This window comes from Rhinopithecus bieti, unplaced genomic scaffold, assembly GCF_001698545.2.
Source record: "Rhinopithecus bieti isolate Rb0 unplaced genomic scaffold, ASM169854v2 scaffold_6946, whole genome shotgun sequence".
NCBI classification, from domain to species: Eukaryota; Metazoa; Chordata; class Mammalia; order Primates; family Cercopithecidae; genus Rhinopithecus; species Rhinopithecus bieti.
Genome location: NW_016805697.1, coordinates 3678369 through 3733233, shown reverse-complemented (window position 1 = coordinate 3733233; position 54865 = coordinate 3678369). Strand labels below are relative to the sequence as shown.

Sequence of the window (54865 nt, the reverse complement as noted above, 5' to 3'; positions counted from 1 at the left end):
CGTCAGCACCCATCAATTCGTCATTTATATCAGGTATAACTCCCAATGCAATCCCTCCCCCCTCCCCCCCCCCCTGATAGGCCCCAGTGTGTGATGTTCCCCTTCCCGAGTCCAAGTGATGTCATTGTTCAGTTCCCACCTATGAGTGAGAACATGCGGTGTTTGCTTTTCTGTTCTTGTGATAGTTTGCTTAAAGTATAACTTTAAAAGCACTCTTTCTTCTCTCACAAACAAACTATCAATGTGTTAGTGTAAGCCAGCATGTCCAAACCTTTGAATGCAAGGAATGTTTTGCTTATCTGTGATGGCAGATTTAACAAATATTATGCATGGACCTTTTCTTAGCTCATTAGCTATCATTAATCTTAGTGTATTTTGTGCGTGACCCAAGATAATTCTTATTCCAATGTGTTCCAGGGAAGCCAAAAGGTTGTATACCTACAGTGTAAGCCATTCTACAAGTACAGTATACAATGCATGAGGTCAAAAGGAAGGGCAATGAGTACATTAAAATTATTTACTTAAGAGTATTCAACATTTATTACAAACTATAATTTCACCTATATGCTAATAATTCATACCATACTGGCTCAGACTTAGGAAAAATCATGTACTGAATTCATTACATTTATTGCTTTTGAAAACACTGATAGTTTTGTTATATTACTGAAGGTTGAATTTATTAAGTGATTCATAAAACTGGGTTCCACATTGTTCATTAACTGTAGGACTAACTAGTGTAACTCTTTATAAATAATTTGCATTTTCATCAATTAACAAACATTTATATTTGCTGGTGAGACAGAAATCTATTAATACTTCTGAAAATAAGTTAAGCAATTTAAAATCAGGCTTTTCACACATTTAAATTTGCTTTCATGATGATGAAGTCAATCTTCACATTAGAGTATCCTTAGGTGCATAACAAACCACAACAAAACTTTGAGGTTTATAGCAACATTTTTGTTATTTCTTCCTGTTTCCTGGGTTGAATGATGGTTTATCTGGGCTCACCCCTGACATATGACTCTAAAGCACATCATGGTGTAGACTATATTTAAAGTCAACTAATCAGATGAGATAACCAAAGGAAATAATTGTAGATAGTGAAAATGTACAAGAACTGGGCCCTGAAACATTTCAGTTTATAGAAGATAAAGAAACGAGGCAGAATCAACAAATGTAAAGAAGTAGCCAATGAGGGAGAAGGAAAACAAGGGAGTTTGGTAGGTATTTCTAAAGCCAAGGAAAGAAGTATATCAAAGAGAAGGGAATGAGAACAGTTAACTGGGTCAAACCCTGCTGACAGAACTATAAGAACAGAGGATAAGAACTCAGATTTAGCAAACTGGAGATTATTAATGAACTTGAGAAGAGCAGTTCTGGAGAAAGGGTGTGGTTCATGAAAAGCCTGACTGAATGGGTTTTAGGGAAAAAGAAATTACAGCCAGACAACTCTATCAATATTTTCTTTTCTGTAAAGGGGAGCAGAGAAAGGAAGTAGTAACTTATAGGGTTGTGGGGAAAAGAGAAAGATTTTTAAAGATAGAGGAGATAACAGCATATGTGTATGCTAATGGAAATAACAGAGATAAAAAATAACAATAAAGAAGATACAGAGAAGAACTGCTGAGGTGATGTCCTTGAGTAGGTGAAATTAAATGGTGTTTGAGATTGTCTGAATGCTTGTTTCTCCCAAAATACCATACATTAAAACCTAATCAGCAATGTGATGCTATTTTTAGACAGGGTCTTTGGCAACTGATAAGGTTATAAGGGCGGATCCTTCATAGATAAGATAAATGCCCTTATAAAAGAGGCCTCAGAGAGCTGCCTTACTCCTTTCACTAAGTGAGGACACAGTGACAAGGCACATCTATGAAACATAAACTGGCCCTTTACCGGACACTAAATTTGCCAAATCCTTGATCTAGGTCTCCCCAGCCTCTGGAACTGTGAGAAATAATTTTTTGCTGTTTAAAAGCTACCCAGCTTATGGCATTTTTAAATAGCAGCCCAAACAGACTAATACAAACATTTGTACTGATAATGAGATACTGCTATAACAAATACCTAAAATGCAGAAGTGGCTTTAAAACTGTAATGGGTAAAGGATGGAAGTGTTTGGAGGTGCATGCTAGAAAAAGCCTACATTGCTATAAACAGACTGTTAAGGGTGGCTCTGGTGAAGGCTTAGAAGGACAGCAGGGGAGTTATAGAGAAAACCTCAGTCTTCTCAGAGAATATGTAAGTGGTCATGATCAGAACATTGGTAAAATATGGACAGCAAAGGTCATTCTGATGAGTTCTCAGAAAGAAATAAAGCACATATTATTGCAAAATGGAGAAAGGCAATCTTTGTTATAAAATGGCAACGTTATAAACTTGGCTTAATTGTGTCTGTGTCCTAGTATTTTGTTGAAGTGTGTCTGTGTCCCAGTATTTTGTTGAAGGTAAAACTTGTGAATAGTGAAATACAACATTTGGCTAAAGAAATTTTTAAGCAAAGTGTTGAAGGTGCAATTTGGCTTCTAATGCAAAAAATAGAGAAATAATTTAAAGATGGAATTTTAAATAGAAAATGAAGCAGAACTTAATGATTTGAAAAACTCTCAGCCTCTCCAAATTGTAACAAATGAGAAAGCATGTTTGGGAGAGAATACTAATGGTGTAGCCAAGTGAACATTTGATAAGATTGATATGAATCAGCCAATTTCATTTCATCAAAACTATGGAAGAATGACCCCAAAGGCATTTTGGACATTACCAGGGATACTTCTCTTATTACAGGCCCAGAGTGCCAGGACCTGGGGGACAGAATAATTTCAAAAGAGGAGCCATAGGTCCACACAGGACCCACATACTCACCGGCCAGTACCACCTCAAAGCTCTGCTCCTAGCATTCTGATGCAGTAGTCTTTGGCCACCCCAGGTTCAGTGCCAGTGGGCCCAGGTGTGGTACAGGCAGTAGTTGCCACCCCTCTGGAGGACACAGACAGTAAACCTTGCCAATATCTGCACGATGCCACCTCTGCCAGTTCTCAGACTACACAAGCTGTGGAAATGTGGCTACCTCCACCTAGATTTTGAAGGATGGAACCACCCAGAGTTTTAGGCATGCAACCGAGGCAGAGTGCTGGGTTCAGTTGGCTGAGAGTGGGGCCATTGCAGAGAGTCTCCACTAGGTCAATGCCTAGTGGAGCCATGGGGGTACAGCCACCCTCATTATCCCAGAGCAGCAGAGCCACTGGCATGTGAATCCAGCCTGGGAAAGCCACAGACAGGTGACTCCAAACTTTGAAAGCAGTAAAGCCATTAGGGCAGGGTTACCCAGAGCTTTGGGGACTCAATCCCTGCCTAGTAAAGTTGCAGAAATAGGACCTCTCCCCTGGAAGGTCTAGAGGGCAGAGCCTCAAGTCAAATAAGATTACTCTGTATCCTTAAGGTTTTGTACTTAACTTGCAATCTGCTATCCCTTTCTTCTTTCCTATTTCTCCCTTTTAGAATAAGAGTATCTATCCTATGACTGTCTCACCACTGTAATTTGAAAGCACATAACACGTTTGATTTCATAGGTTCATAACTGGAGAGTAATTTGCCTCAGAATGAATCATACCTTGAGTCTCATCCATATCTAATTGAGATGATAGATGAGATTATGGACTTTTGAGTTGATGTTGGAAATAGTAAACACTTTTGGGGCTATTGGGATGGAATGAATGCATTCTGCTTCTGAAAAAGACAAGTTTTAGTGGGCCAGCAGCACAATTATATGATCTAAATATCTGTGTTCCTGCAAGATTCAAATGTTGAGACCTAATCACTAATTTAATGCTGTTCAGAGGTGAGGAGTTTGGGGAGATAATTATGTCATGAGGGCAGAGCCCCCATGAATAGGATAAGTGACCTTACAAAAGAAGCCCCAGAGAGCTGCTTTGCCCCTTCCACCCATGTGAGGGCACAGTGAGAGGGCATCATCTATTAACCAAAAAGTGGGCCTTCACCAGATGTCAAATCTGCCCATGCCTTGATCTAGGATTTTTCAACCTCCAGAACTGTGTTTTAAAAGGTACCCAGTTTATGGTACTTTGTTATAGCAACCTAAACGGACTACAGCAACATGTAATGTGCAAATGGAGAGATTACCCTCAGATAAGAACACAAACAGTTCCTCCAGTAAGAGATGGAAAGAAACAGTAAAAGGCACAGATGCAAAGAAGCTGGTGAATATGGTGACAGAAATTTTTGGAAACTCTCTTCCTATTGCTTCTATTTTCTCTATTTGTTGACTGTATATTACTCATCAGCCACACAGCCTTGAAGAAATTATAATTTGGATTTCTTGTTTGAGTGACAGGGTGGATGAGGGTGTCTATAGATTCACAAAGGGAAGACAGGAGGAGGCTCAATGTTGAAAAGACTACAAAGTTTGATGCACAGTGACTCTGGGGTGCCTCTGAGACAACTTACTTCATAAATGCACAGAGCTGAATTTAGCTACAATTACATGAAGTCAGTTAATAAATATAATAGATTATATCCCCTCAAGTTTTTCTCAATTACTATTAAAATTATAAAAATTAATATATACATATATGTGTGACACTCTTTTATATTTCTGTTCTGAACATGAGGACTTATAATTTAATCAATGAATTATCAGTTTAAAATATCACTTGCCTAGCACAAGATAACTTATTATTCCTAAATACTTACAAATATTAGGAGAAAAAGCATGTTGAATATATCAGAAAAATGCCCTGTTCCTAACATAGCAGGAACTAATTTATGCTTCTGACATCATAGTATATAGATAATTTGAACATGGGTATGATTCAAGTTAGTCTATAGAAGATTGCTATGATATGAAATCCCCTTGTATATTACGGTAATTTACCTTCACATTATTTCATTGTTATAGATTCTGAGGTTCTCACTAGCTTCTGAAAAAAACATGCAGTGATAATATATGGTTTGTTCCCTGTTTGCTTTCAGAAATAAAAATACTAAATCAAAATTAACATGGAAAAATCTGAACCTACTAGGCGGTTAGGCAATTGAAAAAAATCAGTGTAAATATGGAGTTATGTGCTACCAATTGAATAGTACTATTGAATATAACATTTTTATTGCAATTGGTTTTCAACTACACAGGAGAATTCTTCCCTTGTAGCATCCATTTACATTCTTTTTTTTTCTTTTTTTTTTTTTTTAGTATTATACTTTAAGTTCTAGGGTACATGTGCACAATGTGCAGGTTTGTTACAAACGTATATGTGTGCCATGTTGGTGTGCTGCACCCATTAACTCATCGTTTACATTAGGTATTTCTCCTAATGCTATCCCACCCCTCTCCCTGCTCCCCCCATGCCATGACAGGCCCTGGTGTGTGATGATCCCCACACTGTGTCCAAAGGTTCTCATTGTTCAATTCCCACCATTCTTAAGAGACCAAAAATGATGTTCTGGATAATACCAGTGCTATTGGAATGCAGTCTCTAATAAAGAGTTGGTAAAACTACTATAGGAGAACTATGAACTTACAGGTCTATAAACCAAATGATAAAAGGAGTAGTGCAACATATTTTCTAACACCTAACTGCTGTAATCAAATAGTTTATTGTCAAAACCAAATGATATCCTGCTGTACAACATTATATCTATAGCTAATAATACTGTATTGCACATTTAAAAATATGTTACAAGGGTAAGTCTCATGTTAAGTGTTCTTACCACAATAAAAAATGACTTCATATAAATAATGCAAAATTAGTACCAGCTTCAAACTCCCCATGTGTGATACAGAGAAATTTATATAAAGAAAGGATAATAATCAGACAAAATTCTGTAAACAATCAAAGCTTCAACCTTATCTATCTCAAGTACTGCTGCTGGGAAGTTATAATGAAATTTCTGCCTAAATTTAAAAATACTAGAAAATTTGCTATATAAACCCTGTAATTTTTCAAACATCTATTTAGTGGATTAGCTATCTCCATTAATACCTTCCCACTCCACATTAATTATTTAGTTTCCCAATGGCTACTTTCAGTTCCATTAAAAAATATTTATCTGCCTCTAAAACAATCATAATTATCATTCAATGTAAACCTATTTTGTTCCAGATGCTTTACATATCATACAACAATTGATCTTTACCACTTTCCTCCCTATAAGGTTAGGTGAAGGTTTTCCTTCCAGTTGAGGAAACTGAGGCTCAGCTAAGTACCAGACACAAAGTCACACAACCAGTAAACAGCAGAGATAGAATTTGAACTGAAATCTCTGGGACTCCAAAGTGCCTTCCCTTATATCTATAACTTACTACTAGATACAGGACTCTATTCCAAATCCATCAGGGAAGTAAAAAGAGGTGTAAGAAATAATGTATGTCATTAAAGGGCCTATTACATTCTAGGAAAAAGTAACTATACTAGAAAGTAGAATATTATATGCTATAAGAACAGTTTAAACAATTGTTTTAGTACAGGGAGATACCACACATCTAATTATAAATTTCAGGAAAGTTTTTATGGAAAAAATGACATTTGAAATAGATCTTAAATGATTAATTTTTTTATCATAAGGTGAAGACTTGATGTTAATGGGGGGGTACTGGAGAAGGCCATATAAAGAAGGCATATCTAAAACAAAAGAATAATGAAGAAAAAGAACAGTAAAAACCATGTTTCATGTATAGTGAATACTTCAGATTGACTGGAATACTGGGTAAATATAGCAGAGTGAAACAAAGGAAGAATACAAAAATAGGTTAAGTCCAACCTAAAGCCTCTTAAGTGACATGTTGAGGAAGTTTCAATTCATTCAAAAGGCATTGGGAAGTTACTGAAAGTTTTTTAGCAGAAAGTGATATGATTAAAGCTATGCTTCAGGAAAATGACTTGAGCAAAAACATATACAACATATTGAAAAGGTAGATGCCTGACGTAGCAAGCTAAATTAGGAAATTACCGAAATAGTCACAGCAGCCTGAACTAAGACAATCATAGTAGTCACAGAAAGGGTGGCAGAGTATGAAATATATAGGCAATTAAGCCAGCGGGACTTAATTACTTATTTACTTAAGGTAGTGAAAATAAGAGTAAAGAGTTAAGTGGGAGAAGGACTTCAAGGTCTGAAACCTAGATATCTATACTAAAAACTGACTTTCACAAAATTCAAACTTCCATCACATCAAAGAGAGGTAAATAATCATGAGGTAAAATGATGTGTTTTATCACCACTTTTTTCTAAGAACTACTACATTGGACTGGATCCTTTGGAAAAGGGTGTTCCAAAGGGTGCTCTGCAGACTTCCTGAATCAGAATCATCTGGGGTTGCAGGTCATGAGGATTCCAGTTTGCATTTCATCCATTCCTGCATATCTACAACACTTGTTATTTATAGCACTTAATAGATAATTTATACAGCTTTATTTGTAAAATTTCTATGAAAGAGAATGGCTTTCTTGGATACTTACAAAGTTCATTCTTAATTTTTGTTACTTAGACTTTATAAGTATCTTATCTACCCAACTATTAATAGAAGACAAATTCCCTAAGGAAAAGGACTAATAATAGTAATGCCTCTAGGTACTTTTACACTAAAACGAAGAACTTTACAGCTTATCTGTTTGGTAGGTAATTATTATAATGATATTCACCATATTATTAAAAATTTTTTTAGAGATGGGGTCGCGCTATGTTGTCTAGAATGGTCTCAAACTCCTGGGCTCAAGCAATCCTCCCACATCAGCCTCCCAAAGTGCTGGAATTACAGGCATGAGCCACCATGTCCAGCCAATATTCACCATATATTACTAGACAAATTATATAGCACTTTATCTCATCCTCAATTTTGTCAATTTTACAAATTAGAGAACCAGGGTCTACAAAATCTAAATACTTTATCAAAAAACTGAGTCAGCAAAAGACAAAGGTAAATCAGAATCCAGAACCATCTAATTTCAAGGAATATTTTCTTCCCCCTACATCATGTTGCCTCCACAGTGTTACATGCCACAGTGCTAGGTATAAAAGTAATCATTCAAAAAAATTTTTGTTTTCTGTTTTGCTTGTTATTAAGTATTTAAGCCTTGTACATAAGCAATCATTGTACATAATGAATGATCAATATTTGTCAAGTGAATTAATGAAGGCTCAATGAGAAAACTAAAATTCTTAAGAAAAAATAGAAAATTATAGACATAGACAAAGCACAAATATATTCATTGTGCTGCTTACAAATATAATCATTCCCCCTCTGGCTTAGTGCTAAAATTAAAACAGTCATAACATTTGTTAAACTCCAATTGTTTGGGTAAAGCAATGCTTCCACGGTTGAACAAAAGGGAGAAATATCCATAGGAATCCCTCTGAGCATGATTTCTTCTAACACCTACACTCTGAGGCTGTTAAGAATGGGAGTGACAAGGCTGTATACATGGACTTGTACATATGGAGACAGATAGATGTTATACTTTGATTACACACTCATATTTACCTATATACATCAAAAAAGAGCCAGTTCCATTTATCTACATTCTTCCCACCTAACAAACACTGACTGACATAAAGGTGCTTGCCTAGGAGAAAGGGATATAAGTTCATTCATGGGTTTCTCCACATAATCTATGAACAATTATGTTAGAGGAAGGAACACTGGACTAGTTGGTCATTCTAGAAATGTTGACCACTAACGCCCACCACAGTGTTGTGCAAAACCCTGTCACAAGTCACCCTTTCTCCTTCTCCTGGGTTTCCTTCATAAATGTTAATTTTCTACCTTTAGTATCATCAATTTTCTAGTCATGTATTCTGCAAACATTTACTGCAGAACTACTATGTGCCAGGGACTGTACTAAGTCACACTATGGGAAAGAGAATCCAAGAGAAGTCTTGTCCCAACAGTTCAAAGTCTCACTGAAGAGACCTACATGTAACTAAATCACTGTAGTGCAATGATTGAAGTAGATATATAAATATCCCATATGAAAGATATGGGAAAGAAGCCAGAGCTATAAGATTTAATGGACTAAAAAGCACATCACCTGCAAGAAACTTGAACAATACCTGTAGAAGTGCCAGGCTAAGGGAGAATCACAGAATTCTAGAATGTTCCAGCTTGAAGGAAAGTCCAATTAATTGCTACTAAAAAAGAATATCTTACTGACAAAGCAACCCATAACCACTGTGCCAGGTTCTGATAACACACAAAGCAACTCTGAGCCCAGTACACCTCAAGAAACCCACAACTCAGTGAAAGACTCTTCACTCTACCACTAGTAGGCAGAAGCATTAAAAACAATATGACAATATTAAGAAAAACATTAAAAATTGTATTAAGATAGAATGCAACATCACTAAGATGGAATTTAAAAGCAGCCCTTGCTTAAGACATTCTCCTACTACAAACTCTGAAATATTGTCATCAACCTATGCCTCTGCAAAGACATGTTAATCGCATGTGACAAAATAGTCTCTACTCCAATATCCTCTATTCTTAGCCTTCGTCTCCTGACACCACTCTGTCCCCAGGCAAACATGGCCACTCCCTCCTTGGTGACTCTATAATACCGTATACACACTCTGCTTATTCATTCTTCATGCATTCATTTATTCACTTATGTAATCAGTAAGTATTTTTAAAGCACCCATTATGTACAAAACACTGTACTAGGTGCTGGGGATATAAAGTACTCAATAAACACAATCCTATTCTCATAGAGCTTATATTCCAGAGGATGTAGATTTATAATAAGAAAATAAATATATAACAGGTCTGGTGATGATAAGTGCTAAGAACAAAACGAAGTAACAGAGATAGGGGATACAGAAAGAGAATACTTGATATGGTTTGGCTGTGTCCCCACCCAAATCTCATCTTGAATTGTAGCTCCCATAATCCTTACATGTTATGTGAGGCACCAAGTGGGAGGTAATTGAATCATGGGGGCAGGTCTTTCCCATCCTGTTCTCATGAGAGTGAGTACGTTTCATGAGATCTGATGGTTTTATAAATGGCAGTTCCCCTGCACATGCTTTCTTGCCTGCTGCCATGTAAGAGATGCCTTTGCTCCTCTTTCACCTTCCACCATGATCCTGAGGCCTCCCCAGCCATGTGGAACCATGAGTCCATTATAAATTACCCAGTTTTGGGTATGTCCTTATTAGCAGCATGAGAACTGACTAATACAGTACTGTATTAATTGTGTAGCCAGCAAAGACCTCCCTAATAAAATGACATTTCAGCAGAGATGGGAATGACATGAGAAATGTACCATAAAAGTATCTATATATCATGTAAGAGTATTCCAGGCAGAAGAAGTTCAAAAGCTCTGAGGTGAGAACATGAGTACTGTATTTAAGGTACAGGCAGTGGACAGATGACACTGTCTTGAACACTATCAGCCCCTACAGCTCTTTAGTGTACTTACTTGTATCCACTATCACATTATGAGCTCCCTGAGAGAAAGGATCCTGTCTTAGTTACCTCTGAGTTCCCACTGCCTAGGACAGAATCTGACTCAGGAGATGCTCTATAAATATTTGAGCAATAAACTAATGAGTGAGGATTCAACCCTTCTTCTCTCCCTTGCTTGATTCACTCCCAGGTATTATTGATGAATATGTGCTGCATCTTTAACTAGGTTTCCAGCTTTTCTGAAGGCAAACACTGTGTCAAGTATATATTTTCCCATTCCTCCCATCTCACACATACCCTAGGGTTCAATGCAGTGTTGTACAAATACTATATAAGACCAACAGATATAAAATCATTGAAGGAGTATCTAGGTCTAGTGCTACCAAGAAACCTGGAATAGGAAATAAATGGCAGAAATCACAGATCAAAATTCTGCATAGAAACAAATGGTGTCAAAATTTGAAAAGTAGCCATAAATTTTAATTTTTATTTTTTGTGGGAACATAGTAGGTATATATATTTATGGGGCGCATGAGATGTTTTGATAGAGGCATGCAATGCAATGTGTAAAAATCACATCACAGAAAATGGAGTATTCATCCCCTCAAGCATTTATCCCTTGTGTTACAATCAAATTTTAAAATGTACAACAAAGGTATTATTGACTATACTCACCCTGTTGGGCTACCAAGTACTAGGTCTTACTCATTCTTTTTAACTATTTTTTGTACCCTTAACCAGCCTCACTGACCCTAACCCTCCACTACCCTTCCTAGCCTCAGCTAAACATTCTTCTACTCTCTAACTTCATGACTTCAATTATTTTGATTTTTAGATCCTACAATAACTGAGAACATGGGACGTTTGTCTTTCTGTGCCTGGGTTATTTCACTTAACACATTGATCTTCAGTTCCATGTTGTTGCAAATGACAGGATCTCATTCTTTTTATGGCTGAATAGTACTCCATCATGTGTACATGCCACATTTTCTTTATCTATTCATCTGTTGATGGACACTTACATTGCTCCCAAATCTTGGCTATTATGAACAGTGCTGCAACAAATATGGCAGTGCAGATATCTTTTTGATATACTGATTCCCTCTCTTTGGGGTATATACCTAGCAGGGTTTCTGGATCATATGGTAGCTCTATTTTCATTAACTTAACTCCAAACTGTTCTCCATAGTTGTTGTAGTAATTTACATTTGCATTAACAGTGCATGAGGGGGTCCCTTTCTTCTACATTCTCACTAGCATTTACTATTGCCTGTCTTTTGGATATGAGCCATTTTAACTAGGGTAAGATGATATTTCATTATAGTTTTGCTTTGCATTTCTCTGATGATCAATGATATTGAATACCTTTTCATATGCCTGTTTGCCATTTGTATGTCTTCTTTTGAGAAATGTCTATTCAAATCTTTTGATAAGTAGCTGTTTCTTAGGTAGGGAAACACTCACCTAACTTCAATTATTACCATCTTTTTTTTTTTTAGTGGGAGGTCTTACTCTGTTGCCCAGGATGTACTGCAATGGCAGGATCATGACTCGCTGCAGCCTCAAGCTCCTAGGCTGAAGCAATCCTCCCGCCTCAGCCTCCCAAGTCACTGGGGTTTACAGGCATATGCCACCATGCCTGGCTATGTATTTGTTAAGAGATGGGGTCTTGCTATGTTGCCCAGGCTGGTCTCAAACTCCTGGATTCAAGTGGTCCTTCTGCCTGAGTCTCCTGGGTCATTGAGACTACCTGAAGCACCATGCTCAGCTCTTATCATTACCACCCTTAACTCTCACCAGTACCAGTTTACATATACAACCAGAATAATACCATCATAATTAGAGTATGCTTTCAGGATTCAGAACTGGATCCAATGAGAGTGACCCCAGCAAGATGGCCAGAAAGTCTGAAGCACAGTGTCCAAAAAGCACAGGATGCTCAGGCATGATTTAAGCTGGAAAAGGTTCCAAAAGATCTAGGTAATGGGCATACACAATAATGTAGACCAAGCATATTTGCCATGTAGTGGTCCAAGGAAATATGTCTATTCATATCTTGATTTTATCCAGTGATTGGTAAAAATGAAAAGTAGATATGAGTATAGACATGGTGAAAATTAGACCTCCCAGACCAGATTCATATCTAGAGGGCAAGGGTTCAGGCAATAACCTACAGTTGAAAAGATACTAATTCTAATATTCTAAGCTGAGTGATGAGTAAGACTTTGGCACAGAAAACAGGGTATCAAGAAAGAACTCATTTTTACAGACAATACCAATAAAAATAATGCAGGAAGTGTAACAACTTATAGACTAGTGACAAGGGTTTGTCTCTTGTACATTACATAACAAGACTAATTGGCAGCATCTCTGATACTGCTCATAGACATTATACTCTGGTCAAGAATGGCTCAGAGATGAGGCAGACTGGGATGGAAGTCAAAACCCATCAGTAGCAGATGTAACTGCTGGAAGCCAGGATGAGAAAGGTAAAGGTCTAAGATGGGAGCTGCTCACAAAATCATAGATTGGTCGAACTAGAGGAACCTTTGCAAACACGAAACCCAACTATATTAGAGATGTCCATCACTTCTTCTCCACTCACAGCCTCGTAGAGAATTTAACCTACCCACCTCCCTGAAGAGGCAGCCCTATACACACAATGACCACTCTCTTTGGTTACAGTTGACCAGACCCAAACTGAGAAAATCGTATTTTCCTTCCGATAATTTGGAATTGAAATACAAGACTGAGTTTGTTAGAGTATGTTGAACAGGCCAGTCAACCCTATGGCAAGCAAGTGAACACTCAGCAAGCTTGAAACAGAAACTAAAAACCTTAGAAAGAAAGTTGACCTGAAGGGCAGAGAATGGAATATAAAGTACTCAGGAACAAGGAGTCTATAGATCATGCAGGCCCAGGCATACACATGGAAGAAGAGATTGCCTAATAAGTTTCCAGTTTCCTTTATGCACTATAAGTTAAAAATATTGTCGTTTATTAATGGTTAAGAATTATGGGGTAAAATTTTCCTTGAAAAATAATCATCTTCTTTAAGATTTCAGGGGTTTTTAATAACACATAATTCTCATTCGCAATACTGTTATTTATAATCCTGTGTTAAATATTGAGACTAAATTATAGTTATTTTATTCCTAAGTAATATTAAGCTATACTTTAAATATGATCCTATACCTTTGGATACACAAACCTGAGAAAGAAGAAAATATACAAACAAAGAAAAGGTGTATATTCTTCCCATCAGCAATGGCATCCAAATTTTACTTATAAGATTGCTTTCCATATTTTACCCTGTTTAGATATGTAAAAGGCTAACATCTAATCCCATTTGTAATGCTGATCCAGCAAGAAAGAAATTAATTTGGCATTAGAGTAGTAACATCAATTTCCCATGTAACTAAAGTAATGCATTTACTGGAAAGAGATTAATATCAATTCCATAAATCATTCATATGCTTTTTCCGGATTTGAGACATCCAAGTAATGTCATATATGTGAGCTGATATCACTTTGTGCATGTGCCATTCATTAATCTATGCCTGGGGTTGCAGAGAAGTTGTCAGGAGAAACTATAAAACTTAGAAAAAATCAATCTTTCTGTTCTTAATTTTTTGTACCTTCTTTTAGGTAAGGTAAGCCAAATGTTATTTTAGGTAAGTAAGCCAAATGTTGCTAGAAATGCAATGACATTGATCCACACTAGCAGCAAGCATTTTCAGAAAAAAAAAAAATTAAACATTTGGTCACTTAGCTTCCTGGTGGTAACAACTACTTAATATCCACATAAGATAATGTGTAAATGTCAATGTAAAGATTCCATTAAGGATTCTCAATAAAATGATGGCTAAAAGAAGAATTGAGTCTGAGCCTTTCCTTTAAAGAACAGTTCATCTTTGTTGTTGAATTTCATAATCACATGTAGGTTTTTTTTTTTTTTTTGGGGAGGGGGGCTTGGTCTTGCTCTGTCACTCAGGCTGGAATGCAGTGGCACCATCATGACTCACTGCAGCCTCAATCTTCCAGGCTCAAGCAATCTTCCAACCTCAGCTTCCAAGTAGCTGGAATTATAGGTGCATGCCATGATGCCTTGCAATGTTTTTTAAAATTTTTGTAGAGTTGGAGTCTCCCTATGTTTCCCAGACTAGTCTTGAACTCCTAGGCTCAGGTGATCCTCCTGCCTTGGCATCCCAGACTGCTGGGATAATCACATTACTCAGGATTCCATAGATTAAAAGAACCAATATGATATGTGTATATGTATATGGTGTGTGTGTGGTATACATATAAAACATTCAATCCCCAAAACTCAGCAACAATTACCTTCATGATACAGAATGGGAAGAACAAGACCCAGATGTAAGAGCTCAGAGCTTGTAACACTCCTATTTTTTATTATTACTTTTGAGAAATTGATAATATTAACCTCAACTTAAATCTTCCATTCCAAGTCATCTGTGGCTAGCAAAACTGCAGGGACAAGGAAATGAGTGACACAGTGGAAACAGTCGAGGCCTTTGAGTCACACACACTAAAGTCAAATCCCAGCTCTATCATTTACTAACAATTACTCATCTTTGAGCCTCTAACATTTCCTCATCTGAAATATTAGAAAAATAATGCCAATTTCATGGGATTCTTAGGAGAATTAGAGATAAAGTATATAATTAGAGATAAAGTATGTAATGTTTCCTGGCATATTGATAGATGATCAATACTTCTCTGGCCATATTTATTCTGTTCACTTCCAGGGCACAGGGGAGAATTTCACTTTTTGGCCCCTTGAAAATAGACGTAGCCATATGACACATTTTGTCCAATGCGATATAAGTGGAAATTATTTGTGACTTTTCCAAAAAGGTGTTTGTTATTGTAATATAATTTGGCTACCATGACTTAAAACATACTGAGACATTTCTCTCTTGCCATGCATTCACAATACCAAAACTCTTTTTATTTGGTAGTATATTAGCAACTTACAGAACATTTCCGCTATCTTCTATTAATTGTGTGAAACAGAAATATTGTCAACTAAGCAGGACAGGGTTCATTATTCCTTTTAGTGGTGAGACAACACATTCAGAGAAGTTAGGTGATTTTTCCCTAGACCACATAGATAAGTGTCAGGTCTTCTGATTCCTAGGTAATACCAATCCGTGTATAAGAAAAAAAAAAAAATGCCAGACTAACAATGAACTGTTTTATAGGATAATTTATTGAGATGTTAATCTGTGCTGGTAAATGATATCCCACATTCTATTTTTTCCAACACTGAACATTTATTCCCCTGCCTCCCACCCACACACCATACACACTCTTCTCTAGGCTCTCTGAGCTCTCTTACCTCATGGGAGGTTTGCATGGCAATAAAAAAGAAAATGTTGTCCCCAACACTTCCCTTCCTGACCTTAGCTAGGATTATGCTAGTAGAAACAGCAGAGTTCCACTGGGAGTGAAAAACATCCTATACATTGAGAAAGAGAAGTCAAAGTTTCCAGGAATGGTGGGAGGAAGAGGTGCTCCCTGCCAATCCTCAGTAATAAATGGCTTTGCAGGGTACCTACAGAGGAAGAACGCTAGTTCCCTATGACCAGTTGACAGAGGGAGAGAAGACTAGGGCCTGGTTCTCAGGTGGTTCTGCACAATATGTAGACACCACCTGAAAGTGGACAGTTGCAGCTCTCCAAGAATCCTAACAAAGGAGGAACTGAGAGTCAAAATGAAGATATATAGAGAAGTACAGGATATGGTTCTTGGACTGACAACTGGGTTATACAAGCAACCTCTGTCCAAGGTAAAGATTCCTGCATTACAGTTAATAAATGTTTACTAACAATGCTAAGCTCTGTGTTTGAGCCTCACGGTTTGTCAAATGAATGAGATACGGCATTTGAATCACAAGGGAAGGCACATCAACAAAGAAATGATTGATAATGAAAAGCTTAGAAGCAATAGAAGCTATTCACTTAAACAAACCTAGGGTTTCAGAAGCAATGAAACCATTCACTTAAACAGACCTAGGGCTTCAGAGAAGGCTTCCTGGTTAGATAACTGAGCTATCTTGAAGGATAAATGCAAGTAAGCCAGAGAAAGAAAGGTAGGAATGGCTTTTAAGACAAAGATAATCATATAAACTAAAGCAAGGAAGCATAAAATTACACCACAAATGTGGAGAACTAAAACCGTGTAAATATAGTCTAAAACTAAGGCAAAGAGGGCTAAGAAAAATGTCTGGAAAGGTTGGTAGTGGGTAAAGTCATGGGAAGTGCTAAATGCTATGATAAGATGCTTAGGCTTCATTTCATAAACAAGGAGGATGCACTGAAGATTCTTACCTGATTCATCCTCTTCTGAATCTGAGCTATTACTATTTTTTGGTTTGCTCCTGTCGATTTTCACTCCATACTACTCCGTAGATTTTTTTTCTCCACTCATAATAGAGTCTCTATTATTTGCTCTGCCAGTAAGTAACCACGCTGATAAGTCACCCAATCTGTTACAGCTTCCTAAGCAAGACCCAGATAGAATATGGTGAGCAACTGAATACATGGTTTTCAAAACACTGAATTGTTCTAACTGACTCTATCTTCTTTACTGATTAAAAAAAAAAACTGTCATTTTCTTTTGTTTTTCTAAATAATATGCCCTCTTCTGTGATGTATTTTAAAGCATACATGAATATTCTGCATCATCCACTAAACAATCATGGGTCTTATTTTAATTCCATGTTAACATTTATCAAGTGCCTACTATGTAATAGGCATTTGATACATTACCTTATGTAATTTTCACAACCATTCTACAAGACAGCTCATTATTCCACATATTTTAAAATGAGAAAACAGAAGTTTAGAAAGGCTAAATGTGATGGGTAATTGGGTGTGTCAATTTGGCTGGGTCACCGTGCCAAGATACGTGATCAAATCTTTACTCCGGATGTCTCTATGATGATGTTTTTGGATGAGATTAACATTTAAATTAACAGATTTTGATTAAAGCAGATTGCCCTCCATAATGTGGGTAGACCTCATCCAATCGGTTGAGGGGCTGAATAGAACAAAAGACTGACCTCCTTGAGTAACAGGAAATTCTGCCAGCAGACGGCCTTCAGACCAACTGCGGCACTGGCTCTTCCCTGGATCTCTAACCTGCTGGCCTACTCTGCAGATTCTGGACTTGCCACCTTTCATAAACATGTGAGCCAATTCCTTAAAATAAATCTACAAACACACACACACACACACACACACACACACACACACACACACACACCCTTTTTGGTTCTGTTTCTCTGGAGAACCCTGATGAATATACCAAATAACTCAAACAAGGCCACCCAGATAGTAAATAATAAAACCAAAACTCACAACCAGAACTGTTTGTTTCCAAAGCTAGGATTCCACTAGCTACATGATTTTCCATATAATAACTTTAAACACTAACAAATTAAAATGAAAATAATTTAGATAATATTCTAAAACAATTTTAATATTTGTATAAATTGATAAGTTTAAAAGTTGTTTTTTTCCTGTGTTGGAGCACTTTTCAGGAAAATTATAAAATTAATACAAAACAAAACCCTCTGTAATTGAAGTTTAGTGCACAGGAAGGTTTTTTTTAAAAAACAAGCAAAACATATTGGGAAGGAATTAACTAGTACATATGGGTATGAGCATTTGCTTCTAAATGTGGCAATGAAATCTGCCCTATGAGACATTCTTGCAACACATTTGTTTTAAACAAGTATGTTCTGCCATATTTAAGGGACACTTCAAATACAAACCTTCTGTGATTGATATGTAAATTATGAACAGAGTGACAAATCGAAGACTAAGATGAAGGCACTGAGTCAACTTAATCCATCTACATTCGGCTCCTTTAGGATATCTAATACCTAAATATGAGAATGAGTTGATGATAAAGCAAGGAACCATATCAGGTTTTCATGATCTCATCTTATATAATAACTCTATCCCTGTATAGACAAAGAAGGCAGAAATAGGAGAAGAGAAGACTATAGAAAATTGTTTTTACTCATCCATGAAATAATAAGGGCTTTAGGGTGAGTGTAAACTTACCAATTATTTTAGGGCCCACAATTTTATGTTGAAGCAATTGTCATTTATTCATTTATCCATGGATGTTTTGTGCACCTGTTAAGAGCTAGCCATTGCAAGAAAAGAAAAGAAATCATGGTTTCTGCCGTCGAGGAGTTTATGCTTGCAGGCACAGTGAAAAGCTATGTTCCACAAAAGAAATATTAGTAAAACTGAAATTGTTAACTGGAAGAAGGAAAAGCCATATACAGCTGCAGAGATCATAGGAGAAACTAAGTTTGGGGATAGATTTCAATAAACAGACTTTGAGGACAGATTTCAATAAAAATGTGAAAAAGAACATACCAAACAAAGAGAGTATCATAATTAACATTAAAAACAATAAGGATTTGATATTGGTTAGTAGAATAAAATGAGAAGGATCATACAGGTAGAGTATGAATTCTCAATGGGGGTGCTTTCATTTGGAGCAAAAAATTTTAGACTATTACAATGATTCGTTGCCCTCTGAAAGATCACAGCACCTAAAGAGATACGCAGCATATCAGTAGCATTGAAATTTCAGGGAGCTGGGGGACTAGGAAAAAATATCCAAAAAGTAGAGTAATAATAAAAAATCAGTGAAAAACACTAAGATGGAGAAATAGGATTTAATAAGCAATTAGATGGGGTGGCAAAGAAAAGCAAAAGATGACTCTAGAATGACTAGAGAACTATTAGAATTTTTGAAATTAAAAAAAGTGTTAAGGTCAAAGGGTTCTTCTGTTTTGAAGTTAAAACAGAAGTTTGGTTTGGGGAGCTGTCCATTTTAAAATACCAATACACATCTAGCTACAGACACAATCAGATAGTTTAAAATATAGAATCACTACCTTGAAGAGAGTTCAAGGCTGATGATACTTTCCAAGGCAGTATTATTCAAAATTTAGTCCATAAATTGATGCTGGTCTGCAAATTTGTTTGTTATACATTGCTCCCAAGTAAGTATAGTATGATACTTTTACAGTCATTTGATATCCAAACTCATGATTGGTGTACTTATCTAGTTGAATAGGGTGTAAATAAATTTAAATGTTGACAAACTCATGTGGCAAATTGCACATGGCATGAGCATCATACAAGTCATGCACAGTAGGATCACATAGAGAGCCATGACAGACTGGGGAGAAATAAAGTTGGTTCTTGACCACATATAGCTCTGAGAAGTATTTTACCAGGGCTTAATTATGTAGAGATACTTAATGAAACTGTATTTCATCGTTTCTAAAGGAGCAGGGGGGGCACTAGTAAAGTGTCTAACAAAGAGTAAGTACTCAATAAATCAAACAAGCTTCTAATGTTTAGACAAAATGTTATAATATGTGCATAATTGCATTTTTATTGGAAGAGAGTTCATAGCTTTCATTAGATTATTATGAACAGATGTCTGTTACCTAAGAAAGGCTAATAACCAATGCGGTAAAAAAAAGTCATTACTACTATTATCTTTGTACCTTCAGTATCTGCACATAATTGCATTCACCCATTTAACAAATAATTATTGAATGCCTACTCTACGTTAGGCTCTGGAGATAGAGCAAATAGTCAAAGTAACTATTTTTATCATAAGAAAGGCAGATAAATAAAAAAGCAAGTAGCATATGAAAACAAAATGCTGTAACAGAGAAACTGGGTAGCTGCTTTGGACCATCACAGAAGGTATCTCTGAGGAAGCAATATTTAACCTGAAATCTGAATACCAAAAAGTAAAGATGGTGTAGGGGGTGGTCAGAATTCTCGAAAAAAAAATTTGGCTGAATCAAACAGCCTAAAGAACAAATATGGCCTGCTCTGGGAACAGGCAGAAAGTCACTATGGCTACAGCATTATTGGGAAGAGTAAGAATGTCATGAGCTGAGGTCAGAAAAGTAGTCAAGGGTCAGACCAAGTAGTCACTGATCACTTTGTAGTCAGGATAAGAAGTCGGCATTATATTCTAACTCTGATGGGAAGCCAGTGAAGGTATTAAATAGGGAAAGAATGAGATGTGATTTGAATTTTAAAGAATCTTTCTGGGTACTGTGTAAAGAATAGATAATGAGGGAGAAGAAACTTGAGTGAAAGGAAGCCAGAGCAACATATGTTAATTGCTTGAATAAGGGAGGCAGACAGAAAATAAATTAATGGATTCAGGATATTTAGTAAGCACAATAATAATTCTTTATGGATGGATGGATGGGTGGATGGATGGATTATGAGTTATTAGATATGTACTCAATATTTATAAAGATTAAAGATAGGTAAGTTGAACCTTGGAAAATGCCTTATAGGTCATGTGTGGAGGAAAACAAGATATATCAGTCCGAGACAGGGGGAGAATGAAGATGCTGTAATCACAGTTGCCAGGGGAAGACAGTATCAGAAAGTAAGAGTAATCATTAGAAATGTCAGGTCGCACAGGAATCAAAAGCTAAGACAAAACTATCAAATTACATCAGTATGCCCCTGGAAACCCTTCAAAGAACAATCTTGCTGGAGTGGCGAGGATACAAATCAGACTATAAAAATAAAGATGTAATGCTATATAGTGACATTTCCATTTTTACTGGAAATCTTTCCAAAATCATCTCACACATAATTAAATCTTGTTTATTATTATTATTATTTAAGTTCTGGAAAACATGTGCAGAACATGCAGGTTTGTTACACAGTTATACATGTGCCATGGTGGTTTCATGTACCCATCAACCCATCATGTATATTAGGTATTTCTCCCAATGCTATCCCTCCCCTAGGCCCCCACTTCCCCAATAGGCTCTGGTGTGTTACGATCCCCTCCCTGTGTCCATGTGTTCTCATTGTTCAATTCCCACTAATGAGTGAAAACATGCAGTGTTTGCTTTTCTCTTCCTGTGTCAGTGTGCTAAGAATGATGGTTTCCAGCTTCATCCACATCCCTGCAAAGGACATGAATTCATCATTTTTTACGGCTGCACAGCATTCCACGGTGGATATGTGCCACGTTTTCTTTATCCAGTCTATCATTAATGGGCATTTGGGTTAGTTCCAAGTCTTTGCTATTGTGAACAGTGTTGCAATAAACATATGTGTGCATGTGTCTTTACAGCAGAATGACTTATAATCCTTTGGGTATATACCCAGTAGTGGGATTGCTGGATCCAGTGATATTTCTGGTTCTAGATCCTTGAGGAATCACCACACTGTCTTCCACAATGGTTGAACTAATTTACACTCCCACCAACAGTGTAAAAGCGTTCCTATTTCTCCACGTCCTCTCCAGCATGTTATCTCCCGGCTTTTTAATGATCACCATTCTAACTGGCATGATATGGTATCTCATTATGGTTTTGATTTGCATTTCTCTAATGACCAGTGATGATGAGCTTTTTTTCATATATTAGTTTGTTGCATAAATGTCTCTTTTTAAGAGGTGTCCGTTCATATCCTTCACCCACTTCTTGATGGGGTTCTTTGTTTTTTCTTGTAAATTTGTTTAAGTTCTTTGTAGATTCTTTATCAGATGGATAGAAAGCAAAATTTTTTTCCAATTTTGTAGGTTGCCTGTTCACTCTGATGATAGTTTCTTTTGCTGTGCAGAAGCTCTTTACTTTAGTTAGATCCCATTTGTCAATCTTGGCTTTTGTTGCCATTGCTTTTTGTGTTTTAGTCATGAAGTCTTTGCCCGTGTCTATGTCCTGAATGGTACTGCCTAGATTTTCTTCTAGGGTTTGTATGGTTTTATGTCTTACATTTAAGTCTTTAATCCTTCTTGAGTCAATTTTTGTATAAGGTATAAGGAAGGGGTCCAGTTTCAGTTTTCTGCATATGGCTAGCCAGTTTTCTCAACACCATTTATCAAATGTGGAATCCTTTCCCCATTGCTTGTTTTTCTCAGGTTTGTCAAAGATCAGATGGTTGTAGATGTGTGGTGTGATTTCTGAGGCCTCTCTTCTGTTCCATTGGTCTATATATCTGTTTTGGTACCAGTACCATGCTGTTTTGGTTACTGTAGCCTTGTCGGATAGTTTGAAGTCAGGTAGCTTGATGCCTCCAGCTTTGTTCTTTTTGCTTAGGATTGTCTTGGCTATGCGAGCTCTTTTTTGATTCCATATGAAATTTAAAGTAGTTTTTTTCTAATTCTGTGAAGAAAGTCAATGGTAGCTTGATGGGGATAGCACTGAATCTATAAATTACTTTGGGCAGTATGGCCATTTTCACAATACTGATTCTTCCTATCCATGAGCATGGAATGTTTTCCCATTTATTTGTGTTCTCTCTTATTTCCTTGAGTAGTGGTTTGTAGTTCTCCTTGAACAGGTCCTTCATATCCCTTGTAAGTTGTATTCCTAGATATTTTATTCTCTTTGTATCAATTGTAAATGGGAGTTCACTTACGATTTGGCTCTCTGTCTATTATTGGTGTATAGGAATGCTTGTGATTTTTGGACATGGATTTTGTATCCTGAGACTTTGCTGAAGGTGTTTCAGCAAACTAAGGAGACTTGGGGCTGACACGATGGGGTTTTCTAAATATACAATCATGTCACATGCAAATAGATACAATTAGACTTCCTCTCTTCCTATTTGAATACCCTTTATTTATTTCCCTTGCCTAATTGCCTTGGCCAGAACATCCAATAATATGTTGAATAGGAGTGGTAAAAGAAGGCATCCTTGTCTTGTACTGGTTTCAAAGGGAATGCTTCTATCATTTGCCCATTCAGTATGATATTGGCTGTGGGTTTGTCATAAATAGCTCTTATTATTTTGATATACGTTCCATCAATACCTGGTTTATTCAGAGTTTTAGCATGAAGCAGTGTTGAATTTTATCGAATGCCTTTTCTGCATCTATTGAGATAATTGTGGTTGTTGTCATTGGTTCTGTTTATGTGATGAATTACATTTATTAATTTGCATATGTTGAACCAGCCTTGCATCCCAGGGATGAAGCCAACTAGATCGTGGCAGATAAGCTTTTGATGTGCTGCTGGATTCAGTTTGCTAGGATTTTATTGAGAATTTTCGCATCGATGTTCATCAGGGATATTGGCCTGAAATTTTCTTTGTTGTGTCTCTGCCAGGTTTTGGTATCAGGATTATGATGGCCTCATAAAATGAGTTAGGGATGAGTCCTTCTTTTCTATTATTTGGAATAGTTTCAGAAGGAATGGTACCAGCTCCTCTTTGTACCTCTGGTAGAATTTGGCGTGAATCTGTCTGTTCCTAGGCTTTTTTTGGTTGGTATGTTATTAATTACTGCCTCAACTTCAGAACTTCTTATTGGTCTCTTCAGGGATTCGACTTCCTCCTGGTTTAGTCTTGGGAGGGTGTATGTGTCCAGGAATTTATCCATTTCTTCTAGGTTTTCTAGTTTATTTGCATATAATTGTTTATTGTATTCTCAGATGGTAGTTTGTATTTCTGTGGGATCAGTGGTGATATCCCCTTTATCACTTATTATTGTGTCTATTTGATTCTTTTCACTTTTCTTCATTAGTCTGGACAGACGTCTATCTACTCTGTTAATCTTTTCTAAAACCAGTTTCTGGATTCAATTGAAGGGTTTTTTGTGTCTCAATCTCCTTCAGTTCTGTTCTGATCTTAGTTATTTCTTGTCTTCTGTTAGCTTTTAAATTTGTTTTCTCTTGATTCTCTAGTTCTTTTAATTGTTATGTTAGGTGTCAATTTTAGATCTTTCCCACTTTCTTCTGTGGGCATTTAGTGGTATAAATTTCCCTCTAAATGCTGCTTTAGCTGTGTCTCGGAGATTCTGGTACATTATCTCTTTGTTCTCATTGGTTTCAAAGAACTCACTTATTTCTGCCTTAATTTCATTATTTACCCAGTAGTCATTCACGAACAGGTTGTTCAGTTTCCGTGTAGTTGTGCAGTTTTAGTGAGTTTCTTAATCCTGAGTTCTAATTTGATTACACTGTGGTTTGAGAGAATGTTTGTTATAATTTCCATTCTTTTGCATTTGCTGAGGAATGTTTTACTTCCAATTATGTGGTCAATTTTATAACAAGTGTGATATGGAGATGAGAAGAATATATATTTTGTTGATTTGGGGTGGAGAGTTCTGCTGATGTCTATTAGGTCCACTTGGTCAAGAGCTGAGTTCAAGTCCTGAATATCCTTGTTAATTTTCTGTCTGTTGATCTGTCTAATGTTGACAGTGAGGTGTTAAAGGCTCCCACTATTATTGTGTGGGAGGCTATGTCTCTTTGTAGGTCTCTAACAACTTGCTTCATGAATCTGGGTGCTCCTGTATTGGGTGCATATATATTTAGGATAGTTAGCTCTTCTTGTCTCATTGATCCCTTTATCATTATGTATTACCCTTCTCTGTCTTTTTTGATCATTGTTGGTTTAAAGTCTGTTTTATCAGAGACTAGGATTGCAACCCCTGCTTTTTTTCCCTACCCATTTTCTTGTAAATATTCCTCCATCCCTTTATTTTGAGCCTATGTGTGTCTTTGAAAGTGAGATGGGTCTCCCGAATACAGCACACTGATGGGTCTTGACTCTTTATCCAACTTTCCAGTCTGTGTCTTTTAATTGAGACATTTAGCCCATTTACACTTAAAGTTAACATTGTTGTGTATGAGGTTGATTCTGTCATTATGATGCTACCTGGTTATTTTGCCCGTTAGTTGATGCAGTCTCTTCATAATGTCAATTGTGTTTACAATTCGGTATGTTTTGCAGTAGCTGGTACCGGTTTTCCTTTCCATATTTAGTGNAATGCCTTTTCTGCATCTATTGAGATAATTGTGGTTGTTGTCATTGGTTCTGTTTATGTGATGAATTACATTTATTAATTTGCATATGTTGAACCAGCCTTGCATCCCAGGGATGAAGCCAACTAGATCGTGGCAGATAAGCTTTTTGATGTGCTGCTGGATTCAGTTTGCTAGGATTTTATTGAGAATTTTCGCATCGATGTTCATCAGGGATATTGGCCTGAAATTTTCTTTGTTGTGTCTCTGCCAGGTTTTGGTATCAGGATTATGATGGCCTCATAAAATGAGTTAGGGATGAGTCCTTCTTTTTCTATTATTTGGAATAGTTTCAGAAGGAATGGTACCAGCTCCTCTTTGTACCTCTGGTAGAATTTGGCGTGAATCTGTCTGTTCCTAGGCTTTTTTTGGTTGGTATGTTATTAATTACTGCCTCAACTTCAGAACTTCTTATTGGTCTCTTCAGGGATTCGACTTCCTCCTGGTTTAGTCTTGGGAGGGTGTATGTGTCCAGGAATTTATCCATTTCTTCTAGGTTTTCTAGTTTATTTGCATATAATTGTTTATTGTATTCTCAGATGGTAGTTTGTATTTCTGTGGGATCAGTGGTGATATCCCCTTTATCACTTATTATTGTGTCTATTTGATTCTTTTCACTTTTCTTCATTAGTCTGGACAGACGTCTATCTACTCTGTTAATCTTTTCTAAAAACCAGTTTCTGGATTCAATTGAAGGGTTTTTTGTGTCTCAATCTCCTTCAGTTCTGTTCTGATCTTAGTTATTTCTTGTCTTCTGTTAGCTTTTAAATTTGTTTTCTCTTGATTCTCTAGTTCTTTTAATTGTTATGTTAGGTGTCAATTTTAGATCTTTCCCACTTTCTTCTGTGGGCATTTAGTGGTATAAATTTCCCTCTAAATGCTGCTTTAGCTGTGTCTCGGAGATTCTGGTACATTATCTCTTTGTTCTCATTGGTTTCAAAGAACTCACTTATTTCTGCCTTAATTTCATTATTTACCCAGTAGTCATTCACGAACAGGTTGTTCAGTTTCCGTGTAGTTGTGCAGTTTTTAGTGAGTTTCTTAATCCTGAGTTCTAATTTGATTACACTGTGGTTTGAGAGAATGTTTGTTATAATTTCCATTCTTTTGCATTTGCTGAGGAATGTTTTACTTCCAATTATGTGGTCAATTTTATAACAAGTGTGATATGGAGATGAGAAGAATATATATTTTGTTGATTTGGGGTGGAGAGTTCTGCTGATGTCTATTAGGTCCACTTGGTCAAGAGCTGAGTTCAAGTCCTGAATATCCTTGTTAATTTTCTGTCTGTTGATCTGTCTAATGTTGACAGTGAGGTGTTAAAGGCTCCCACTATTATTGTGTGGGAGGCTATGTCTCTTTGTAGGTCTCTAACAACTTGCTTCATGAATCTGGGTGCTCCTGTATTGGGTGCATATATATTTAGGATAGTTAGCTCTTCTTGTCTCATTGATCCCTTTATCATTATGTATTACCCTTCTCTGTCTTTTTTGATCATTGTTGGTTTAAAGTCTGTTTTATCAGAGACTAGGATTGCAACCCCTGCTTTTTTTCCCTACCCATTTTCTTGTAAATATTCCTCCATCCCTTTATTTTGAGCCTATGTGTGTCTTTGAAAGTGAGATGGGTCTCCCGAATACAGCACACTGATGGGTCTTGACTCTTTATCCAACTTTCCAGTCTGTGTCTTTTAATTGAGACATTTAGCCCATTTACACTTAAAGTTAACATTGTTGTGTATGAGGTTGATTCTGTCATTATGATGCTACCTGGTTATTTTGCCCGTTAGTTGATGCAGTCTCTTCATAATGTCAATTGTGTTTACAATTCGGTATGTTTTTGCAGTAGCTGGTACCGGTTTTTCCTTTCCATATTTAGTGCTTCCTTCAGGAGCTCTTGTAAGGCAGGCCTGGTGGTGACGAAATCTCTCAGCATTTGCTTATCTGTAGAGGATTTTATTTCTCCTTCACTTATGAAGCTTAGTTTGACTGGATATGAAATTCTGGGTTTAAAATTATTTTCTTTAAGAATGATGAATATTGGTCCCCACTATCTTCTGGTTCTGGCTTCTAGGATTTCTGCAGAGAGATCCGCTGTTAGTCTGATGGGCTTCCCTTTGTGGGTAACCCAACCTTTCTCTCTGGCTGCCCTTAACATTTTTTCCTTCATTTCAACCTTGGTAAATCTGATGATTATGTGTCTTGGGGTTGCTCTTCTCGAGGGGTATCTTTGTGGTGTTCTCTGTATTTCCTAATTTGAATGTTGGCCTGTCTTGCTAGGTTGGGAATTTCTCCTGGATAATATCCTAAAGTGTGTTTTCCAACTTGGTTTCATTCTCCCCATCACTTTCAGGTACACCAATCAAACATAGGTTTGATCTTTTCACATAGTCCCATGCTTCTTGGAGGCTTTGTTCATTCCTTTTCATTCTTTTTCTCTAATATTGTCTTCATGCTTTTTTATTTCATTAAGTTGATCTTCAATCTCTGATATTCCTTCTTCCACTTGATCAATTCAGCTATTGATACTGGTGTATGCTTCACAGAGTTCTCATCCTGTGTTTTTCAGCTCCATCAGGTCATTTATGTTCTTCTCTAAATTAATTATTCTACTTAGCAATTCCTCTATCCTTTTTGCAAGATTCTTAGCTTCCTTGCATTGGGTTAGAACATGCTCCTTTAGCTCGGAGGAGTTTGTTATTACATACCTTCTGAAGCCTACTTCTGTCAATTCATCAAACTCATTCTCTGTCTAGTTTTGTTCCCTTGATGGTGAGGAGTTGTGATCCTTTGGAGGAGAAGAGGTGTTCTGGTTTTTGGAATTTTTAGCCTTTTTATGCTGGTTTTTCCTCATCTTTGTGTATTTATTTACCTTTGGTCTTCGACATTGGTGACCTTTGGATGGAGCTGTTGTGTGGACATCCTTTTTGTTGATGTTGACGCTATTCCTTTCTGTTTGTTAGTTTTCCTTTTAAGTCAGGCCCCTCTGCTGTAGGTCTGCTGGAGTTTGCTGGAGGTCCACTCCAGACCTGTTTGTCTGAGTATCACCAGCGGAGGCTGCAGAACAGCTAAGATTGCTGTTTGCTCTTTCCTCTGGAAGCTTCGTCCCAGAGAGGCACCTGCCAGATGCCAGACGGAGCTCTCCTATATGAGGTGTCTGTTGACCCCTGATGGGAGGTGTCTCCCCATCAGGAGTCACAGGGGTCAGGAACTTACTTGAGGAGGCAGTCTGCCCCTTAGCAGAGCTCAAGCGCTGTGCTGCTGAATCCACTGCTCTCTTCAGAACCTGCAGGCAGGAACTTTTAAGTCTGCTGAAGCTGCGCCCACAGCTGCCCCTTCCCCCAGGTGCTCTGTCCAAAGGAGATGGGAGTTTTATCTATAAGCCCCTAACTGGGGCTTCTGCCTTTCTTTCAGAGATGCCCTGCCCAGAAAGGAGGATTCTAGAGATGCAGTCTGGTTGTAGCTGCTTTGCTGAGCTGCAATTGGCCTGACCAGTTTGAACTTCTGGTGGCTTTGTTTATACTGTGAGGGGACCAGAATCCTCCTTCCAAAATCTGTGTAGCCCTTAAGTCTGTATACATAAACTCCATTTTAAAATGTTAAAAACTGGTCACGAACATGATTCACCAAGGTGTTATGAAATAATTAAGCATGACCTAGGTCAGGAAATTGCAAGGTTGGCAACACATTGAGCCACTAGTGTCAACTATGACCATTAAAACAGAGCTTCTCCTGGCCAGGCATGGTGGCTCACACCTGTAATCCCAGCACTTTGGGAGGCCGAGGTGGGTGGATCACAAGGTCAGGAGATCGGACCATCCTGGCTAACACAGTGAAATCCCGTCTCTATTAAAAATATAAAAAATTAGCTAAATGGGGTGGCGGGCACCTGTAATCCCAGCTACTCAGGAGGCAGAGACAGGAGAATGGCATGAACCCGAGAGGCAGAGCTTGCAGTGAGCTGAGATCACGCCACTGCACTCCAGCCTGAGTGACACTGCACTGCAGCCTGGGTGACAGAGTGAGACTCTGTCTCAAAACAAACAAACCAAAAAACAGCTTCTCCTATGGTTCAGCAAATCATGCCAACTACTATAGCCCTGAGCTATTGGAAGCAGAAGGTGGTGAGTGAGGATCCAACCCCATCATTTACAGTAACCCCAGGGAATCAATGAGAAAGGTTTCTTGCCCTCAGCATTCAGGAATGAATCAAAAACGGGTCAGCGAAAGAGCTCATGCCAGGTAGTTCAATAAAAGGAACTTACTATGGGAAACTAGTTGCTCAACTACTGGGAAAGCCAAAAGGCCAAACAGGGGAGAGTGGGAAAAAATAAGAAAGAGTGGGGCAACACAGAGATTAACAACAGTAAGAAGTGTCTACTGTACTCATAGACAGAAGGCAAAGACAAACGCTATTGATATCCTGAGAGCTCAGGCTATCCAACAATGATGATATCACAAGAAAGGAGTTGTTTGGCAAAACATGAATGTAGGTGTAGCCACTGCTGAAGATGCCACCCAAAAGAGAAAGAAAAAGAAATACCTAGTCTTCTTCCTTCTTCCTGCCCTATATACTCCTGCAAGAGGGTCCTCTTAGCTGAGATAACTAGAAGCCAGTTGACAAGGAAGCCTGGGAAATGCAGTTTTCAGAATTTAGACCCTAACACTACAGAGTAAAGGTGGAAAATGGAATTAATTGCAAACAGTCAAATGACCTGCACAAGATATTCCTAAACCTTCAGATGCCAACTCAATTTGAAAGCTGTATGATAACCCATAATTTGTACAGATTTTTCCATACTGAAGTATATTATCAAAATATTGTTATCTTATGGAGCATGAAGAATAAAAACACAGACAACATTCTAGTTTGCTAGTTAATATAATTCTTCAAGTGTTATTTACAAATGGGAAACAGCAATAATAGTAAGTAAAAAGTAAATTCTAATTGAAAATTATAATGTTCTGGTTATCAGTAGAAAAATTATGTCTTAGAATTTACACTAATACATATACATACTATAATCATTCCAGTAGTACCTTAAATTGCTATTTTTTAAAAAAACTCAACCATATTTAATAACAAGATGTGTCTCCTCTTGTGATTATTTTACGACTAAAGCATAAGAGGGTAGTTTATGTGCATCAGAAGTCCCCTTCAAAGCTGTTTCTCAGATTACTTGAAAAGAGCAGTTGAAGAGGCATGCAAACAGGTTTCAATAAGCCCAGTTCATATTTCTTCAATTGTGCTTTCCAAGGCCTTTCAGTTTAGCTGTTACTATAGAAAATATCATCATTCTTAGAGGAAAATTATTTGGGAATGAAATATTTCACTTCCTCCTCGGTAAGAAAGCAGAGAAAATAGGAAAGAAAAAAATATACCAGTAGATACATAACTGTGTATATCTAAATATAATTCAGTAAGGAGGTCAGTAATCTTATAAACAAATTAAAACCATACAATAATAGAAGCTCAGATTTGTTTCAATTATGAGTCAGAAACAAGGAACAGAATTAAATTTTTGGTCTATAGTTACATAGTTACCAATATTTCTACAACAGAATTTCTAGACATGGTGAAACTCTCCATTATATTTAATAACCATGTTTTTTTTCCTCCTAAATGTCCTATTTTTTCTCTAAATGAGATAATGACCTTATAAGGTAGCATGTTTTAGCATAGAGTAACAGTATTAGTAAAAATGAAATTTCTATCAGATCTTATGTTAAAGAGGTCATCAAATGAAAGCATTTGGATTTTATCCTGAAAACAATGGGGAGTAATGACAGATTTTAAGCAATAATGTAATATAATCAGATAATTTGCATTTTAACTTGGTGGCATAGTGGAGCATGGACCAGAGAGAGGTGGGGTAGTTAGAAAGCTGTTGTACAAGTCCAGGGGGACCAATGTTGAGGACCTTATATAGGATAGAAGCTATAGGGTTAAAACAGTTGTGAGATATTATCCTCATACATTTAGGTATTGTGATATATTACACTCATCCATTTAATTACAAAAAGAGGGAAACAAGAATGGATTGTACAATACTTTCTCCTATTGTAATTCCATGAGGGAAATTCCACAAGGGACGAAAAGCTAAAACCACTGGTCAGGACAAAAATTTGGGGGTAGGAAAACAAACAGGGCAACAATACATATAAATCAGGAGGATCCACAAGACAGGGCTGTGATAAAGGGTGAGATTATAGAGGGGAACCCAACAAACCGGGAGATACATACAAGCCAGGTTCAGAGTGTGGACATATGTACATTTGGTAGAATTTGGCTATAAATAATGTCTGGTCAAGGGTTTTCTTTGGTTGGTAGTTTTTTTGTTATTGATTCAGTTTCAGAACTCAATATTGGTCTATTCACAATTTCAACCTCTTTCTGATTCAATCTTGGGAGATTGTGTGTTTCTGGAATTCAATCATTTACTCTACACTTTCCAATTGGTTTGTATAAAGTTGTTCATAGTAGTCTCTGGGGATTATTGTATTTTTGTGGGAATAGTTGTAATATTGTATTTGTCATTCCTGATTGTACTTATGTGGATCTTTTTTCTTTGTTTATCTAGCTAGCAGTCTATTGATCTTGTTTACTCTTTTAAAAAAACTAACCCTTGGTTTCATTGACGGTTTGTATAGATTTAATAACTAGTATCAATCCTAGTGAAACTATTCCAAAAAATTGAGAAGGCGAAACTCCTCCCCAACTCATTTTACGAAGCCACTCTCAGACTAGTACCAAAAACTGGCATAGACATGACAAAGAAAGGGAACTTCAGGTCAATATCGCCAATGAATGCAGACACAAAAATTCTCAACAAAATACTAGAAAACTGAATCCAACAGCCCATCAAAAAAGCTAATTCACTACAATCAGGCACGCTCTATTCCCAGGATGAAGTCAATAAGTCTACCACATGAACAGAATTAAAAGCAAAAATCATATGACCATCTCAATAGACAAAGAAAAAGTTTTCCATAAAACCCAATATCCCTTCATGATAAAAACCCTCAACAGGCAGACTTGGTATCAAAGAGACATACCTCAACATGATAAGAGCCATCTCTGGCAAAACTATAGCCAATATCATACTGAATAGGAAAAAGCTGGAAGCATTCACATTGAGAAATGGAACAAAACAAGGATGCCCACTCTCACCACTCTCATTTTACTTAGTACTAGAAGTCCTAGCCAAGGCAATCAGGCAAGAGAAAGCAGTAAGAGGCATCCAAACAGAAACTGAAGAAGTTAAACTATGTCTTTTCACTGGCAATATGACTGCATACTTTGAAAACCCTAGAGACTCCAGGAAAAGGCTCTTAAAGCTGATCAACTATTTTATCAAGGTTTCACAATATCAATGTACAAATCAGTAGCATTTCTATACACAAATAGCATCCAGAATGGGAATCAAATCAAGAACACAAGTCCATTTATTATACACTGGCCACAAAAAAAAAAATGAAATACATGGGACTACAGCTTAACCAACTGCTTAACTGAGACAACTACAAAACACTGCTAAAAGAAATCAGAGATGACACAAATAAATGGGAAGACATACCATGCTCATTGATTGGAACAATCAATATCATTAACATGGCCATACAGTCCAAAACAATTTACAAATTCAATGTTATTTCAACCAAATTACCAACATCATTTTTCACAGAATTAGAAAAAAATCATAAAATTCATATGGAACCAAAAAAGAGCCCAAGTACCCAAAGTAATCCTAAGAAAAAAAAACAAAACTGGAGAAATCACACTATCTAACTTCAAACTACACTCTAAGGCTACAGTAGCCAAAACAGTGTGGTGCTGGCACTAAAAGAGACACAGAGATCAATGGAACAGAACAGAAAATAGAGGCAGAAGAAATTTCTAAGCAGCAAAGCATACAAGAGGTGACTTAGGTGCTGTTAAAGGCATTCAGTTTTTTAAGGGAAGCAGAGCATAAAAGTTTGGAAAATATGCAGTCTGACAATGTGGGGGGAAAAAAAAAAAAAGCCCGCTAGTGCCATGGCCTTTGTCTCACAGTCAGGTGGACTGGGGGCAGCCGTTCCTGCCAGAAGCTAGGGCATGACCCCTGGGCTGCCTGTCTCCACAGACCCGGTAAGAATCTCGGCCTCCTCGAGTGTGTCCTCCACCTCGTGCCCGGCCTCCTCCTTGAACATGGTCTCCTCCTCTCACCCGGCCTCCTCTTTGCACTTGGCCCATATTCGCATGCAGCCTCCTCCTTGTGCCCAGCCTCTACTCATGCCTGGCCTCTACCTGCATGCCTGGCCTCCTGAAGTCTGCACCAAGCTCCAGAATCACAACATCTGCCTCTGAAAGGACTGCCCACACTGTGCTGGAGGAGCACGTGACCTTTGAGGACATGGTGGTGGACTTCAGCCAGGAGAAGTGGGGGCAGTTGAGCCTGCCCAGAAGACCCTGTACCATGATGTAATGCTGGACACCTTCAGGCTTCTGGTCTCTGTGGGACATTGGTTACCAAAGCCAAACATCATCTCCCTGCTGGAGCAAGAGGCAGAGCCATGGGTGGTGGACTCTGGAGTTCTGCAAGGCATGTACCCAGGTGAGATTGGAGCCCTTTCGGGCTGAGAGAAGCCTGTCCATGCTTGCTCCCTGGTTTCTCTCTCTGCATCTGCTCTCTAATTCTTCAGAGCAAATTTACTGCTTAGTCTTAGTGAAGGTTTACCAAGCACCCATTTTGCTGTGAGTGATGACAACAAGTCCTCATCTCCAGTGAATTTACATTCTTGGTGAGGGAGTTGGGGAGACAAACAATAAATCGGTAAAATAATAATAAAATGAGTTGGATGATTACAGATTGTGATGAATGCTGAGAAAATGAAAACGAGTAATGAGGTAGACTAGGATGGGAGTGAGGAGACTTTAGCAGAGAGATGAGGGATAGCCTCTCTAAGGAGGTGACATGTGACTTGAAGCCTAAGCCATGAGGCAGTGTGAGAGAACACTAGTATTTCAGGCAGAGGAAACAGCAGGTGCAAAGGCCTGAAGTGATGCATCAGTGATTGCATAGGAAAAGCACTCTGACCTCAGTGGCTTAAACCAAATAATTGTTTATAATTCATGTATCTGTGGGACCGTGGATCCGGGCTGGGCCCTGACATGTGCCTGTAGGGTGATTGATAGATAGCAGAGATATCCCAGCCCACAGACAGGCAATTTCCCATTGGCATCAGGTGGGAAGAATGGCCTGTCACCAGAGTCCAGGAGGAATGGCCAGTGTGGGAGAGGGTCATAGTAGGGTCCCTCCAGATCAATAATAGTCAGCCTTCACCCAGTGTATTAGCTTCCTGTTGCTTCTCCGGCAACAAGTTACAATTGATCCTTGAACAACAAGAGTTTGAACTGTGTGGGTCCATTTATACATGGATTTTCTTCTGCCTCAGCCAACCCTGAGACAGCAAGACCAACCCCTCCTCCTACTCCTCCTTCAGCCTACTCACTGTGAATGAGGATGAAGATCTTTATGGTGATCCACATCCATTTAATGCATAGTAAATATATTTTCTCTTCCTTATGATTTTTAATAGCATCTTCTTTTATCTAGCTTACTTTAATGTATTATATAATACATATACAAAACATGTTAACTAAGGGCTGGGAGCGGTGGCTCACATGTATGGTCCCAGCACTTTGGGAGGCCGAGGCAGGTGGATCATTTGAGGTCAGGAGTTCAAGACCTGGTAAACATGGTGGAACCCGGTCTCTACAAACAAACAAACAAACAAACAAACAAAAAAACTGGATGTGGTGGTCCACGCCTGTGGTCCCGGCTTCTCAGGAGGCTGAAGCAAGAGAATTGCTTGAACACAGGAGGCGGAGGTTGCAGTGAGCCAAGATCACATCACTGTGCTCCAGCCTGGGTGACAAAGCAAGACCATGTCTCAAAAAAAAAAAAAGTGTTGACTATTGATTTTATCAGTATGGTCACAGTAAGCTATTAGTAGTTAACTTTTTGGGGAGTCAAAAGCTATACACAGATTTTCGATTGCACTGGGGTCAGTGTCCCTAGCCCCCTCATTGTTCAAGGGTCAACAATACTACAAACTTCGTAGCATAAAGCAAAGAGAATTATCTTAAAGTTCTGGAGATCAGAAGTTCAAAATGAGTCTCGCTGGGATATAATGAAGACGTCAGCAGGGCATCATTCCTTCTGGAGGCTGTAGGGAAGGGAAGAATCCATTTCTTTCTTTATTTCCTCTTTGCTTTTTAAGAGACAGAGTGTTGCTCTCTTGCCCAGGCTAGAGTTAGTGGTATGATCATGGCTCATGGCAACTTCAACCTTCTGGGCTAGGGTGATCCTCCTGCCTCAGTCTCCTGAGTAGCTGGGACTGCAGGTGTGTGTCACCATGCCTAGCTAATTTTTTTTTTTATTTTTGTGGAGACGGGGACTCACCATTTTGCCCAGGCATGTCTTGAACTCCCAGGCTCAGGCAGTCCTCCTGCCTCGGCTGCCCAAAGTGTTGAGATTACAGGCATGAGGCCCTGTGCCTGGCTAAGAATCCATCTATTTGCATTTTTCAGCTTCTAGAAGCACCCACATTCCTTGGCTATAGCCTTGTCCATCTTTACAGTCAGCGAGGGCTTGTCAAGTCTCACATCTTATTCACTCTGACTCTGACCCTTCTGCCTCTTTTCCACATTTAAGGACCTTTGTGATTACACAAGTCCACTCAGAAAATCCAGTATAATTTCTCTCTTAATGTCAGCTGATTAGCAATGTTAATTCCTCCCTCCCATATAATTGGAAACATACAGGTTCTGGGGTTAGGATGTGGGCATCCTGGAAAGCCACTATTCTGCCAGTCACCCCTGGCTTAACTTTTTTTTTAAATTGAACTTTTCACTGAAGCATAACAATATGGGGAAGGTACCCATATCACACCTCTAGGCCACTGTGGGGTCAGAGTAGGGGCAGCATGCACCCAGGTCATGGCTGTGCAGAGACGGCTGGGTACCCAGGGCAAAAAGGGAGTCCTGCCAGGAAGCAGGAGGAGGGAGTACATTTGTTCATTCATTAAGCATGTATATTGAAGTCTTGCTATGGGCTACAAATACAGTGGTGAGCAAGGTAGACAGAAACCCCTACCCTCAAGGAGTTTCCAGTTAGTGAAACAGACAAAATAAGGCAGATCAAAGTACTCTAATACACCATGGGTCATTTATCTTCCTCCTAGTGATGCATGTTGCAGCTATTCCTGTTTGTGGGGAGCAGATAGGTTCCTTTACATCTAGAGTGAGGTGGCACAACAGCATATGCTGCCAGGAAGAAGTTGGGTGTTAGCAGACTTCACCCATGCAGCACCTTTTTCTTTGTTGCCACCTGGCATCATGGAGGCCACTGTAGCTGGGGCCTGGTTCCCACATTGCTCCTTCCAAGTCCAGTGCATCCGTGCATCTGAGTGCTCTCTCCTGGGCATCCCCCCTGCACCCTCCTCTATGCTCCCCTCACAGACTCCACCCATACTCCTTGTGCCAACTGTTTTTTCCTTCCTCTCACCTTCCTTTCCTTATTCTGTTCTTTCCTGTTCCTTTCCTTATTCCTTATTTTCCTCTTCCTTATTCTGTTTTTCCCTCTCTCTCTTCCTTTCCTGGTTTGCAAAACTATATTTTTAAATCGTCAAAGCCACTTGTACCTTGAGCTTGAANCAGGGCAAAGAGAGAGTCCTGCCAGGAAGGAGGAGGAGGGAGTGCATTTGTTCATTCATTAAGCATGTATATTGAGCTCTTGCTGTGGGCTATAGATACAGTGGTAAGCAAGGTGGACAGAAACCCCTACCCTCAAGAGGTTTCCAGTTAGTGAAACAGACAAAATAAGGCAGATCAAAGTACTCTAATACACCATGGGTCATTTATCTTCCTCCTAGTGATGCATGTTGCAGCTATTCCTGTTTGTGGGGAGCAGATAGGTTCCTTTACATCTAGAGTGAGGTGGCACAACAGCATATGCTACCAGGAAGAAGCTGGGTGTCAGCCGACTTCCCCATGCAGCACCGTTTTCTCTGTTGCCACCTGGCATCGTGGAGGCCACTGTAGCTGGGGCCTGGTTGCCACACTTTTCCTTCCAAGTCCAGTGCCTCTGAGTGCTGTCTCCTGGGCATCCCCTTTGCACCTGCCTCTGTGCTCCCCTCACAGATTCCATTCATATTTCTTGTGCCAACTGTTTTTTCCTCCCTCTCCTCTTCCTTTCCTTATTCTGTTCTTTCCACTTCCTTTCCTTATTCCTTATTTTCCTCTTCCTTATTCTGTTTTTCCCTCTCTCTCTTCCTTTCCTGGTTTGCAAAACTATATTTTTAAATCGTCAAAGCCACTTGTACCTTGAGCTTGAACTTTCAAAATCATTATTTTAATCCTTCCTCTTCCCATCTCACCACAAACTCTTTTGCCCTGTAACAGAGATTAAGGGACATTTCCAGTTTTTGCTTCTTTCAGACTTGGAAACTAAACCCAAAGTCAAACTGTCAGTTCTAAAGCAAGGTATCTCTGAAGAAATATCCAACAGTGTCATCTTGGTAGAAAGATTTCTGTAGGATGGTCTAGGGTACTGCAGGGGTGAGGACACTGTGAGCCACTGGGAATGGAATTGTGAGAGCCTAGAGAGCCTGGCAGTGCTGGTGGCCTTCATGCCTATGAAGATGCCTGTTCAGGAGCAGTAGCAGAGGAATGGGTTTAGGAAAAACGTTAAGTCTGAACCCTGATTTCCCACATCAAACAATGACTCCTGAACGACGAGGCCCCCACATGTGGGGAACATGTGGAAAAGGGAGAAGTCAGACCTAAATGTTCTACAGAAAACCTATGTAAAAGAGAAACCCTACAAATGTCAGGAATGCGGAAAGGCCTTTAGTCACAGCTCAGCACTTATCGAACACCACCGGACACATACAGGAGAGAGACCTTACGAATGTCACGAATGTGGAAAAGGCTTCCGGAACAGCTCGGCACTTACCAAACACCAGAGAATCCACACTGGGGAGAAACCCTATAAACGCACTCAGTGTGGGAGGACCTTCAACCAAATTGCCCTGCTGATCCAGCACCAGATAACTCACACAGGTGAGAAGCCCTATAAGTGCAGTGAATGTGGGAAATCCTTCAGTTTTAGGTCCTCCTTTAGCCAATACGAGTGAACTCACACAGGCAAGAAGCCCTACGAGTGCAGCAAGTATGTGAAAGCCTTCCAGCAAAGCACCCACCTCACCCAGCACCTGTGAATCCACAATGGGGAGAAACCCTATCAGTGTGGTGAGTGTGTCAAGGCCTTCAGCCACAGCTAGTCCTTGACCAATCACCAGCAAATCCACACAGGGAAGAAGCCCCCTGAGTGTGGAAAAAGCTTCACGCCAGATCACACCACTGATTCAGCACGCAGAGGACCACATAGGGAAAAGCCCTATGAGTGTGCAGTGAGTGTGGGAAAGCCCTCAGCAGAGCACACTCCTACCAAGCATTGGAGGATTCACACAGGAGAGAAGCCCCTATGGATGCCAACCAGTGTGGGAAAACCTTCCAGCCACAGCCCTCACTCACCAGCACCAGCAGATGCACACAGGAGAGAGAAGCTGTTCGACGTGCAGTCAAACTGTGCGGAAGGCCGTTCCGCAGAGCAGCATGCCTCACTCCAACACCAGTGAACCACAGAGGGGAAAGCCCTAGCCAAATGCAATGACTGCAGCAAGGCCATTCAGCCACAGCCATCCCTCACCAAACATCCAGCGAAACTACACTGGGCGAGAAGCCCTACGAATGCAACCAGTGTGGCAGAGCCTTCAGCCAGCTTGCTCCCCTCATTCAGCATCAGAGGATCCACACAGGAGAGAAATCCTATGGATGTAACCAGTGTGTCAGAGCCTTCAGCCAGAGCTCCCTTCTCATCGAACACCAGAGGATTCACACCAAGGAAAAGCCCTACGGGTGCAATAAGTGTGGGAAATCCTTCAACCACAGCTCCTTCCTCAGCCAGCACAAAAGGACACACACTGGGGAAAAGCCTTACAAGTGTCACGATTGTAGAAAGTCCTTTAGGCAGAGCACCCACCTCACTCAGCACTGAAGGATCCACACAGGAGAGAAGCCATATGCATGCAGGTACTGTGGAAAGGCCTTTACACACAGCACCTCCATTACCAAGCACCAGAGAACTCACATTGGATAAACCCACTCCACATGTGCTGGGGACATAGGAAGACCTTAAGCCACAGCTCATCCCTTTCTAGATTTGACCCAATCATATACATGAGAAACATATATTCATACACAAGTCTTTTCACATGGCACACCTCTCAGACACCCTCAGAGAGTTTATACTGATGGGAAATGACCATGGAACCACCAAGCTCTAGGTCATCCATCCCTGCAGCCAAACAGTAGGGAAATGTGGAGATAATCAACACTCAGGACCTTTAGCCTTGAATGCCCATTAGTGTTACATTATAGAACCTACAAAAAATAAATGGAACAAATGTAGTCGATCCAGGGAAAGCTTTTGTCCAAGGATTCACCGTATTCTAAACCAGAGATGTTCAAACTAGTGAGAAACCCAAAAAATGCCTTTCATATGCAAGAACCAAATGAAGTCAGAATTTGCCATTATTGCACATTACATTTTTCAGAGGGGAAGTGCTTATGAATGGTGCAGGTTGACTCTGATATTCCCAAATGACAATATGGCAGAGTGTTCCAGAAATGAGAGAGGCATCATTATGGAATCACTATGGACACTGACTGTCTCAGTAAAAAGCTGTCTGATTTGTGTGTACATTGTTTGATCAGGGTACGTGGCAGTCAGTCACAGATTGGAATTCCACATGACAAAGTATCAGTGTACTATAAACAGGCTTTTAATTATCCCTGCATTATTTTGCAGTTAGTCTTTATATGCAATGATATTTAAAGGCTTTGCATGGGAAGACTCAAACTGTAAAGCTGCTTTCCAAAAAAAAAAAAAATCCCACTTTCTGAGGAGAAATTCAAGCCAGCTGCAGAAATCTGCAAAAGTAATGAGGAGCTGAATGTTAATCCCCAAGATAATGGAAAAAAATGACTCCAGGGCATGTCAGAGACTTCTGTGGCAGCCCCTGCCATCACAGGCCTGGAGACTTAGGAAGAAAAAATGGTTTCATGGGCCAGGCCCAGGGTTCCTCTGCTGTGTGCAGTCTAGGGACTTGATGCCCTGCATCCCAACTGCTCCAGCCATGACCAAAAGCGGCCAAGGTACAGCTCAGGCTGTTGCTTCAGAGGGTGGAAGCTCCAGGCCTTGGCAGCTTCCATGTGGTATTGAGCCTGCAGGTGCACAGAAGTGAAGAATTGAGGTTTGGGAACCTCTGCCTAGATTTCAGAGTATGCATGGAAATGCCTGGATGCCCAGGCAAAAGTTTGCTGCAGGGGCACAGCACTCATGGAGGACCTCTGCTAGGGCAGTGCAGAAGGGAAATGTGAAGTCAAAGCCCTCACACAGAGTCCCTACTGAAACACCACCTAGTGGAGGTGTGAGAAGAGGGCCACCATCCTCCAGACACCAGAATGATAGATGGATAGCTACCATCCATCTACCAAGCTATCAGTGGATAGCTTGCACTGTGCACCTAGAAAAGTCACATGCACTCAATGCCAGCCCATGACAGCAGCCAGGAAGGGGGCTATTCCATCAAAGCCACAGAGGCAGAGCTGCCCAAGGCCATGGGAGCCCACCTCTTGCATCAGCATGATCTGGTGTAAGATATGGAGTCAAAGGAGATCATTTTGGAGCTTTAGGATTTCACTGCCCTGGTGGATGTTGGACTTACTTTCCCATAGCCCCTTTGTTTTGGCCAATTTCTCCCATTTGGAATGGCTGTATTTACCCAATGCCTGTACCCCCATTGTATCTAGGAAGTAACTAACTTGCTTTTGATTTTACAGTCTGACAGGCAGAAAGGACCTGCCTTGTCTCAGATGACACTTTGGACTGTGGACTTTTGAGTTAATGCTGAAATGAATTAAGACTTTGGGGGACTGTTGGAAAGGCATGATTGGTTTTAAAATGTGAGGACATGAGATTTGTGGGGGGCTGGGGCAGAATGATATGGTTTGGCTCTGTGACCCCACCCAAATCTCATCTTGTAGCTCCCATAATTCTGATATGTTGTGAGAGGGAGCCAGCGGGAGATAATTGAATCACGGGGGCAGGTCTTTCTCTTTTAATAGTGAGTAAGTCTCATGAGATCTGATAGTTTTAAAAATGGTAGTTGCCCTACACGAGCTCTCTCCCCCTGCCTGCTGCCATCCATGTAAGACATGACTTACTCCTCCTTGCCTTCCACCATGGTTGTGAGGGTTCCCTAGACATGTGGACGTGTAAGTCCACTAAAACTCCTTCTTTTGTAAATTACTGAGTCTCAGGTATGTCTTTATCAACAGGGTGAAAAACAGACTAATAAAAAAAGTGAAAAAACAACCCACTGAAGGAGAGAAAATATTTGCACACTATCCATATGACAAGAGATTAAGAATCAAAATATAGAAGAAGCTTAAACAACCCTACTTTTTAAAAAAGCTAATAATCCAATTAAAAATGGGCAAAAGACCTGAATAGACATTTCTCAATAGGAGACACACAAATGACCAACAGGTTTATGAAAATTTGCTCAAATTTATTGATCATCAGAGAAATACAAATTAAAACTACAATGAGGTATCATTTCACCCCAGTAAAAATGGCTTTTATCTAAAAGACAGGCAATATCAAATGCTGGCAAGGATGTGGAGAAAATGGAAACTTCATACACTGTTTGTGGGAATATACATTAATTTATGGGCACTATGGGAACAGTATGGAGGTTCTTCCAAAAAACTACAAATAGAGCTACCATATAGCTAGCAGTGGCATATCCCACTGCTAGGTATATACCCAAAAGTAAGGAAATTAGTATATCAAAATGATATCTGCACTCCCATGTTTATTGCAGCACTATTCACAATAGAAAAGATTTGAAATAGGAAAGATTTGCTATATGCACACTTAGTAAATCTTTCCTGTTGTCCCATAGCAAGACATGACTTGCTCCTCCTGTATTCCACCATGGTTGTGAGGCTTCCCCAACCACGTGGAAGTGTAAGTCCATTAAAGCTCTTTCTTTTGTAAATTTCCAAGTCTCTGGTATGTCTTTACCACAGGGTGAAAATGGACTAATACAAAAGTGAAGAGACAATCCACTGAAGGAAAGAAGTATCTCATGTACTCCATAAATATATAAACCTGTCATGTAACCACAAAGATTGAAATTAAAATACTTTTAAAATACTAGTAGTAATTTTATATACCAATAATGACCAAGCTGAGAAACAAATCAAGGAGGCAATCCCATTACAATAACTACAAAAAAATAAAATATCTAGGAATACATTTAACCAAGGAGATGAAATATTTCTACTAGAAAAACTGCAAAACACTGATGAAAAAAATATAGATGATATAAACACATGAAAAAACATCCCATACTCATGGAGCAGAAGAATTAATACTGTTAAAGTGATCACACTGCCCAAAGCAAGCTACAGATTCAATGCAATCCCTATCAAAATACTGACATTATTTTTCATAGAACCAGATAAAGCAATCCTAAAACTCATAGTGTACCTAAAGGAGCCCAGATAGCCAAAGCAGTTCTAAACAAAAAGAACAAAGCTGGAGATAGCAAATTATCCGGCATCAAATTACACATACTACAAGGCTATATTAACCAAAACAGCACGGTACTGGTTTAAAAATAGACACCTAACATCAATGAAAGAATAGAGAACCTAGAAATAAAGCCACCTATCTCCAGCCAACTACATATACACTGGGAAGAGAACGCTGCTTTCAATAAATGGGTACTGGTAATATTGTATTGCCACCTGCAGAAGAATGAAACTAGACTCCTATCTCTTGGCATACACAAAAGGCAACTCAAGATGGATTAAAGACTTAAATGTAAGACTTAAAACTATAAAAATACTATAAGAAAAACTATGAAAACCTCCTTTGGACGTTGGTCTAGGCAAATAATTCATGACTAAGGCCTGAAAAGTATTAGCAACAAAACAAAATAAATCTATGGGACTTAATTAAACTAAAAAGCTTCCACACAGCAAAAGAAATAATCAACAGAGTGAACAGACATGTGGAATGGGAGAAAACACCTGCAAAGTATTTATTGGACAGGGGACTAATAACCAAATTTTATACAATTTTTACAAAATGTCACAAAAGGTGGATATCCAATACCCAAAATTTATAAGGAACTCAAACAACAACCACAACAAAATAAATAACCCCATTAAAATAGGCAAAGGACATGAATAAATATTTTTTAAGAGAGAACATTACAAATGGCAAATAAATACATTTTTAAAATGTTCGACATCATTAAGCATCAGAGAAATGCAATTAAAAGTACAATGAGATATCATTTTATACCAGTCAGAATGACTATTATTAAAAAGCAAAAAAAAATAGATGTTGTTGAAGATGCAGAGACAAGATAATGCTTATCAACTGTTGGTAGGAATGTAAATTAGCACAACCTCTATGGAAAACAGCATGGAGATTTTTCTAAGGACTAAAAATAGAACTGTGATTCAATACCATTCAATTAAAAGAGATTTTAATCTCTTAGATTAAATCTCTAAGAAGAAAAGAAATCATTATGTAAAATCAAAGAAAAGAAATCATGTAAAAAAGTTACCTGCACTCCAATGTTTATTACAATACTATTTAAAATAGCAAAGATGTGGAATCAACCTAAACGTCACTCAATGCAGGACAGTATAAAGAACATGTGATATACAATGGAATACTATTCAGCCATAAAAAAAAATAAATCATGTCTTTTGCGGCAACATGGATGGAACTGGAGGCCATTATCCTAAGTAAAATAACTCAAAAGCAGAAAGTCAATACACATGTTCTCATTAATAAGTGAGAGCTAAATAATATGTATACATATAGAATGTGGAATAATAGCCCTTGGAGACTCAAAAAGGTAGGAGAGTTCAGGGAATGAGAGATGAGAAATTATTTCGTGGGTACAATGTATACTATTTGGGTAATAGTTACACTAAAAGCCCAAACTTTACCACGACACAATATATCCATGTATCAAAACTGCATTTGTACCCCTTAAATGTATTCAAATAGAAAACTTAAGGTGCTAATGGTATTATATCCAACAGCAGAAAGTCCATGGCATGAAATGTTTACAGAGATATGAAAAATAACTGCACTAGATATTCCTAATCAATCACTTATAAGAAGCAAGGATCTATGTGACTTTGTATATGATACTATTAAACATTTTTGAAAATTTAATGACATTGACTGGTTCCTCCTAATGTTACCGAACAACATGGTTAAAAAAAGGTGGGGGGATGAGTTCAGGGATTCAAACTCCCAGCAAAAACACCTAATAAATAACCTAAGAGCTTCTGTGTGTACCCTGAAGGAGACCTTTACTTTCTGTAGCTGCAAGGCTGAAATTGCTGAAGATCAAATGTAGAACCTCATCCTATGACTTGATGAATTACAAGGCAAGTTAAACACCAGCCTGGCGGAGTGCGTATTGTTAACATGACAGCATTGATTTGGAAACACAGGATTGTGAAAGTTTGGATGTGGATGTGTGGGAAGGCCCTCCAGGGTCACTGACACTCTAAATTCTGAAGAGTCTTCTTTGCCCTAACTAATATATATCTTTTCTAAAATGTCCTCATTCATCTAATTAATTATTATTATTATTACTATGTATATTCTGGTAAGGAAGCTCACATTTTTAATAGCTAGCTAGCTAGCTATCTGTATATATATATGCACACACACACACATACATACATACATACATACACACACACACACATATACATTAAGGTGGATAGTAGGTATCATCCCTCAATAAAATGTAAGAAAACTGGCTCCTTTTTCAAACCAAGATTTGAACCGCAGCCTGAATCAAAGTCTGTCCACTTAACCACTCTACTGCAAGTCTCATGAATTACTAGCACAGATCTAATTGATATAACCAATTGTTCATAAATTGTTGGGAAAATATGCATTATTTATTTGGTGATTACATGGTAAGATTGAACAATTTCTTTTACTGAGTTTTTTTTGAAGGGATGGAAAAAGACTGCAGTGGGGTTAAAGAAAAGATGTTATGAGAAAGGAATATGAATTATTGCAGGCTGTATGTAAATCAAGATATTTAATCTTTAAAATGGGGATAATCTTTATTCCCACAGAGTTGTAATTATTGTAAAGTGTCCTTACGTCTTTAACTAACGTAAGAAAGAATTAAAGATATTTTGTAGGCATCAAGTACATACAAGACAAGGCACTAGTACAAGATTTCTAGAAAATAAAAAGTCATTGTTCTTAATTATGCGGACAGTATTCAAGTCTGGTTGGAAGTACAATACTACAATACTGCATTATAGGCTGAATCATGTCCTCTCAAAATTCCTATGTTGAAGTCCTAGGATCTTTATAGAGGTAATCAAGTTAAAATGAGCTCATTAAAGTAGGTCCCAATCCAATGTGACTGACATTTTTGAAAAAGTGGGAATTTGGAATATAGACATACAGGGAGAACACCATGTACAGATGAAGGCAGAGATTAGAGTGATGCTTCTATAAGCCAAGGAGCACCAAAGATTGCTAACAACCTGTAGGAAGCTAGGGGAGAAACATGGAACAGATTCTTCCTCATAATTCTTAGGGGTAACCAGTCCTGCTAATACCTTGATCTCAAACTTCTAATCTTCAGGACTGTGAGACAATACATTTCCGTGTTTTAATTCACTCAGTTTGTGGTACTTTGTGACGAACTGAATACTGTTAAAGTAAGAAACAATAAAAATCTGTTGTTTAACCCACTTTGTAGTACTTTGTTATATCAGCTTTATCAAACCTATACAATATGACATAATCAAAGAGCAACATCCTGCATAAACAAATTTTCAATTGTTTGCTATAAACAACCAATGTTTTTAAGGTTCAGAAACAACTATTATATAATTGATATTGATATGTACCTTCAGCCACACATATACATAAATATACATACACATGCATGCATGTATGTGTGTATGTATTTGCACACATGCATGTATATGAATAACCAATTTCATTGGTTATTCAGAACCAATGAAAATTAATAATTTGTAAAATAAAATTATGTTTACCTTTCTTACTAACATTTTCAACATATTCTGAGTCTCTGCTATGTGACAATTAGAGCATAAGGTTGAGAACGTCAAGAGCTAAATAAGATCTAGTCCCTACTGTATGAGAATACACAATCAAGTCCTCATCTCCACTGTCAGAATACTCACAGTATTTGCCAATTATTAGGAAATTTTACCTCTGTTCTTTAGTTTGTATTCAATTAAGTCTGCTGTCTAATTGTTTGTTTTACAGGGAAGCCTCCTCTCCCCTCAAGACTAAGTTCTACTGTAAGCATGTCACACAGAACTAGACAGATATTACTCAATAAATCATAATTGATAATACAGTCAAACATGAGGGTTTTAGTCCAAAAAAAAAACCAGTATCTTGGAAAGTAGTTTCTAAAATATAAGGTACTATATAAGCATTTGTTAATATTACCATCAATTATATTTTAATCATTTATAACAACAAAATTTGATATTCCCAAGTTAATTCCTTCAAAATTTTTTCCCATAAAACTTGTCCCATTATTGTGAAATATTAAATGACTTGAATTGCACTGAATGGTCACATAAAATTCAATTCTGAAAAAAAAAATGTCTTACCAGATAAACTTAAAAGGAAAAGCCTTTAATATACTTACCACTTTCAAAGCAAGCATCAAAGAGAAGATGTCCTTTCTTGGGCTGTCCACAATATCCAGTTGGAAGCACTATATATTTGCTCACATTCCCTCCGATGGCATCATCATTTCCCATATCATTGCCTATTAAAAAAAAATTGTCTCATGTTAAGTAAAAGTCAAAGTATATTCAGCAATAGAAGTCCAGTCAGACTTTTACTGTTAATTACCCCTTCCGTAGTCACCAAGTGTTTAACCAAGCAAAAAGAAGTTAACATCACATTGTGGTACAGTGAAAAAAGGCTACATTTTCAAACAAAATGATAATGCGTCAAATGTCAACTCAAATACATGCTAATTCTCTATGCCCCAAAGCAATCAACCTAATATCTTTATACTTCAGTTCCTCTCATCCATAAAATGTGAACAGTAAACTCATCTTCCAAAGTTGTGTTATTAGAATTATATATAAACTATAAAAATATCTTCTATCATTATCAAAATCCAAGATATACTCATTAAATTGCATCAGCCATTTAATATATAAATAATTTACATAATTTGACAGAAACATACATTCAATTATTTAAATTTGAAGAAAGCAGTTATTCTATAAATAGCATATGACTTCCAGATGCTCCACCAGAAACAATCTGAGAAACACTGAATAAACATAGATGTTCTATTTCCTAACAGGAACTTTAATTTTAAAAGTTTTGAAGTTTCACTTTCACCTAAGATGTAGAAAAATGGAAAGAGCATCCCTTCTACCCTAACAATGACAAATATCTCAATTAAGTACAAAATCATAACTTTCCCAAATCTATCAGAGAACGGAGTTTGAAGAGCAGCTAAATCATCCAATGTCAAAGGAAAGTCAAGTCCCACCAAAGAGAGTATGGGAAGCAAGCACTGACTCCTCCATGGCAGAGCACAAGAAGAAGTAATGCTGGGTCCCATACAAGTGAGTAAAAAAGCTAAGCTAATTTTTAAATATTATTAAATGTCAAATAAGGAAATACGAGAGTGTGGAACTACTGAGTCATAGACACAAAGGGAATTCACATCCATTTGAAGACTCTGCTGTACAGGTCTCTACCAGATATTCAGAAGGAAGATTACAGGCAGGTAGGTAGACCAGAAAATGTTTTCCTTTGTGGTACAGGCCTAGAGAAGGAGAGAGCCTTCTGTAACAGGAAAGGCATGAAGCCCCTTATGGGAAAAACAGCCTTACATGACTAGGGGAGCAATAACAAACTTATTACCTGAGTGCAAAAGTGAGAGGACGAGAAACAATAAAGGAAAAATCGTCTGAAGGAGTGGGAAACATTCCCAGAGAATATTAGAAGTATTATTCGTCACTATAAATGGATATACCTCTTTCCAGGTCATTTGTGTAGGGGCTTGTGTCAACCTAGTCTGGATATAAACTAGGTTTGAGTTTCACTGTTGCTATGGTCATCTTAAACACTCAATCACCCCAGCCAGCCCCTTCCCTCAAAAATAAAATAGCACTAGAATAATTTGAAGCTAGTTGGATACTGAAGATAACCATAGCAACAAAGAAACTCAAACACTCCTTAACTCCAAGCTAGGTTGACACAAGCCCCCATCCAAATGAGCTGGAAAGAGATATATCCATTTATAGTGACAAATAATATTTGCAAGTATTAAGTACTATAAATACTATAAAACAGTAGTATTCTCTACTCTTCTGGTATTCAATAAAAAATTGTGAGACATAGCCAAAATATCAAGAAAAAACAACCTACTGTCTAGGGATAAAATGATACACAGGACCAGACACAGAAATGACCAGATACTGGAATTATCACACAATGAATTTTAAATAAAGCTTAATATGTTAAAGGCTGTAGTGGAAAATGAGAACAAAATTCATGAAGAAATGGGAAATTTCATCAGTAAGACACAAACCACAATAATAATACAAAAGGAAATGATAAAACCAAAAATCACAGTAATAATGATGAAGAATGCCTTTAATGCATTCATCAGTACACTTGGCACAGCTGAAAAATAAATCAGTAAACTTTAGATCAATAAAAATAATCTAAACATAAATGCAAAGGGAAATAGGAAAGGCAAAAGGGAAAAAAGAGCAGAGCATCCAAGAGCTGTGGAACAATATCAGCCAATCTAAAATATATATATAATTGGGATTCCCGAGGATATAAGGGTAAGAATGAAGCAGAAAGATATCTGAAGATAAAATGTCTGAGAATTTTCCAAAAGTAATGAAAGATATTGAGCTACAAATACAAGCAGTAACTAGTAGAATAAATATATTATTAAAAATTATATATGTTATGCTTAAAGAGATAAATCACATACAAATGAACTAAGATAAAAATACATATTTCTCTTTGAAATACATAAACTGTGCAAACCAAAAGTCAAGGTAATGATATATTGAAATTACTGGGAAAAAGTCAATGTAAAATTTTATACCAATTGAAAATATCTTTCAAAGATGAGGTACAAACTAAAGGTATTTTAATAAAAATAAAAGCTGAGATAATTTATTATCAACAGTCCTGTGTTGTAAGAAATGTCAACAAAAGTTCTTCAGGCAGAAGAGAAATAATACCAGCTATAAACTAAGGTCCACACAATGAAATGAAGAGTTCCAGAAATGATATAAATAAAGGTAAATATAAATTTTCTTATTTTCAATCACTCTAAAAGATAAATGACTATAGAAAAAATAGCAATGTATTGTGTGTTTATGCCATATAAAAAAGTAAAATATATTACAAAAATTGCACAAAAGATAGAAGAAGATGGCTGACGAGAGGTGCCTGACACTTGCCTCATTCACAAGGAAGGGGCCAGTGTCAGGCACCTCTAAAACAAGTAGACAACCACACATCGAATAAAGTGCCTAAGCGAGAACATTGGAATTCAGCAGGGAAGTAACAGGGACCCTCTGAGGCATTAAAGGAGAGGGAAGTGAAGCAACTGTCCCAGCCATGATTGTCTCAGATCCAAGAAAAGTTCCCCACTGCAAAGGAAAGGTAAGTAAAAGATCCCCAATGCTGCATATTCCCATCACAGATGCCTGCAATAGCCACAGGAGAGTCTAGCATAGAAAGTCAACTGGAGTCCATTGCAATTGCGTTGTTCTACAGAGGAAATTCACACTCCATTCTACTCACCCCCTGAACCCTAAGCAGGTACAACTTGCCACCATTTTAAGAACTAATCCCCCATCAGACTACATCTTGCCCTGGGGCCCAGCTGCCCCTGCATCTCCACATCCCTGGAGCCCCAAGGACATCCTCCCACATCCAACCAGAGGGCTGCAACATTATGATGCCAGCTGGACCCAGCAATACATCTGGGTCCCCAGCACTGTAGCCATATAGTATCCTAAATCACCCAAAACAGGCAGTATAGCACACCAGGGAGGCTGCCCACAGGACAAAGGGAGCCAAAATGCACAGTTCCCAGAGTCTGAAAACCATCTTCCCCAGGACACTGCCATCAACAAAAACAACACGCCTCCAGCTGAAGGGTCACTGCACACCTGAATGCACCATCACAGAGCTTGAGAATAAGCCTGCCTATGTATGTCATCCAGGATCTGATGGTTTTATAGATGGTTGGCATTTCCCCAATTGGCAATCATTTTCTTTCCTGCTGCACTGTGAAGAGGTGCTTTTTGCCATAATTGTATGTTTCCTGAGGCCTCCCCAGCCATGTGGAATGGTGAGTCAATTAAACCTCTTTTCTTTATAAATTATCCAGTCTGGGTATTTCTTCCTAGCAGCATGAGAATGGACTAACACAAATACAAACAAAAAAGTTATTATGTAATGATAAAGAGATCAATTCAGTAACAGGATATAACAATGCACCCAACACCAGAACATCCAGATATATAAAGCAAATGTTATTAGAGCTAAAGAGAGAAATAGACCCCAATACAACCATAGTGGGAAACTTCAAAACTCCCACATTCAGCATTGGACACATCATATAGAAAGAAAATCAACACATTATCTGCACTATAAACCAAATGGACCTAACAGACATTTACAGAACATTTCATCCAAAAGCTGCAGAATACACATTCTTCTTATCAGCACATGGAACAGTTTCATGGATAGATCATATGTTAGGTCACAAAACAAGTCTCAAGAAATTTCAAAAAATCAAAATCATATCATATATCTTGTCAGACCACAATGGGATAAAACTAGAAATCAATAACGAGGATCTCTGGAGATGGTAAAAATAGACAACAATTAAACAACATGTTTCTGTATTACCATGAGATCAATGAAAAAATTAAGAAGAAAAATTTTAAAATTTCTTGAAGCAAATGTGAAAACAAACACAACATAAAAAACCTATGTGATAAAGCAAAAGCGGTGCTAAGGATATTTCACAACAATAAATTACAAAATCAATAAAGTGGAAAGATTTTAACAATGTAATGCTGCACATCAAGAAAGTAGAAAAGCACAAATAAACCAAATGCAAAATAAGTAGAAGAAAATAAAAAAGATCAAAGCAGAACTAAACAAAATAGAATCTAAAAAAAAATACAAAGGATAAGCAGAATGAATTAAAAGGTGTTTTTTCTGAAAAGATAAAATCAATAAACTGCTAGCTAGCTAAACAAGACAAAGAGAGAAGACCCAAATAAATAAAATCAGAAATTAAAAAAGACATTACAACTGATACCATAGAAATACAAAGGACCATTAGACACTATTATGAACAACTATGTGCTATCACATTGGAAAACCAAGAGAAGAATGTATAAATGTGTGAACATATATAATCTATAAAGATTGAACCAGAAATAAATGGAAAACCTGAACAGACTAATAATGAGTAGTACGATTAAATGAGTAATTTTAACAACCTCCCAATGAAGAAAGCGCAGGAACAAATGGCTGTACTTCTGAAATTCACAAAACTTTTTTAAAAGAACTAATATCAATTATCAAACTATTCTAAAAAGTGAAAGAGAATTCTTTCTAACTCATTCTATAAAAACAGCATTACCTTGATACTAATACCAGAGAAGGAAACAACAAGAAGAAACAATAAGCCAATTTCTCTAATGAACATCAAATCAAAAATTTTCAACAAAATACTAGCTAACTGAATCCAACAGCACATCAAAAAGGATATACACCATGCTCAAGTGGAATGTATCCCAGGGATGCAAGGACTGTTCAACATACACAAATCAATAAATGTGATATAACACATCAACAGAATGAAGGACAAAAACTGTATGATCACCTTAATAGATAAAGAAAACGCACTCCATAAAATTTATCATCATCCCTTCACGTAAATGCTCTTAACAAATTAGGTACAGAAAGAACACACCTCAACACAATAAAGGCAATATATGACAAACCCACAGTAACATCATACTGAATACAAAAAAATCTCAAAGTATTTCCTCTAAGAACAGAACAAGACAAGGATGCCCACTTTCACGTCTCTTACTCAACATGGTACTGGATGTTCTAGCCAGAGCCATTAGGCAAGAGGGGAAAAGAGAAATCCAAATGAGAAAAAAGGAAGCTAAATTATCCTTGTTCGTAGATGACGTGATCTTTTATTCAGAAAAACCTAAAGCTTCCACCAAAAAAAAAAAAAAAAACTGTTGGAACTGATAAATTATTAAGTAAAGTTTCAAGATACAAATTCAACCTATGTAAGTCATAACTATTTCTATACATGAATAATGAACAACTTGAAAAAAAATCAAGAAGGCAATCCCATTTACAATAGCTACAAAAAAAATTGAAATGCCTAGAAATAAATTTAACCAAGGGGTTGAAAGACTATAGTGAAAATTCCAAAACACTGATGAATATAAAAAGAAAACACGAACAAATGCAACAACCTCCCATGCTCATGGATTAGAAAATAAGCATTGTTAAAATGACCATAGCACCCAAAGCAATCTACAGAGTCAGTGTAATCTCTTTCAAAATACAAATGACTTTCTTCACAGAAATAGAGAAAATAATCCTAAAATTGACATGGAAACACAAATACCCCAAATAGCCAACAACATTGAGCAAAGAGAACAAACATGGAGTCATCACACTACTATACTTCAAAATGTGCCGAAACAAAGTGCCACAGTAGTCGAAATAACATGGTGTTAGTAAAGAAACAGATACATAGACCCATGGAAGAGAACAAAAAAACAAAAAGTAATTTCCTGTATTTACAAAGGATTTTTAACAAACGCACAGAGAACATACACTGGGGAAAGGACAATCTCTTCAATAAATGAGAACATACACTGGGGAAAGGACAATCTCTTCAATAAATGGTGCTGTGAAAACTGAATATCCACATGCAAAAGAATGAAACTAGACCTCATCTCACACCATATACAAAAATCAACTCAATGTGAATTGTGGACTGAAATATAAGAACTGAAACTATAAAACAATTAGAAGAAACACTTCAGGACATTGGTCTAGGCAAAGATTTAATGGCTAAGACATCAAAAGCACAGGCAACAGAAATCAAAATAGACCAATGGGACTAATTGAACTAAAAAGCTTCTGCACAGTGAAGGGAACAATCAACAAAATGATTAGACAATCGTTAGAATAAAAGAAAATATTTGCAAATTATTTACCCAATGGGACTAACTCTCTAGAATATACAAAGAACTCAAAAAACTCAACAACAACAAAAAAATCAAATATCCTCATTCAAAAGTAGACAGCAGGGTGTGTCCAAGATGGCTGAATAGGAACAGCTCCAGCCTCCAGCTCCCAGCATGAGTGACACAGAAGACGAGTGATTTCTGCATTTTCAACTGAGGTACCGGGTTCATCTCACTGGGGAGTGCCAGACAATCAGTGCTGGTCAGCTGGTGCAGCCCAACCAGCAAGAGCTGAAGCAGGGCGAGGCGTCACCTCACCTGGGAATCACAAGGGGGAAGCGAATCCCTTTTCCTAACCAAGAGAAACTGAGACACACAACACCTGGAAAATCAGGTAACTCTTGCCCTAATACTGCACTTTACCAAGGGTCTCAGCAAACGACACACCAGATTATATCCCACACCTGGCCTGGAGGGTCCCATGCCCACGGAGCCTCCCTCATTGCTAGCACAGCAGTCTGAGATCTAACTGCAAGGTGGCAGCGAGGCTGGGGGAGGGGCGCCCATCATTGTTGAGGCTTCAGTGGGTAAACAAAGCCACTGGGAAATTCGAATTGGGTGGAGCCCACCACAGCTAAAGGAGGCTGGGCTGCCTCTGTAGACTCCTCCTCTGGGGACAGGGCATAGCTCAAACAAAAAGCAGCAGAAACCTCAACAGAGGTAAATGCCCCTGTCTGATAGCTTTGAAGAGAGCAGTGGATCTCCCAACGTGGAGGTTGAGCCCATCAGACTAACAGCAGACCTCTCGGCAGAGGTCCAGTTTGCCAGTCTGTGTCTTTTAATTGGAGCTGAAGCAGGGCGAGGCCGTTTTCCTAGCCAGGGGAACTGAGACACACAACACCTGGAAAATCGGGTAACTCCCACACCAATACTGCGCTGTAAGCATACAGGCACACCAGGAGAATATATCCCACGCCTGGCCGGGAGGGTCCCACGCCCACGGAGCCTCCCTCACTGCTAACACAGCAGTCTGCCGCGATCTATCAGCAAGGCAGCAGCGAGGCTGGGGAGGGGCGCCCGCCATTGCTGAGGTTTAAGTAGGTAAACAAAGC

General features: G+C 38.2%; 1 pseudogene; it reads left to right on the top strand.

Moving 5' to 3' along the window:
- The first annotated feature begins 33374 nt into the window (after positions 1 to 33374).
- LOC108530542 (zinc finger protein 135-like) lies at positions 33375 to 39483 on the top strand (annotated as a pseudogene).
- Positions 39484 to 54865: the final 15382 nt, after the last annotated feature.